This window comes from Oncorhynchus tshawytscha, linkage group LG16 (assembly GCF_018296145.1).
Source record: "Oncorhynchus tshawytscha isolate Ot180627B linkage group LG16, Otsh_v2.0, whole genome shotgun sequence".
NCBI classification, from domain to species: Eukaryota; Metazoa; Chordata; class Actinopteri; order Salmoniformes; family Salmonidae; genus Oncorhynchus; species Oncorhynchus tshawytscha.
The window spans coordinates 9,566,086-9,637,670 of NC_056444.1; the positions used below are offsets into that span (position 1 = coordinate 9,566,086).

At 42.2% G+C, this 71,585-nt stretch overlaps 2 protein-coding genes across 2 annotated transcripts in view; one reads left to right on the forward strand and one right to left on the reverse strand.

The window, feature by feature from the left end:
* The first annotated feature begins 8,990 nt into the window (after positions 1-8,990).
* LOC112215296 (microtubule-associated protein 4) lies at positions 8,991-31,411 on the forward strand. Its single transcript, XM_042298742.1, has 8 exons — positions 8,991-9,284; positions 14,509-14,742; positions 19,440-19,593; positions 19,927-19,989; positions 22,648-22,921; positions 24,527-24,589; positions 31,032-31,113; positions 31,384-31,411. The coding sequence occupies exons 1-7, from the start codon at positions 9,030-9,032 to the stop codon at positions 31,060-31,062; spliced, it is 1,074 nt and encodes a 357-aa protein (XP_042154676.1). The 5' UTR covers positions 8,991-9,029; the 3' UTR covers positions 31,063-31,113; positions 31,384-31,411.
* An 18,791-nt stretch (positions 31,412-50,202) lies between these two features.
* The window catches only part of LOC112215297 (myosin-7-like), a 25,496-nt gene continuing 4,113 nt past the window's right edge, over positions 50,203-71,585 (reverse strand). Inside the window, exons 8-40 of the mRNA XM_042298743.1 lie at positions 68,962-69,054; positions 68,510-68,573; positions 68,323-68,421; positions 67,792-67,895; positions 67,053-67,191; positions 66,834-66,952; positions 66,480-66,629; positions 66,218-66,388; positions 65,744-66,053; positions 65,573-65,646; positions 65,179-65,384; positions 64,956-65,079; positions 64,308-64,444; positions 63,963-64,218; positions 63,493-63,735; positions 63,234-63,410; positions 62,994-63,139; positions 62,827-62,917; positions 61,942-62,331; positions 61,710-61,836; positions 61,494-61,612; positions 61,212-61,408; positions 59,301-59,484; positions 58,772-58,937; positions 55,100-55,224; positions 54,704-55,012; positions 54,393-54,596; positions 53,995-54,291; positions 53,739-53,843; positions 53,545-53,640; positions 53,313-53,447; positions 51,224-51,272; positions 50,203-50,328 (exon numbers count right to left, since the gene is read on the reverse strand). Coding sequence (XP_042154677.1) covers positions 51,252-51,272; positions 53,313-53,447; positions 53,545-53,640; positions 53,739-53,843; positions 53,995-54,291; positions 54,393-54,596; positions 54,704-55,012; positions 55,100-55,224; positions 58,772-58,937; positions 59,301-59,484; positions 61,212-61,408; positions 61,494-61,612; positions 61,710-61,836; positions 61,942-62,331; positions 62,827-62,917; positions 62,994-63,139; positions 63,234-63,410; positions 63,493-63,735; positions 63,963-64,218; positions 64,308-64,444; positions 64,956-65,079; positions 65,179-65,384; positions 65,573-65,646; positions 65,744-66,053; positions 66,218-66,388; positions 66,480-66,629; positions 66,834-66,952; positions 67,053-67,191; positions 67,792-67,895; positions 68,323-68,421; positions 68,510-68,573; positions 68,962-69,054 — 5,178 coding nt within the window. The 3' untranslated portion in view covers positions 50,203-50,328; positions 51,224-51,251. The remainder of the gene's footprint in view (positions 50,329-51,223; positions 51,273-53,312; positions 53,448-53,544; positions 53,641-53,738; positions 53,844-53,994; positions 54,292-54,392; positions 54,597-54,703; positions 55,013-55,099; positions 55,225-58,771; positions 58,938-59,300; positions 59,485-61,211; positions 61,409-61,493; positions 61,613-61,709; positions 61,837-61,941; positions 62,332-62,826; positions 62,918-62,993; positions 63,140-63,233; positions 63,411-63,492; positions 63,736-63,962; positions 64,219-64,307; positions 64,445-64,955; positions 65,080-65,178; positions 65,385-65,572; positions 65,647-65,743; positions 66,054-66,217; positions 66,389-66,479; positions 66,630-66,833; positions 66,953-67,052; positions 67,192-67,791; positions 67,896-68,322; positions 68,422-68,509; positions 68,574-68,961; positions 69,055-71,585) is intronic.

A 71,585-nucleotide genomic window follows, 5' to 3' on the forward strand; every position in this document is an offset into this window, starting at 1 on the left:
ATCTGACTGGGTTAATAACTCCTCTATATCTGACTGGATTAATAACTCCTCTATATCTGACTGGGTTAATAACTCCTCTATATCTGACTGGGTTAATAACTCCTCTATATCTTACTGGGTGAATAAATCCTCTTGTCATTACACTATATCTGACTTCATTTAGAGTTAATATGTTCCCAGTGACTCAGAGCACTTGGACCAGGACTCAAGCACAGGGGCTCGGACTTCAGCCATATGGACTCGTGACTCGACTATTGATGACTCGGACTCGAGCACAGGGGACTTTTGACTCAAGGTTTCGTGACTTGACTACATCACTGGGCAGAACAGCCATCAGCTCCCATTCAAAGTTATTATTGTACTACTTCTGGACATCAGAGTGGTGTCTATGGAACGTTGATAACAAAGACTTTGTGCCTCTCGCTGTGTCTCTCTCTCTCTGTCTCTCTCTCTGTGTCTCTCCGTCTCGCTCTCTCTCTCTGTCTCCCTCGCTGTGTCTCTCTCTCTCTCTCTCTGTCTCTCTCGCTCTCTTGCTGTGTCTCTCTCTCTCTCTCTGTGTCTCTCTCTCTCTCTCTCTCTCTCTCTCTCTCTCTGTCTCTCCGTCTCGCTCTCTCTCTCTGTCTCCCTCTCGCTGTGTCTCTCTCTCTCTCTGTCTCTCTCGCTGTGTCTCTCTCTCTCTCTGTGTCTCTCCGTCTCACTCGTTCTCTCTCTAGACTACATTTTTTAAAGAGTGCCAAAATGAATACTGGTGTGTGCTTCACTGTGTCCCTATGTGTGCGCATGTCTATGTCTCTGAACGGTGTGGATGCTTATGCGTAAGAATCCTGTTGCCCAGGGGGACATAGAGCTGGAGAACCCTCCCGATCTCATCAGCACAGCTCAAATGGTTTTCCTCCCCGTGCTTGGTCATGCTTAAGTTGAGCCTGTCTATATTTATTTTATTTATTTATCTGTTATTTTACCAGGTAAGTTGACTGAGAACACGTTCTCATTTGCAGCAACAACCTGGGGAATAGTTACATGGGAGAGGAGGGGGATGAATGAGCCAATTGTAAACTGGGGATTATTAGGTGACCATGATGGTTTGATGGCCAGATTGGGAATTTAGCCAGGACACCAGGGTTAACACCCATACTCTTAAGATAAGTGCCATGGGATCTTTAATGACCTCAGAGAGTCAGGACACCCGTTTAACGTCCCATCCGAAAGACGGCACCCTACACAGGGCAGTGTCCCCAATCACTGCGCTGGGGCATTGGGATCTTTTTTAGACCAGAGGTAAGAGTGCCTCCTACTGGCCCTCCAACACCACTTCCAGCAGCATCTGGTTTCCCATCCAGGGACTGACCAGGACCAACCCTGCTTAGCTTCAGAAGCAAGCCAGGGTGGTATGCTGCTGGCATATATGGTCTATATGCTGTTACCAAGGCCACAGTGTACTACTATATGAGAGTGGCAGGTAGCCTAGTGGTTAGAGCGTTGGACTAGTAACTGAAAGGTTGCAAGATCGAATCCCTTTTTTAGCTCCACAGATAAATTATTAGACTGTATTAGTAATTTAAATACTTGGATGGCTCACAACTTCCTCCAGCTAAATCAAGACAAGTACTTATTGTTGGAGCCAAAGAACTAACAATTTTTCCTTTTCTACATGTTTTATTGGACCTTTATTTCACTAGGCTTGTAACTGTGAAGCGTGTTATGTTGCATTCATGCCTGAAATGTGCTCTATGAAGCTTGATTTGATCTGATGGAGGTCTGGAGACTTTAGGTTCATATGTTATCAACGCTTACAGTGCATTCGGAGAGTATTCAGACCCCTTCACTTTTTCCACAGTTACAACTTTATTATAAAATGTATTAAATTGTGTGTGTGTGTGTGCGTGCGCGCGCGTGTGCGTGTGTGTGTCAGAGAGATAAATAACTCCAATCCAGAGGGCAGAGGACCCAGTAAGTCAGTGTTCCCCAACTGGCGGCCCACTAGTTGTATTTGGACCTTGGGTGATTTTATTTGGCCCCCTAAGTTTTCTGAGCAAATTTCTTTTTTTTTTTATTGGACATAAAAATTTAAAAAAGTAAATACACCAGCCAATCAGCTCCACGTGATTTTAATCTTGGAAATGTGTTCCCAAAATATTCCCACGCCTAATAGAGAGATGTGCTCGTATAAAAATGGAAGTCAGTTTTGGAAGGATGATGTTTCAGTGAAACATTTTATCTGTTTGTTCGTTTGTTGCAGTCAATTTATTTTGTAATTATGTTCCCGGGCCCCTGACCGCTCCAGAAAAAAAATCTGAATTTAGTTGATGACGCCTGCAGTAAGCGTTGCCATGATGAATGTGGATCATCCTTGTGTGTGTATGTCTAGTGTCATGCCAGTATACAGTATTCAGTAGATGATGCCTAAGTCCTTCCAAAAGCTGACTGTCCAGCCTGACATCATATGGAATTACTTTTCATTAATTGCCTGGGTTTTTAATTTATTTCTGCCTTTTTGAAGTTGCCTTTGGCGAATATAAGCCTTTGTGGTGATCAGATCCACACTTGAGTCACACACCAAATGAGCAGCTTTTAGCATGAAGAAGAATGGCTCCTTTCTTTGACAGCTGAATGCAATGAAACTCCATGGCGTCCACTCTCACTAAATCACTCCAGACATTCTATGGATGGCCAGCAGCTTCCTTGATGTGTCGCTGAGGGGGATCATTCCTTTGGAAGGCGTTCCAGGTGAGCTGGAGGTGTAATGACTGTCTTTTAATGAGACTATGTTTGCCTTGAGGATTGATCTAGTCGAATCAAATCAAATCAAATTTATTTATATAGCCCTTCGTACATCAGCTGATATCTCAAAGTGCTGTACAGAAACCCAGCCTAAAACCCCAAACAGCAAGCAATGCAGGTGTAGAAGTCATCTGAGGAACCAGAAAGAAATAGCCAAGAAAGTAGTCAGGATATTCATTGGTAGTTTTGAGTGTCAGTGTTGTAGCAGGTAGTCAAGGATCCCAGTTTGGGTTTCCTCACAGTTAACGTTGACATTTTCTGGTGGCAAGTGGGGTTTCCTCATCTGATGCAATGATGGTACTTGAAGAATCCAATGGGCTCAACATCCACGTGAAGATGTTAGCATCTCTGTCATGTTTTTTTTATCACCTCATAAAAAAAATGCAAGGGTCAGAAAATGGATTCAATGCTGTTTAGCCACCTTAATAGGGCTTGAGGTGTGTCTAAGGGCTATTTGACCAATAAGGAGAGTGATGGAGTGCTGCATCAGATGACCTGGCTTCCACAATCACCCAACCTCAACCCAATTGAGATGGTTTGGGATGAGTTAGACCACAGAGTGAAAGAAAAGCAACCAACAAGTGCTCAGCATAGGTGGGAACTCCTTCAAGACTGTTGGAATAGCATTCCAGGTGAAGCTGGTTGAGAGAATGCCAAGAGTTTGCAAAGCTGTCATCAAGGCAAAGGGTGGCTACTTTGAAGAATATAAAATATATTTTGATTTGTTTAATTCTTTTTTGGGTTACTACATGATTCCATATGTGTTATTTCATAGTGTTGATGTCTCCACTATTATTCTACAATGTATAAAATAGTAAAAATATAGAACAATCCTTTTGACTGGAACTGTATATAATTGGCTTCACACGTGACCGTCACAATGTCATCACATCTCCAGATAATGACTTCCCTCACAATGATATCAGCCTCATAGACCCTAGGAGTGATGGATGATTCTAATCAGATGCTCTATTCATGATTTATTAATGTCCTTCTACTGAAGGGTTTCAAAATGGCTGCCTGTTTTACCTTTTTACCCTTGCTGTTCAGTGAATGGGGAGACTGAGACACAGAGCTGGCTGTCGAGGAGTGTGTTGGCTTCAGCGGATTTCTAGGTCCCAAAGTTCTCGTGGTATTCCACAGATCACCTCTGTTGGTATTCATCCATTACCTGGTGAATATGACATGAAAATGGAGCACAGTTGATGAGGTTGTTTAGAGAGGTGGGGGTGAAAGGAGCACATTGGATATCAAATATCTTCGCTAAGTAAGATATCAAGTTTATATGTGATTTATTCAGACATGTTCATTAAAGCTCATCGTTGTTTGTGCTGTGGACTATAGGGACGAAGCCTCAAGTCGTCCTGCCTTGTCTACTTCAATTCTCTTTGTCTTGTCGTGGGTGGCAGGTAGCCTAGCAGTGTGTTGGGCCAGTTATCGAAAGGTTGCAAGTTTGAATACCCAAGGTGAAAAAGATCTATCGATGTGCCACACTTCCAATCCACACATGTATGTATATAATACACACGGGTACATGTGTGAAGTAGGCCAAATTTAAGCACCCACCAAATTACTATATTGTGTAGTCTGACTGGATTTCGGTCTTAATGAATTATTCCACCTATTGGTTTCTCTGTTTTTCCTCTGTTCTCCTCTTCTGATGTTTGTGGAGCGCCATATATGGTCACGCAAGGCGTCTCCACTAGCAATAGGTTTTTCTGTTGACTCAACATGGGTCTCCTCCCCCTCTCTATCCCCCTGCTCCACGCCCCCCACTTCAGGCAGCCCGTTGCTCTCTAATTGCTCATTTGGGTGCTTCGACCAAAACAATTGGAGACGTATTACCAAAGGTAGGGGTTTCAGGTGTGCAGTAATTGAAGTAGGGTCAGGTGGTAAGTGGACCGTCCTGCCTCCTCTCACACAAATCAGTTGGGCTTTGCTCTGGCTGATTATACTGAGCCTTTTCAAAATGGCTCATTTCAGATCTCATAACAGTGTATGGAGCTGATAGACTTTTAAGCGAATGGGGGGGGATGTTATAGGATGGAAATATGACAGTCAACGATATCTCATCCATGGTATGTAGTGGATGAGCTGTTTTACTGGGTTGTAGCTGACACACTGCAAGGCTGAAATAGTATGGATTTCTGTATTACTCCACAAACCCCTGGAATCATATTGATTTAGTTGGTTATTTAGCCATGAAGATACGGGTCTATTTAAACATGACTGAGCTATTTGCTCTTTGCATTTTAGATTTCTTGGTGTATTGGTTCCATTAGGTCATTCTCCTGTCCAGCCTTGTCATCAGCCCTTTAGCTCTGTATCCTCAGGTCAGTATAGTAAACATGAGATGCACTAACACGTGGAAACGTTAGGGCCTGAGGCCACTAATTTCTCCTGTGGTGTGGAGCGGGTCAGTACCCCAGATGGCCTGCCCTGCAATGAGGGTGGGTGAGGAATGGGACCCGCTTCTGGAGAGGGGGGCGTTGCCAGTCAGGGGGATGGAAGGGGGCAGAGCTTCAGGGATATGTCCAAGAAAAAAGAGTGGTAAATGTGAGTTTGTGTGTTTCACATACTGCACATTGCTAGAACATTCTGTTGAGTTTGTTAGATTTGGGTTATGGTGATTGTGTGTCCTCTTGATGACCTATTCCAACCATATTCTACCCAAGGCTTAGTCGGGTCTTGTCCCTCCATTGAATGTGTCAAGGCTGCAGAGCTTGTTTCAGTTGATGTGACAATGCTAATTAGGCTTTCTCTGGGTGACTGTGCCGCCATATCTCAGTGTGTCCAGCCCTGGGTCTAATGCAGAAGGACAGACAGACTGGCCTGCCTGCCACACGCTCACGGCCATATTTTACTAGAAGACCATACTTAATTAGACAAGCCATATTTTACTAGAAGACCATACTTAATTAGACAAGCCATATTTTACTAGAAGACCATACTTAATTAGACAAGCCATATTTTACTAGAAGACCATACTTAATTAGACAAGCAGAGCATCATAAAACATTTGCAGTGACCAAAGGGTCTTTAAAAACCACTGCCACTTTTTCCCCTGTGAAGATAAAGATTTTGTTCTTTACTCAGAACACTTCAAGATACTGTATGGTTTTTAGAATGAAGGTGAAACTATGTACTGTACTAGTGCAATATATAGCCTAAATGAAATGGAAGTAGTTGTGTGTCTTCGTGTAGGCTGGTATATGTGTAACTGCGTAGGTTTGTGTTGGTGCATACATACATGTTTTAGGAACACAATAATTGTGTGTGAATTTTTCTGTCTGTCTGGGACGTCTGTCTCTCTGTCCATGACAATATTGAGAGATGGACCTTAAGAGATGGTCATGGTCATTTTGGTTGTGGATTTGCCTCAGCTCTGCTGATTGGTTTGATTGCCAGGGTCAAAGGCCATCTCTAAATCGAGCTGAGCCCACAGGATAATTCCAGTCCCCACATTTTAATTTAGCCTACTGTTGATTCATCTGATAGTTGCATTATTAAAGATTCACTTGTTCCAACTTCAGTAGAGTTTGTTTTTTGAAAGCCTTTGACCATGCCCTTTGGGACTATTTATCCTATTTATTTTATTTAACTAGGCAATAGGCAAGTCAGTTAAGAACAAATTGTTATTTATATTGACGGCCTACCAAAAGGAAAAAGGCCTCCTGCGGGGACGGGGGCCTGGGATTAAAAAATAAAAATATAGGACAAAACACACAATCACGACAGGAGAGACAACACAACACTACATAAAGAGAGACCTAAGACAACGACATAGCATGGCAGCAACACATGACAACACAGCATGGTAACAACACCACATGGTGGCAAAGTAACAGCACAAAGGCAAGAAGGTAGAGACAACAATACATCACGTGAAGCAGCCACAACTGTCAGTAAGAGTGTCCATGATTGAGTCCTGACTAAAGGATATTGTGTGTGTGTGTGTATTGTGGTTAATCACTTAAAATGTTTGTCATCCGGTTTGGTCATCTGCCCTGTTCTGTGGTGGTACTTGAGGTCAATCTTTGAGGTCAGCAAGGCATTTGATGATGACTTCTGTCGTGACGTGACTGTCATTAATGTGATGACTGCTATTTGTCGAATAATTACCTACTACTTTTAATTATCACTCGATTGAATTAATCATGTAACAATCAACTCATTAGGAATTTGGGGCACCACGGGAAAAGTTGTTTAACGAGTTACTGTCTCCCGGCTTAAACTCTAAAGATATACAGATCTCTTACATCAATAACAGTCAATGATTAATTATTACCTAATCAGTCTCATTCTGAACGTTGCGTAATTGTTGGATATCTGCACGAACCCTAACCTAAGTGGTGAATCAGCGATACACAAATTGGCTTAATTATTTCTTTACAAACTAACTAAATCATCACACAGAATATGTAAACACACAGCATAGGTTATTGATTACATACATAATACAATGAAAACAGGTCCCTAGTGGACTAACAAAAGCATGCCCGTTTGGTTACGCAATGGAAAGGGAGGGGTATGTAAGGAGAGGGAGAGACAAAGAGTCAACTTATCGTACATACATTTGGAAACTACGCTCACCATAACCAGAATACTTACACCCTAACAACCGCTCATTCGAATTAGAAATGCAATATATATTTACACATAGATGTCTTTCTCTGTCGTCTCTGTTGAAACTACTCTATGCGTCTATGGGAAGTGGTTCGATATAAGTCTCTGGTTGTCTACCAGAGGTCAAAATGTCCTTCTTAGTTGTAGCCTTCTTCTGTCTTGGGGTGTTCGTTATAAAAGCTATCTGTCAGCCATGTGCCGAGTTGATCTGGCACCTTTAATCCTCAGCAAGGAGAGAGAGTCATGACACTTCATTCACATGATCGGTATGGTTCTAAAATATGTTGTGTTTTCTCTCTCACACAGTAAAATCAAATAAGATGGACAAACCAGAGAAAGAGGAGAATATGGACAACTTCGAGAAGTTGGACCAATTTAAGATGCTCGATAAACTAGACAAAGTGGAGAAGAAGGATACGACTGCGAAGACTGAAGCATCAGTGAAGGTGGAGTACGCAGTCCCACTGGACAAAGAGGAGAAGATAGATCAAATGGACAAGGCAGAGAAAACAGAAAAGCTAGAGCCAACAGATAAGGCAGAAAACACAGATGAAGAAGAAAAATCAGAGAAGATGGATAAAATGGACAAGAAGACTGACAAGATAGAGAAGATGGATAAGGTGGAAACACCTGAGAAGACAGAACAGAAAGAACAGAGTATTGAAAAAGTGGAGAATACCCCAGAAAAACAGGAGACATCGGTGAAGTTGAACACATTTGACAAGATGGAAACACAGTCTGACAAGGAGAAGACAGCCCATGTTGGAAAGGTAACAGTAACAGCTGAGAAACAAACAGACAGAGCAGAGGAGCCCACAGACAAAGTGGAGGAGGAGAAGACAGAGAAAACAGACAAGGTGGGGGAGGAGGAGAAGAAGACAGAGAAAACAGACAAGGTGGAGGAAGAGAAGAAGACAGAGAAAACAGACAAGGTGGGGGAGGAGGAGAGGAAGACAGAGAAAATAGACAAGGTGGGGGAGGAGGAGAGGAAGACAGAGAAAACAGACAAGGTGGAGGAGGAGAAGAAGAAGAAGAAGACAGAGAAAACAGACAAGGTGGGGGAGGAGGAGAGGAAGACAGAGAAAACAGACAAGGTGGAGGAGGAGAAGAAGAAGAAGACAGAGAAAACAGACAAGGTGGAGGAGGAGAAGAAGAAGAAGACAGAGAAAACAGACAAGGTGGTGGAGGAGGAGGAGGAGAAGAAGACAGAGAAAACAGACAGGGTGGAGGAGGAGGAGAAGAAGAAAAAGACAGAGAAAACAGACAACGTGGAGGAGGAGGAGAAGAAGAAGACAGAGAAAACAGACAGGGTGGAGGAGGAGGAGAAGAAGAAAAAGACAGAGAAAACAGACAAGGTGGAGGAGGAGAAGAAGACAGAGAAAACAGACAAGGTGGAGGAGGAGGAGAAGAAGACAGAGAAAACAGACAGGGAGGAGGAGGAGAAGAAGACAGAGAAAACAGACAAGGTGTGGGAGGAGGAGAGGAAGACAGAGAAAACAGACAAGGTGGAGGAGGAGGAGAAGAAGACAGAGAAAACAGACAAGGTGGAGGAGGAGGAGAAGAATAAAAAGACAGAGAAAACAGACAAGGAGGAGGAGGAGAAGAAGACAGATAAAACAGACATGGAGGAGGAGGAGAAGAAGAAGACAGAGAAAACAGACAAGGTGGAGGAGGAGAAGAAGAAGAAGAAGACAGAGAAAAGAGACAAGGCGAAGGATGAGAAATCCGAGAAAAAAGAGCTTAAAAGTCCTGAGAGGAAAACGGACAAGATAGCAGAGACAGCTGATAAGGCCAAAAAAACTGCAAGTAAACCTTCAACCAATGGGAGCGGTGCTGCACCAAGCCGGGACCTGCCAAGTCCAGACAAGAAGACCAAGGTAGGCCAGAGTCAAGGTTTAAAGTGGAACATTATCAAATCTTACATCATTCTTGCTGCTAACGCTGCTGCTGCTGCTTCTTTATTTGTCCATACAGTAGTGGGATAAGACTAAAAGTAGTCCATGGTACTCACTTTCATTTAAGTCATATCAGTCAGAACATTGTTATCAGAGCAATAAAGAGATTTTGGTCCTTATTGTTTTAGTGCGGATTTGAACTCCATGTAACTTCTTCATTGAGTGTTTGTTTTTGTCAGGGCACACAGTTCCATTTGTTGGTATTCTGTTGATTATGGTTAGGGCTGCTTCTGCTGCTGTTATCCTGCTGCTGTTATCCTGCTGCTGTTATCCTGTTATCCTGCTGCTGTTAACCTGCTGCTGTTATCCTGTTATCCTGCTGCTGTTATCCTGTTATCCCGCTGCTGTTATCCTGCTGCTGTTATCCTGTTGCTGTTATCCTGCTGCTGTTATCCTGCTGCTGTTATCCTGTTGCTGTTAACCTGCTGCTGTTATCCTGCTGCTGTTATCCTGTTATCCTGCTGCTGTTATCCTGTTATCCTGCTGCTGGTATCTTGTTATCCTGCTGCTGTTATCCTGCTGCTGCTATCCTGTTTCTGTTATCCTGCTGCTGTTATCCTGTTTCTGTTATCCTGCTGCTGTTATCCTGTTGCTGTTATCCTGCTGCTGTTATCCTGCTGCTGTTATCCTGTTGCTGTTATCCTGTTGCTGTTATCCTGTTTCTGTTATCCTGCTGCTGTTAACCTGCTACTGTTAACCTGCTGCTGTTATCCTGTTGCTGTTATCCTGTTTCTGTTATCCTGCTGCTGTTATCCTGTTGCTGTTATCCTGCTGCTGTTATCCTGCTGCTGTTATCCTGTTGCTGTTATCCTGCTGCTGTTATCCTGTTGCTGTTATCCTGCTTCTGTTATCCTGCTGCTGTTAACCTGCTACTGTTAACCTGCTGCTGTTATCCTGTTGCTGTTATCCTGTTTCTGTTATCCTGCTGCTGTTAACCTACTACTGTTAACCTGCTGCTGTTATCCTGATTCTGTTATCCTGTTTCTGTTAACCTGTTGCTGTTATCCTGCTGCTGTTATCCTGTTGCTGTTATCCTTTTTCTGTTAACCTGTTGCTGTTATCCTCCTGCTGTTAACCTGTTGCTGTTATCCTGTTGCTGTTATCCTGCTACTGTTAACCTGCTGCTGTTATCCTGTTGCTGTTAACCTGCTGCTGTTATCCTGTTGCTGTTATCCTGTTTCTGTTATCCTGCTGCTGTTAACCTACTACTGTTAACCTGCTGCTGTTATCCTGTTTCTGGTATCCTGTTGCTGTTATCCTTCTACTGTTAACCTGCTGCTGTTATCCTTTTGCTGTTAACCTGTTGCTGTTATCCTGTTGCTGTTATCCTGCTACTGTTAACCTGCTGCTGTTATCCTGTTGCTGTTAACCTGCTGCTGTTATCCTGTTTCTGGTATCCTGCTGCTGTTATTATGCTACTGTTAACCTGCTGCTGTTATCCTGTTGCTGTTATCCTGTTTCTGTTATCCTGCTACTGTTAACCTGCTGCTGTTATCCTGTTGCTGTTATCCTGTTTCTGGTATCCTGCTGCTGTTATTATGCTACTGTTAACCTGCTGCTGTTATCCTGTTGCTGTTAATCTGTTTCTGTTATCCTGCTGCTGTTAACCTGCTGCTGGTATCCTGTTATCCTGTTTCTGTTATCCTGCTGCTGTTAACCTGCTGCTGGTATCCTGTTATCCTGTTTATGTTATCCTTTTTCTGTTATCCTGCTGCTGTTAACCTGCTGCTGGTATCCTGTTATCCTGTTTATGTTATCCTGCTGCTGTTATTATGCTACTGTTAACCTGCTACTGTTATCCTGCTGCTGTTATCCTGTTGCTGCTATCCTGCTGCTGTTATCCTGCTGCTGTTAACCTGCTGCTGGTATCCTGTTTCTTTTATCCTGTTTATGTTATCCTGCTGCTGTTATTATGCTACTGTTAACCTGCTACGGTTAACCTGCTACTGTTATCCTGCTGCTGTTATCCTGTTGCTGTTATCCTGTTTCTGTTATCCTGCTGCTGTTATCCTGTTGCTGTTATCCTGCTGCTGTTAACCTGCTACTGTTATCCTGTTGCTGTTAACCTGCTGCTGGTATCCTGTTATCCTGTTTATGTTATCCTGCTGCTGTTATTATGCTACTGTTAACCTGCTACTTTTATCCTGCTGCTGTTATCCGGTTTCTGTTATCCTGCTGCTGTTATCCTGTTTCTGTTATCCTGCTGCTGTTATCCTGCTGCTGTTATCCTGTTATCCTGTTTCTGTTATCCTGCTGCTGTTATCCTGTTGCTGTTATCCTGTTTCTGTTATCCTGCTGCTGTTAACCTGCTGCTGTTATCCTGTTGCTGTTATCCTGCTGCTGTTAACCTGCTGCTGTTATCCTGTTTCTGTTATCCTGTTGCTGTTATCCTGTTGCTGTTATCCTGTTGCTGTTAACCTGCTGCTGGTATCCTGTTATCCTGTTTATGTTATCCTGCTGCTGTTATTATGCTACTGTTAACCTGCTACTGTTATCCTGCTGCTGTTATCCTGTTTCTGTTATCCTGCTGCTGTTATCCTGTTTCTGTTATCCTGCTGCTGTTATCCTGCTGCTGTTATCCTGTTATCCTGTTTCTGTTATCCTGCTGCTGTTATCCTGTTGCTGTTATCCTGTTTCTGTTATCCTGCTGCTGTTATCCTGTTGCTGTTATCCTGTTGCTGTTATCATGCTGCTGTTATCCTGTTTCTGTTATCCTGCTGCTGTTATCCTGCTGCTGGTATCTTGTTATCCTGCTGCTGTTATCCTGCTGCTGTTATCCTGTTTCTGTTATCCTGCTGCTGTTATCCTGTTTCTGTTATCCTGCTGCTGTTATCCTGTTGCTGTTATCCTGCTGCTGTTATCCTGCTGCTGTTATCCTGTTGCTGTTATCCTGCTGCTGTTATCCTGTTGCTGTTATCCTGTTTCTGTTATCCTGCTGCTGTTAACCTGCTACTGTTAACCTGCTGCTGTTATCCTGTTGCTGTTATCCTGTTTCTGTTATCCTGCTGCTGTTAACCTACTACTGTTAACCTGCTGCTGTTATCCTGCTGCTGTTAACCTGCTACTGTTAACCTGCTGCTGTTATCCTGTTGCTGTTATCCTGTTTCTGTTATCCTGTTTCTGTTAACCTGTTGCTGTTATCCTCCTGCTGTTAACCTGTTGCTGTTATCCTGTTGCTGTTATCCTGCTACTGTTAACCTGCTGCTGTTATCCTGTTGCTGTTAACCTGCTGCTGTTATCCTGTTGCTGTTATCCTGTTTCTGTTATCCTGCTGCTGTTAACCTACTACTGTTAACCTGCTGCTGTTATCCTGTTTCTGGTATCCTGTTGCTGTTATCCTACTACTGTTAACCTGCTGCTGTTATCCTGTTGCTGTTAACCTGTTGCTGTTATCCTGTTGCTGTTATCCTGCTACTGTTAACCTGCTGCTGTTATCCTGTTGCTGTTAACCTGCTGCTGTTATCCTGTTTCTGGTATCCTGCTGCTGTTATTATGCTACTGTTAACCTGCTGCTGTTATCCTGTTGCTGTTATCCTGTTTCTGTTATCCTGCTACTGTTAACCTGCTGCTGTTATCCTGTTGCTGTTATCCTGTTTCTGGTATCCTGCTGCTGTTATTATGCTACTGTTAACCTGCTGCTGTTATCCTGTTGCTGTTATCCTGTTTCTGTTATCCTGCTGTTGTTAACCTGCTGCTGGTATCCTGTTATCCTGTTTCTGTTATCCTGCTGCTGTTAACCTGCTGCTGGTATCCTGTTATCCTGTTTATGTTATCCTTTTTCTGTTATCCTGCTGCTGTTAACCTGCTGCTGGTATCCTGTTATCCTGTTTATGTTATCCTGCTGCTGTTATTATGCTACTGTTAACCTGCTACTGTTATCCTGCTGCTGTTATCCTGTTGCTGCTATCCTGCTGCTGTTATCCTGCTGCTGTTAACCTGCTGCTGGTATCCTGTTTCTTTTATCCTGTTTATGTTATCCTGCTGCTGTTATTATGCTACTGTTAACCTGCTACGGTTAACCTGCTACTGTTATCCTGCTGCTGTTATCCTGTTGCTGTTATCCTGTTGCTGTTATCCTGTTTCTGTTATCCTGCTGCTGTTATCCTGCTGCTGTTATCCTGTTGCTGTTATCCTGCTGCTGTTATCCTGCTGCTGGTATCCTGTTATCCTGTTTATGTTATCCTGCTGCTGTTATTATGCTACTGTTAACCTGCTACTTTTATCCTGCTGCTGTTATCCGGTTTCTGTTATCCTGCTGCTGTTATCCTGTTTCTGTTATCCTGCTGCTGTTATCCTGCTGCTGTTATCCTGTTATCCTGTTTCTGTTATCCTGTTTCTGTTATCCTGTTGCTGTTATCCTGTTGCTGTTATCCTGCTACTGTTATCCTGCTGCTGTTATCCTGTTGCTGTTATCCTGCTGCTGTTAACCTGCTGCTGTTATCCTGTTTCTGTTATCCTGTTGCTGTTATCCTGTTGCTGTTATCCTGTTGCTGTTAACCTGCTGCTGGTATCCTGTTATCCTGTTTATGTTATCCTGCTGCTGTTATTATGCTACTGTTAACCTGCTACTGTTATCCTGCTGCTGTTATCCTGTTTCTGTTATCCTGCTGCCGTTATCCTGTTTCTGTTATCCTGCTGCTGTTATCCTGCTGCTGTTATCCTGTTATCCTGTTTCTGTTATCCTGCTGCTGTTATCCTGTTGCTGTTATCCTGTTTCTGTTATCCTGCTGCTGTTATCCTGTTTCTGTTATCCTGTTGCTGTTATCATGCTGCTGTTATCCTGTTTCTGTTATCCTGCTGCTGTTATCCTGCTGCTGTTATCCTGTTATCCTGTTTCTGTTATCCTGCTGCTGTTATCCCGTTGCTGTTATCCTGTTTCTGTTATCCTGTTTCTGTTATCCTGTTTCTGTTATCCTGTTGCTGTTATCCTGTTTCTGTTATCCTGCTGCTGTTATCCTGTTATCCTGCTGCTGTTATCCTGTTTCTGTTATCCTGCTGCTGTTATCCTGTTTCTGTTATCCTGCTGCTGTTATCCTGTTTCTGTTATCTTGCTGCTGTTATCATGTGTTTTTTGTTATTTTCTTTCTCGCTTTCTTTTGTTCTTTCTTTTGCTCTCCATTTGTCTGGTGTGCCGTCCATCGCGCAGCCTGTTGCTGGGGCAACCAAACCGAGCGCTGCTAAGCCGCGGCCGAGCTCGGCAGCATCCGTCAGTGCTGCCGCCCCCAAACGCCCCACCCATTCCTCCACCTCAGCCACACTCAGCAAAAAAACGCCCATGCCCAAGGCCCCCACCCCCACCACTGCCCACAAGCGACCCTTGTCCGCAGCCAACCTCTCCACATCTGCCTCCACCCCTGCGCCCCGTGAGGTCAAGTCTAAGGTGAGTGCCCCTGCCCTGCTTTAGGGACAGCCGCAGTCCCCTCCGCCTCAGATATCGGCACCTCCATACCTTACCACTGTGTGGTGTCGGTCTGTCTAGGCAAAACTACTACCTACTTCTACTCTCCTAGCCTGTCTTTCAATCTCCTTCTCATTATCTTGTTGATCAGAAGAATGGGCATGTTCAGTTCTGTTTAGCGGAAGTGTTAGCATAGTTAGCTCCTGTGTTAATTTTTACAGGAGTTGTAAATTAGACACTGACTTCTGTGGTGCTCAGAGTATAATCTGCCTGTAAGGTATCCACCTTTTTAAACTTGGCTCCCAGTAAGCCTCGTAGGCTCCCAGTAAGTCCCGAGTGCTGAGTGGCCGTACACAGGATTAGTCAGAGCAGGGTTCATAGAGGGGAGGGGGCCAGAGATGAGGGGTCAGAGGAGAGGCCACAAGGGCAGCCTGCATTCATCACTCCTTCCCTGGCATTTACTAGAGAGACCTAAGGACAACCATCAAGGACAACCATCAGTCGCTCAAGGCTTCCCTCACCACACCTAAGTCTCTCACCTTCAACAGTTAGTGTATCAGATATACACTACAATGTACATGATGTACAGCCACTTCTCTAAACTGCTGGTGTAACATATTTGCCTTTAACTACAGCACCAGTCAAAAGGTTGGACATACCTACTCATTCCAGGGTGTTTCTTTATTTTGACTATTTTCTACATTGTAGAATAAAAGTGAAGACATCAAAACGATGAAATAACACAATATGGAATCATGTAGTAACCAAAAAAGTGGTAAACAAATCAAAATATATTTTACATTCTTCAAAGTAGCCATCCTCTTGGCATTCTCTCATCCAGCTTCATGAGGTAGTCACCAGTAAAGCATTTCAGTTAACTTCTTGCGTCGAGCCATCCCGGATCCGGGATCGTGAATACAGCCTCAAGCTCATTACCATAACGCAACGTTAACTATTCATGAAAATCGCAAATGAAATGAAATTAATATGCTAGCTCTCAAGCTTAGCCTTTTGTTAACAACACTGTCATCTCAGATTTTCAAAATATGCTTCTCAACCATAGCAAAACAAGCATTTGTGTAACAGTATTGATAGCTAGCGTAGCATTTAGCATTAGCATCAGCAGGCAACATTTTCACAAAAAACAGAAAATCATTCAAATAAAATCATTTATCTTTGAAGAACTTCAGATGTTTTCAATGAGGAGACTCTCAGTTAGATAGCAAATGCTCAGTTTTTCCTGAAAGATTATTTGTTTAGGAGAAATCGCTCTGTTTGGTGCGTCACGTTTGGCTACCAAAAAAAAAAACGAAAAATCAGTCATCAAAACGCCAAACTTTTTTCCAAATTAACTCCATAATATCGACTGAAACATGGTAAACATTGTTTAGAATCAATCCTCAAGGTGTTTTTCACATATCTCTTCATGATATATCGTTCGTTGAAAGCCTCCTCTCTCCTCTCAATCACTGGATGACTGCATGCAGCTTGTAGATTACGCACCAATTTAGACAAAGGACACCGGGCGGACCCCTGGTAAATGTAGTCTCTTATGGCCAATCTTCCAATGATATGCCTACAAATACGTCACAATGCTGCAGACACCTTGGAGAAACGATAGAAAGGGCAGGCTCATTCCCGGCGCATTCACAGCCATATAAGGAGACAATGGAAAACAGAGCCTCAAAAATTCTGCCCATTTCCTGGTTGAAGTTTCATCTTGGTTTCGCCTGTAGCATGAGTTCTGTGGCACTCACAGATAATATCTTTGCAGTTTTGGAAACGTTAGAGTGTTTTCTTTCCAAAGCTGCCAATTATATGCATAGTCGAGCATCTTTTCGTGACAAAATATTGCGCTTAAAACGGGCGCGTTTTTTTATCCATAAATTAAAAGAGCGCCCCCTATATCCAAGAAGTTAACAGGTGTGTCTTGTTAAAAGTTAATTTGTGGAATTTATTTCCTTCTTAATGCATTTGAGCCAATCAGTTGTGTTGTGACAAGGTAGGGGTGGTATACAGAAGATAGCCCTATTTGGTAAAAGACCAAGTCCATATTATGTTAAGAACAGCTCAAATAAGAAAAGAGAAATGACAGTCCATCATTACTTTAAGATATGAAGGTCAGTCAATCTGGAAAATTTAAAGAACTTTGAAAGTTTCTTCAAGTGCAGTCACAAAAACCATCAAGCGCTATGATGAAACTGGCTCTCATGAGGACCGCAACAGGAAAGGAAGACCCAGAGTTACCTCTAATGCAGAGGATAAGTTCATTAGAATTACCAGCCTCAGAAATTGCAGCCCAAATAAATGCTTCACAGAGTTCAAGTAACAGACACATCTCAACATCAACTGTTCAGAGGAGACTGCGTGAATCAGGCCTTCATGGTCGAATTGCTGCAAAGAAACCACACCTAAAGGACACCAATAAGAAGAAGACTCACTTGCTTGGGCCAAGAAACACAAGCAATGGACATTAGATCAGTGGAAATCTGTCCTTTGGTCTGATGAGTCCAAATTTGAGATATTTGGTTCCAACCGCTGTGTCTTTGTGTGATGCAGAGTAGGTGAACGGATTATCTCCACATGTGTGGTTTCCACAATGAAGCATCGAGGAGGAGGTATGATGTGTGGGGGTGCTTTGCTGGTGACACTGTCAGTGATTTATTTAAACTTCAAAGCACACTTAAACAGCATGGCTACCACAGAATTCTGCAGAGTTACGCCATCCCATCTGGTTTGCGCTTAGTGGGACAATCATTTGTTTTTCAACACCTTCAGGCTGTGTAAGGGCTATTTGACCAAGTAGAAGAGTGATGGAGTGCTGCATCAGATGACATGGCCTCCACAATCACCAGACCTCAACCCAATTGATTGGTTTGGGATGAGTTGGACTGCAGAGTGAAGGAAAAACAGCATATGTGGGAACTCCTTCAAGACTGTTGGAATAGCATTCCAGGTGAAGCTGGTTGAGAGAATGCCAAGAGTGTGCAAAGCTGTCATCAAGGCAAAAGGGTGGCTACTTTGAAGAATCTAAAATATATTTTGATTTGTTTACCAAGTTTTTGGTTACTACATGATTCCATATTGTGTTATTTCATAGTTTTGATGTCTTCACTATTATTCTACAATGTAGAAAATAGTCAAAATGAAATAAAGACCCTTGAATGAGTAGGTGTGTCCAAACGTTTGACTGGTACTGTATGTATGACACTAATGTTTATTGTAATATGGTAATGACGTCTAAGGCAAAAGGTCCGGCAGCTCAAAGTATCGCAAGAGACAGAGGAATGAATGAGGAGGCTGTGGGGAAAACAAGGCCGGTTTCCATGTAAAGCCTCCCTCGGGCGGTGTGTCCACGCGTGGGGAAATCAGACAGGCATTGGCCTTCTTTTAATATCCCTGGTTCCCAGTGCAATCCTTACATCAGCGCCAAGGCAACACACATCCTATTGTGAAACCAGACACCTGCCAACACCTGCCTCTCCTGTGTATTGAGGATTCCGTCGCATGCCATTCGATTCCTCCCAGTTTCGATGCGACACATTCCAGATGCTTCCGTGACAAGATTGTCTGGAGAGGATAGGACATAAATAAGCACTTCTTTCCTGAAATCTTGATCGTATTAATCTGACCTGTGCTCTCTGAGGTGATAGATGGTGTAAAGCAGGGCCATCTGTTACCATAGACCGTATTCAGTAAAAGAAGTGTCCAATCTTCTCGACAGCAGGCCAGTGTGAGTCCAGGCTTTTGTTCCAGACAAGCCAAAGCACACCTGATTTAGTTTGACTCTTGATTAGTTGAATGAATCACGTGTGTTACTGCTTGGTTGGAGCGAAGGTCTGGACAAACACCAGCCCTCTATGGATGATAGCGCCCGCTACTGCTGTGTATGATGGCCCATAGTTGTAACTAAGCATGAACTAGGAGTTCCACACATGCTCCAGACAGTAAGTATCTGCCATTGTCCTCTAGTGGTGGCCTGTTTAACTAGGAATAGGGACATTATCACAACTTATTTGTCTGAAAAACATCCCAGGGGCATGAGGGGTGAGGCAATTTAACGTGCCCACTGTTGTGAAAATACCCCATAGAGCAGTGCATTATGAAAATGCTTCAAAAAACACCATGGGACCTGGCCCTTGTTCTGCTCTGCTCTGATTGCAGAGGACAGATGGCAATAAGAGTGATATCATGAATAATCCTACAAGGTGCAATTACATTATAAGGATTTTGTTGATATTTTTGTGGTACATCAAATAGTACATATTTATGGTAAGTGTTTTTTACGAATATGTCATTATCCAATGGTTTTTCTGAACGTAACATGATGCCACGAGGAGGTTCTTTCCCACAGCTGAAGTTTTTTAGAGTGCTACGTAATGCATTCAAACTTTTATTTGTATTGAATTCTAGTACTCCATTATTTGTGACTGAAGAGTGGAGCTCCTTCCTTCCTTCCTTCCTTCCTCCCTTCCTTCCTTCCTTCCTTCCTTCCTTCCTTCCTTCCTTCCTTCCTTCCTTCCTTCCCTTTCCTTCTTTCCTTCCTTCCTTCCTTCCTCCCTTCCTCCCTTCCTTCCTTCCTTCCTTCCTTCCTTCCTTCCTTCCCTTTCCTTCTTTCCTTTCTTTTTCCTTTCTTCCTTCCTTCCTCTCTGTTTACCACACACTCTCTCTCCCTCCAGACCACAGAGAGACGTCCTCTAGTACCAAAGGCGACCACCACCTCCACGGCTCCAAATGCTGCCCCCAAAAACGTCTCTGCTACCACGGCAACCAGTAAACCAGCCATGGCGCCCCGCACCGCCACAAGCACACCCGCAACCAGACGCCCCCTGGGTGAGTCTCTATACCACACACTTACACATCTTTGAACACGCATACAGTACACACCCGCGCACACCCACGCACACACACACACACATCCGTACACACCCGTGCACACCCACACACACACACACGCATACACACACCCGCGCGCACACACACACTGCCACCAATTATTTTGGTGACTCAAAGTGTCTGATGTCGAGCCAGCAGGGTACAAAACTGTTTCTGCATTCCACAACCTGACTTCACTGCTTTGCCAAACAATCTTTGGCAAGTTTGTTTGGAGGAACAGGAACAGGCTGAGCTCTGATCATGAACGATCTCTTCTGTTTTGCCTCTCAGCATCAAAGACTGACAGCAAGCCAGGAGAGGAAATCAAGCCCAGCACTCTGAAGTCAACAACAGGTACAGAAACACTCCTCTCTTCCACTCTCTCTCTCTCTCTCCTCCTTTTAAAGGCAGCACGAGGTCCCTCAGCCAGACAGTACTGTAACTCCAGCTGGGGGATTAGAGGCGGCTGTTGCACAGAGTGGGACAGAAATGAAGAGTGACACAGTGGTCACGCAGGAACACATAGATGACGCATGCAGGCCGTGACAAAGAGGTGGTGAAGTCTCAGAGAAAAAAAAGGAAAATGTATTTCTAAAAGCAGAAGAGAGTAAAACCTCGACACAGCACTCTAAGGATTACTTTCCCCTGCTGACACTACATCTCAACACTCTAGGGATTACTTTCCCCTGCTGACACTACATCTCAACACTCTAGGGATTACTTGGGATAGTGGGATAATACATGTAGCAGTTCATACTGGGGTTTACAGTGGTCCTGCCCGATTTATACTGGGGTTTACGGTGGTCCTGCCCGATTTATACTGGGGTTTACGGTGGTCCTGCCCGATTTATACTGGGGTTTACGGTGGTCCTGCCCGATTTATACTGGGGTTTACGGTGGTCCTGCCCGATTTATACTGGGGTTTACGGTGGTCCTGCCCGATTTATACTGGGGTTTACGGTGGTCCTGCCCGATTTATACTGGGGTTTACGGTGGTCCTGCCCGATTTATACTGGGGTTTACGGTGGTCCTGCCCGATTTATACTGGGGTTTACGGTGGTCCTGCCCGATTTATACTGGGGTTTACGGTGGTCCTGCTCGATTTATACTGGGGTTTACGGTGGTCCTGCTCGATTTATACTGGGGTTTAAGGTGGTCCTGCCTGATTTATACTGGGGTTTACGGTGGTCCTGCCCGATTTATACTGGGGTTTACGGTGGTCCTGCTCGATTTATACTTGGGTTTAAGGTGGTCCTGCCCGATTTATACTTGGGTTTAAGGTGGTCCTGCCAGATTTATACTGGGGTTTACGGTGGTCCTGCTCGATTTATACTTGGGTTTAAGGTGGTCCTGACAGATTTATACTGGGGTTTACGGTGGTCCTGCTCGATTTATACTGGGGTTTACAGTGGTCCTGCTCGATTTATACTTGGGTTTAAGGTGGTCCTGCCAGATTTATACTGGGGTTTACAGTGGTCCTGTCTGATTTATACTGGGGTTTATGGTGGTCCTTCCTGATTTATACTGGGGTTTACGGTGGTCCTGCTCGATTTATACTTGGGTTTAAGGTGGTCCTGCCAGATTTATACTGGGGTTTACAGTGGTCCTGTCTGATTTATACTGGGGTTTAAGGTGGTCCTGCCTGATTTATACTGGAGTTTATGGTGGTCCTGCCTGATTTATACTGGAGTTTATGGTGGTCCTTCCTGATTTATACTGGAGTTTATGGTGGTCCTGTCTGGTTTATACTGGAGTTTATGGTGGTCCTGTCTGATTTATACTGGAGTTTATGGTGGTCCTGCCAGATTTATACTGGAGTTTATGGTGGTCCTGCCAGATTTATACTGGAGTTTATGGTGCTCCTGTCTGGTTTATACTCTGAGCTGACCTACAGTGCCCTCTGTAATTATTGGGCTGACAGTGACACATGTTTTCTGGTTTTCAAATGATACAATGACTATGAGGTTAAAGTGCAGACGGTCAGCTTTCATTTGTATTTTCATCCATGTCAGGTGAGCCGTTTCGAAATTAAACATATTTTTTTGTACATTGTACACCCATTTTACGCGAAGAAGTTTTGGGTCAAATTCACTTATGTGTATTAAAGTAGTCAAAAGTTTAGTAATTGGTCCCATATTCCTAGCACGCAATGATTACATCAAGCTTGTGACTCTACAAATTTGTTGGATTCATTTGCAGTTTGTTTTTGGTTGTGTTTCAGATTATTTTTTGCCCCACAGAAATGAATGGTAAATAATGTATTGTGTCATTTTGCAGTCACTTTTATTGTAAATAAGAATATAATATGTTTCTAAACACATTAATGTGGATTCTACCATGATTTCAGATAGTCCTGGATGAATCGTGAATAATGATGAGTGAGAAAGTTACAGACGCACCAATATCATACCCCCCAGTAATGCTAACCTCCCCAGTTATTGTAATGGTGAGAGGTTAGCATGTCTTGGGGGTATGATATAAAATGCTAACCTCCTCAGTTATTGTAATGGCGAGAGGTTAGCATGTCTTGGGGGTATGATATTTGTGTGTCTGTAACTGTAAAAAGTGCTGAAGTACAGAGCCAAAACAACAAACGTGATGCTGTTCCAATAATTACGGAGGGCACCGTATATAATTTGTCTGTTTACTTTTTACAGCTTCATGACCTGTTTTATTACTGTCCTCCTCCTCCCTCCTCCTCTTCCTCCTCCTCTCCTCTCCCTGCTCCTCTTCCCCTTTCACCTTCTCTCCCTCCTCCTCTTCCCCCTCCTCTTCCTCCTCCTCTTCCTCCTCCTCTCCCTCCTCCTCTCCCTCCTCCTCTTCCTCCTCCTCTCCCTCCGCCTCTTCCTCCTCCGCCTCTTCCTCCTCGTCCTCTTCCTCCGCCGCCTCTTCCTCCTCCTCCTTTTCCTCCTCCTGCTCCTCCTCCTCTTCCTCCGCCTCTCCCTCCGCCTCATCCTCTCTCTCTCCCCCTCCTCCCTCCTCTTCCTCCTCCTCCTCTTCTTCATCCCCTAGCTGACTCCACCCGGCCCCGGATCAGCACCACCAATGCCACCCCCCGTGTCCGCCCCACCACCACCAAACCAGCCCCCGCCCCCTCCTCCACAGTACCAGAGAAGAAGCCCCCTGGGCCCCGTGTCCCCCGTCCCACCTCTAACACCACCTGGGGCAATGTCAGCGCCTCGGGGACCACCTCCCACCCAAGCACAGCTCCCGCACCTGACATCCGCAACGTGCGCTCCAAGATCGGCTCCACGGACAACATGAAGTACCAGCCCGGAGGGGGAAGGTAGGGAGTCGTGCATCAGTGATAGAGGGGGTGATGGGGGGGGGAATACCATGTTGATGAGCCAGGTTGGGTTTTATACATTTGGTATTCTGTTTCACAGATGGCCTTGCTTTACAGACACTGTTGTTCTAATATTCTGTAGGGTTCTCCATGTTGAGTCTCAGTGTTGACCATCTAATGGCTTTACCTCCTACAGCCAGGTTATGTTCAGTAGATGATGCCCCAGTTAACACGCTATTTTCCCATAGTACCCTGCTCCTAACGCCACGTCCCACATCAGAGCTTTCCCAGTTAACAACCACCTCCCGCTGGTTTCTTCTCCTAGCTAGTAACTGGTCCCACCTAGTAACTGGTCCAACCTAGTAACTGGTCCCATCTAGTAACTGGTCCCAGCTAGTAATTGGTCTCACCTAGTAACTGGTCTCACCTAGTAACTGGTCCCACCTAGTAACTGATCTCACCTAAAAACTGGTCCCAGCTAGTAACTGGTCCCATCTAGTAACTGGTCCCACCTAGTAACTGGTCCCACCTAGTAACTGATCTCACCTAAAAACTGGTCCCACCTAGTAACTGGTCCCAGCTAGTAACTGGTCCCATCTAGTAACTGGTCCCACCTAGTAACTGGTCCCACCTAGTAACTGGTCCCACCTAGTAACTGGTCCCATCTAGTAACTGGTCCCATCTAGTAACTGGTCCCATCTAGTAACTGGTCCCACCTAGTAACTGGTCCCACCTAGTAACTGGTCCCACCTAGTAACTGGTCCCACCTAGTAACTGGTCCCACCTAGTAACTGATCTCACCTAAAAACTGGTCCCACCTAGTAACTGGTCCCACCTAGTAACTGGTCCCACCTAGTAACTTGTCCCATCTAGTAACTGGTCCCACCTAGTAACTGGTCCCACCTAGTAACTGGTCCCACCTAGTAACTGGTCCCATCTAGTAACTGGTCCCATCTAGTAACTGGTCCCATCTAGTAACTGGTCCCACCTAGTAACTGGTCCCACCTAGTAACTGATCCCACCTAGTAACTGGTCCCACCTAGTAACTGATCTCACCTATAAACTGGTCCCACCTAGTAACTGGTCCCAGCTAGTAACTGGTCCAAACTTGTCTTCTATTTTAATTCAAAATGTTTCCCAGTTAACCTCAGTTAACTCTGTGACTTCCGCCATAAATCTCCATTTGATTCCATTGACCATCTTGCATCCATCCTGACATCTCACCCCATTCTCTGAATCTAACCTCTGTACAACTTCACCTCTCACTTTCTTTTTCCTGTCTGTCCCCTTATACTACACCTTTCACTTCTACTGTCAAGTGTCAACATGATGGAGTGACCAAGTCCAATGTTGAACTAACCAATAACCAACGTTGATAGAAATATGGTTCCACATGTTGAGCAATGGACCCCGAACTGCATGTGCCCAGTAACACAGGCATGCACGTTCTCTGAAATAAACATAGCCCTGCTGTTTTGGATACATCCTCAAATTAGAGGAGGTAGTCCTGCAGCCCCCTCTCCTCCCTCCCTCCCTTCCTCTCTCCACCCCTCCGTTGGTTTTCCTGTGTGTAGTATTGACCCAAGGTGGGCCTTGTCTCCCCAGGTCTCTGGCAGGAGCGACGCCCTGGGCCAAGGCTCCTCCTCCAAAGAGACCAGACAGGCCAAAGTGAGTTCACCCCCATCTCTCACCCCCATCTCTCTTAACCTCTGTTTATGACTCTCTATTTACTACTCTCTGTTTACTACTCTGTCTCTTACTCTCTATTTACTACTCTCTGTTTACTACTCTCTCTCTTACTATCTATTTACTACTCTCTGTGTACTACTCTCTCTCTTACTTTCTATTTACTACTCTGTTTACTACGCCTCTCTGTTTACTACGACTCTCTGTTTGCTACGACTCTCTGTTTACTACGACTCACTGTTTACGACTACTCTCTGTTTACTACGACTCACTGTTTACGACTACTCTCTGTTTACTACGACTCACTGTTTACGACTACTCTCTGTTTACTATGACTCACTGTTTACGACTACTCTCTGTTTACTACGACTCACTGTTTACGACTACTCTCTATTTACTACGACTCACTGTTTACGACTACTCTCTATTTACTACGACTCACTGTTTACGACTACTCTCTATTTACTACGACTCACTGTTTACGACTACTCTCTGTTTACTACGACTCACTGTTTACGACTACTCTCTGTTTACTACGACTCACTGTTTACGACTACTCTCTGTTTACTACGACTCACTGTTTACGACTACTCTCTGTTAACTACGACTCACTGTTTACGACTACTCTCTATTTACTACGACTCACTGTTTACGACTACTCTCTGTTTACTACGACTCACTGTTTACGACTACTCTCTGTTAACTACGACTCACTGTTTACGACTACTCTCTGTTTACTACGACTCACTGTTTACGACTACTCTCTGTTTACTACGACTCACTGTTTACGACTACTCTCTGTTAACTACGACTCACTGTTTACGACTACTCTCTGTTTACTACGACTCACTGTTTACGACTACTCTCTGTTTACTATGACTCACTGTTTACGACTACTCTCTGTTTACTACGACTCACTGTTTACGACTACTCTCTATTTACTACGACTCACTGTTTACGACTACTCTCTATTTACTACGACTCTCTGTTAACTACGACTCTCTGTTAACTACGACTCTCTGTTTACGACTCTGTTTACTACTCTCTGTTTAATATTCTCTCTCTTACTCACTGTTTACTACTCTCTGTTTACTACTCTCTGTTTACTACTCTGTTTACTACTCTGTTTACTACTCTCTGTCTTACTCTCTGTTTACTACCCTCTATTTACTACTCTCTGTTTATGACTCTCTGTTTACGACTCTCTGTTTACTACTCTCTCTCTTACTCTCTGTTTACTACTCTCTGTTTAATATTCTCTCTCTTACTCTCTGTTTACTATCCTCTCTCTCTTACTCTCTGTTTACTATCCTCTGTTACTACTCTCTGTTTACGACTCTCTGTTTACTACTCTCTGTTTACTACTCTCTGTTTACTCCTCTCTGTTTACTACCCTCTGTTTACTACTCTCTGTTTACTACCCTCTGTTTACTACCCTCTGTTTACTACCCTCTGTTTACTACCCTCTGTTTACTACTCTCTGTTTACTACCCTCTGTTTAATATTCTCTCTCTTACTCTCTCTTTACTACTCTCTGTTTACTACTCTCTGTTTACTCCTCTCTGTTTACTACCCTCTGTTTAATATTCTCTCTCTTACTCTCTCTTTACTACCCTCTCTTTACTACCCTCTGTTTACTACTCTCTGTTTACTACTCTTTCTCTTACTCTCTGTTTACTACTCTGTTTACTACTCTCTGTTTACTACTCTGTGTTTACTACTCTGTTTACTACTCTCTCTTACCCTCTGTTTACTACCCTCTGTTTACTACTCTCTCTCTTACCCTCTGTTTACTACCCTCTGTTTACTACTATCTGTTTACTACCCTCTGTTTACTACTCTCTGTTTACCACCCTCTGTTTACTACTCTCTGTTTACTACTCTCTCTCTCTTACCCTCTGTTTACTACCCTCTGTTTACTACCCTCTGTTTACTACTCTCTGTTTACTACTCTCTCTCTCTTATCCTCTGTTTACTCCTCTCTGTTTACTACTCTCTCTCTTACCTTCTGTTTACTACCCTCTGTTTACTACCCTCTGTTTACTACCCTCTGTTTACTACTCTCTGTTTACTACCCTCTGTTTACTACTCTCTCTCTTTATTTGTCTCTATCCTCTTGTCATTGTCTTCCAAAGTGTCTCTTCATATCTCCTCCATTCTTCCCCAAACTGTTTATATCTCCTCCATTCTTCCCCAAGCTGTTTATATCTCCTCCATTCTTCCCCAAACTGTTTATATCTCCTCCATTCTTCCCCAAACTGTTTATATCTCCTCCATTCTTCCCCAAGCTGTTTATATCTCCTCCATTCTTCCCCAAACTGTTTATATCTCCTCCATTCTTCCCCAAACTGTTCATATCTCTTATATCTCCTCCATTCTTCCCCAAACTGTTTATATCTCTTATATCTCCTCCATTCTTCCCCAAACTGTTTATATCTCCTCCATTCTTCCCCAAACTGTTTATATCTCCTCCATTCTTCCCCAAACTGTTCATATCTCCGCCTTCTGTTTGTTCATGAAAACATTGCGGTTTTACAGTTTTTTTTGTGCCACATTTCATTCTTCACACACGTAAACACATGCACTCACTCATCCTCTGATTGTCCCTCATTCACTGCATGGACTGACGGACTGCTGTCTAAAAGTAGATGAACAAGTGACTGACCGACCGACTGACACTGTTCCTGACTTTTCCATTGTGAGAATGAAGCCTGAAAAGAGAGTCATGATTCACTGGTGTGACCTCACAGTGGACTGTACACCAGTGTGTTTACAGTCAGACAGCTCTCATCTCTCTGGAGTTTATCATCAATGTGAGATTTCGTGGCAGCGGACCACAGAAGAGAAACAAGCATTTAAAATACAACCGTTCTGATTCATGTTGTATTTCAGGTTTCACCTCAAAAACACAGTGATTATTGAGATATGGAAGAATGGTAAATGGGAAACCGGATCGGATGGCGTACTCCTCACAGGACCTCATACAGTAACACAAGGCTCAAACCAGAGCCAGAGAGACGGGAGTCCATATTGACAATGTTGCTTGACAGCAGTACAAATATATACAGTATATCCTGACTGATGGGGCGGCAGGGTAGCCTAGTGGTTAGAGCGTTGGACTAGTAACCAGAAGGTTGCAAAGTTCAAATCCCCGAGCTGACAAGGTACAAATCTGTCGTTCTGCCCCTGAACAGGCAGTTAACCCACTGTTCCTAGGCCGTCATTGAAAATAAGAATTTGTTCTTAACTGACTTGCCTAGTTAAATAAAGTTAAATGCCCTGAGCCAGAGTCATTGCTGAGGGCTGTTCTCAGTCATTATGTGTCTCTGAGTTCTGCTCAGTCACACTCTACTAAATCTCTAGAATGATACCCACCAGTCTCCTATGGCTGTCAAGGATGTGAGCTTAAACCTCCTACTGCTTAGTGTGTGTTTTTGTTTAACTACCTTTGTTACGGACCAGAATTCCTCACTAGAATAGTAAAACAAGAAACATTTGGACAAGTGGGGACATTTTTCCGGTCCCCACGAGGCAAAAAGAAAAGCTATTTTAGGCTTAGGCTTACAATTAAGGTTTGGGTTATAATTAAGGTTCGGGTTAGATTTAGGGTTACGGGTTAGGGAAAATAGGATTTTGGATGGGAATCAATTATTTGGTTACAAGGATAGCTGTGTGTGTGTGTGTGTGTGTGTGTGTGTGTGTGTGTGTGTGTGTGTGTGTGTGTGTGTGTGTGTGTGTGTGTGTGTGTGTGTGTGTGTGTGTGTGTGTGTGTGTGTGTGTGTGTTTCCTTTATTTAACTGTCAGCACAAGGGTGGTTGCAGTGATTTCTAACAAAAATGTCTAGTGAACAGTATGACGTTTTGTCACGTTCCTGTCTAAATCCAAGTAGTGGGTTTGTGGGTTCGTAGCACTAATTTCATATTGTCACACTGTGATTATCGGTCTATGTGCTAACAAGTACGAATGTCTCAAAATGTCTCAATATCATCAGAGTGACTATTAAACTAACAGTGACTTACGTCATCCACTTAAGACCATTAAAAGGGCATATCAAATCAAATGAAATTGTATTTGTCACATACGCCGAATACAACAGGTGTAGACAAGCATTTCGCTACACCCGCAATAACATCTGCCAATCACGTGTATGTGAACAATACAATATGACTTGATCTTACCGTGAAACGCATACGCATAAGTCCTTAACCAACAATGCAGTGCATAGAAATATACATAGCAATATGCATAGAAATATACATAGCAATATGCATAGAAATATACATAGAAATATACATAGAAATATACATAGAAATATACATAGAAATATACATAGCAATATGCATAGAAATATACATAGAAATATACATAGAAATATACATAGAAATATACATAGAAATATACATAGAAATATACATAGCAATATACATAGAAATATACATACCAATATACATAGCAATATGCATAGAAATATACATAGAAATATACATAGAAATATACATAGAAATATACATAGAAATATACATACCAATATACATACCAATATACATACCAATATACATAGCAATATACATAGCAATATGCATAGAAATATACATAGAAATATACATAGCAATATACATAGAAATATACATACCAATATACATACCAATATACATACCAATATACATACCAATATGCATACCAATATACATAGCAATATACATACCAATATACATACCAATATGCATACCAATATACATACCAATATACATAGCAATATACATACCAATATACATAACAATATGCATAGCAATATAAATAGCAATATACATAGCAATATACATAGCAATATACATAGCAATATACATAGCAATATCACCACAGTTCTTGTAATTAGCACTCGTAACAACACAAGTATATTAGCAACAACATACAATACACAACAGGAGGAAGCATCACTATCATAATACAATCCCATTTAAAGAGGGGCCTGTTTCAATACGGTAGCAATTGAGCGTCCTCAAAGGGCAGGTGTGGATGTGGGACCCGCATGTGTGACTTAATACACCTCTCTGTCTGTGGCCTCTCGATGTTTCTGCACACTTCTCATCCTTCCTCGTCACAGCACTATCCCGACCTTCCCTCTAACCCCCCACGGTGATCCTACTCTTCCTTTCTGCCTGCTATGCTGTGTTTGTAGGTTCAGATAGTCTCCAAAAAGCTGGACTTCAGCCACGTCACCTCACGCTTGGGTTCCAAGGACAATATCAAGCATGTTCCTGGTGGAGGGAAGGTTAGTACCGGATTGCAGCTTAGCTTCAATGGCCCCCAACCCCATACGACCGACCGCACGTCATGACCAATAAATACCACGGAGAGTTTTATTTATTAGTCTACTGAAGCCTCTGCTGGAACAGGTTTGAGACAGGCTGAACTAGACTGATACAAAAAAGAATAACTCCCGCCCGTTTATTATAGACTTTTCGATTGGAGACCTTTTTCAAGAACCTGACTCAAATGATCTGAGTCACTGTCCTGCAAATGACAATTATTTTCAGGATTCTGTTCCAGTCTAGGAAATGCTACAGTGCTGCCCCCTTTTGGCACTGGCACGTCATTGCCTGAACGTAATTATATATTTATTTTTTAAATTAAATTTATATATATATATTTTGGTGGCCCCAATTTTCAATCTTTTCTCATCGCTGCAACTCCCCAACGGGCTCGGGAGAGGCGAAGGTGGGGTCATGCTTCCTCCAAAACATGACCCGCCTAACCACGCCCCTTAACATCCGCCAGCTCAACCTAGAAGCCAGCCGCACCAATGTGTCGGAGGAAACACCGTGACCCTCCCCTAACCCGAACAACGCTGGGCCAATTGTGCTCCGTCCTACGGGACTCCCGGCCTCGGCCGGGTTGTGGCGCAGCCCCGGAATGAACCCGGGTCTGTAGTAACGCCTTAGACTGCTGGTCTAAGCGAGAGGCCCAGAGACACGTCACTCAATCACAGTTTTTTTTTCCTGTTGTTTTTGGACCTTGGCGACAAGAGGCTGTTGTGTGATATATTTTCTCAGCCAGCATGGTAGCTCTAGATAACCCTCCTCCGTAGTGCCTGCTACTGCCCTTGGCTTAGACTTCCCCTGTCTCTGTCTCTCTAACTCACTCAACACCAAACACCACCCTTCCCTGTCTGACCTCTGACCTGCACAGACACTCAACTCTGATTGGCTCTCCATGCATACTTCCTCCTTTGATTGGTTGTGCTCTTATTGCTACTGTTTGCGCTGGACACATTGGTAGGAGGGGCAGTACAGAACAGATGGCAAATGATAAAGGTAAATAGATTCAACTGCACGGCGAAGAAGATGGCTGCCATGGCTCTTTGACTGATTTTCATGAAGGACCTCTTCGGTGTGTGTAACTGGGTCTGTTGTACGGTTTGCAGGTTCAGATACTCAACAAAAAGGTGGACTTAAGCAAAGTGACATCAAAGTGTGGCTCCAAGGCCAACATCAAACACAAGCCTGGTAAGGTTTTCTTGGATAGACCTGTTGAGTTGTCATCCTGTATGTACACAGTGATTCATGTATCTCTATGGGTTTGATTGACCACAGCACCTTACTGTCATTATATTCTCAACTCTATACAAGTATTGATAGATGAAATCCAAAAGTAATCAAGGAACATTCAAACATGACTACCAAAGATGATTATAAAGATTAAACAAAACCATAAAATCCATAATCACCAACTGATATATTCCTCAGACCTATACAGTGACTGTGTGTGTCCTGCAGGGGGCGGCGATGTGAAGATCGAGTCCCAGAAAGTGAACTTCAAGGATAAGGCTAAGTCCAAAGTGGGTTCAATGGACAACCTGTGTCACGGGCCCGGTGGTGGCAACATCGAGGTGAGGTCACCAGACAGAGGAACCTCATACTGAGTAACTTTGTACTCCTACTTACATACACATTACAGTTTAGTCTGCTGCATGTCAGATGTTCAGCCTAGTTTAGTCTCGTATGTCTGATATGTTCAGCCTGGTTTAGTCTCGTATGTCTGATATGTTCAGCCTGGTTTAGTCTCATAGGTTTATTGCATGTCAGATGTTCAGCCTGGTTTAGTCTCGTACGTCTGATATGTTCAGTCTGGTTTAGTCTCGTAGGTTTACTGCATGTCAGATGTTCAGCCTGTATCAAATGGCATAGTCGAGATAACAACTTGGAAATGTGATCAACACAATGATAGCATTCTGAAAAACATTTAAGGGAAGATAGCCAAGATAGTACTTACCGTACCTGGGCCATTGGCTATCTGGCCCTGTTTACTGATCGATAATCAAGTCACGTTATTACACTGTGGACAATATCGGCTGTGGAATGTGTCGCTCCCCACTATTTTGCTTGTGTGTGTGTGTGTGTGTGTGTGTGTGTGTGTGTGTGTGTGTGTGTGTGTGTGTGTGTGTGTGTGTGTGTGTGTGTGTGTGTGTGTGTGTGTGTGTGTGATAGAGAGGGACAGAGAGACAAAGAGAGAGAGACAGAAAGAGAGAGAGAAACAGAGAGAGAGATAAAGTGAGAGAGACAGAGAGAGAGAGAGATACAGTGAGAGAGAGAGAGAGAGACAGAGGGAGAGAGAGAGATAAAGTGAGAGAGACAGAGAGAGAGAGACAGAGGGAGAGAGAGAGATAAAGTGAGAGAGACAGAGAGAGACAGAGAGAGACAGAGAGAGAGACATTGCTTTGGCAATGTTAACACATGTTTCCCATGCCAATAAAGCCCCTTGAATTGAATTGAATTGAATTGAATTGGGAGAGAGAGAAATAAAAATAAGCAATGGGGGGGAAAGCATTGTGTTTAGTTTCTCTGTACTCTTTCCTCACTGTGTTCATAACAACACTTGAAGACGCTGGGAGGTGTTTTACTAATGACTGTTGACAGCATGGCTCTCTCTTCATGTGGCACCTCAAGAATCTGCCTCCCTCCTCCCCCGTTTCTCCTCCTTGGAGATGTGGGAAGACTGGACCTTCAGGCATAGCAGTTCTAGTCTGAGCAACAGAGAAAGACTGGGTGATGGAAGGAGGGAGTTGGGGTGGAGGAGAGAGAGAAGAGGAGGGGAATGTGCACCCTTATAGTGGGGAGATGAGGGGGAATGAGGGTCAGACACAGACTGATTCCCCCATAAGAGGACATGTGTGAGGGGAGTGAGGATGACCAAGAGGAGAGGCTGGTAATACAGGAAGGAACTACTATGGCTCATCTCCTAGGGACCCTCCATCTTTTTTTACAACCATCTAGGTGGGTAGGGGATGTCTGTGCATCAGCCAGTCCTATCTAGTGTGATGTCACCTGTCCCCTCAGCCTATCACAGTCCATAATATCAGTCACATGACCACCATCTCAATGGCTGCACCATTCATCTCCTCTGGCACTGGGAATGAACTTGATCTTTCTACAATGCATAGAGAGTACATAGTTAATCATAAACACACACGACGAGACATGTTTTCAGTTGGTCCTCCATCACATTCTTTAGGATTTCATCTCATCAATACTTGTATACAGTTGAGAATATAATGACAGTAAGGTGCTATAGGTCTGTTTGAGAGATGTTGTAGTATGCCTACACATACCTATCATCTTACACAACACTTGACCAGTCCATGTTTACATCATAGTTGTTCTGGTACTCTCTGTGGTTTCGGCTGGAACATTTCCTTTGAATGAAAATGGTCCAAAAAAAAACAAGGGTTTAATGGGTTTGAAATATATTGAAATACAAAACACATTTACCAAACGATCTAAATTCCCCTGGATTTTGTCATTGATCTCTTCCATTGTAGTCTTTTTGTGAAATAGAGACACATGATTTATGGACCCTGACATTACCGTACTCCTAAACCCCAGTCTAAAGATTCCGATTATTATTATTCCGATTGTTAAATATAGCTGAAGGTTATATTCCTCATCTAACATTTTTGATTTAATATAAGCTCTTTATTTTCCACTTGATTTGATACCGTTAAACCACTCACCCTGGTACTGCAATAGCTTTAATGAGTTTCTTACCATTTGAAGACAACATCAGCGCCTGTTTTCTTTGAGTACTCTTTTTGTTATTGTCCCACTTGTCCTACTGTATACACACTGAAACCCCTGTTCCATTGCCCCAACTGACACCCGGCCACTGTGTTTGTTTCTAGGCTGAGGGGGCCCAGGAGATAGCAGAGGGGAATGAGGTTCCCCCCAGTGATACCCCAGTTCCAGCCACGGTGCCAGGACAGGCAAGCAGCCCCTCCCGGGAGAATGGGGTAAAGGAGGATGCCCCCTGCCAGGGCCTCCATGACTCCCAGGGCCTGGACTCAAGCATCCCTGAGACAAGTAAGTAGAGAGGGGATGTCTGGTCTGGAGAGGGGCCTTTTGACGTTGGGATACAAAGTCCCTGACCTCCACATTACCTTTGACTTCTTATTCTACAGGCTTCTAATTCTTCTTTGTGTTATCCCTCTACCCTCTTCATCTCAACATCTCCTGTCCCACACTCCTCTCTCCTTCTCTCCTCTCTCACCTTCTCTCCTCTCTCTCTTCTCTCTCTCCTTCTCTCCTCTCTCTTCTCTCCTCTCTCTTCTCTCCTCTCTCTTCTCTCTCTCCTTCTCTCCTCTCTTCTCCTCTCCTCTCCTCTCTCCTTCTCTCCTCTCTCTCTTCTCTCTCTCCTTTCTCACTTTCTCCCCTCTCTCTCCTTCTCTCTCCTCTCTCTCCTTCTCTCCTCTCTTCTACTCCTCTCTATCCTTCTCTCCCCTTCTCTCCTCCCTCTCCTCTCCTCCCTCTCTTCTCTTCTTCTCTCCTCTCTCCTTCTCTCCTCTCTTCTTCTCTCCTCTCTCCTTCTCTCCTCTCTTCTTCTCCTCTCTATCCTTCTCTCCTCTCCATTTCCCTCCTTCTCTCCTCTCTCCTTCTCTCAACTTCTCTCCTCTTTCCTTTTCTTCCTGCTACAGATTGAGTCTTTCAAGCTCAGCTTCTGCTAGAACGCCTGCTCTCGCACGGATCACGGCGCCGACATCATAACCTGGCCAGCCCCAGACAACAGCCCCTCACACCTGCAACCCAGTGTCTCTCTCAATGACTTCCTGGCCTCTGCCGGCTACCCCCAGCCCCCTCCCTCTTCCCCCCGCCAGGGCATGGGGCAACGGCACACTAGCAGGACTCGGATCATGACCTTCAACCCCACACCCCAGTTCCAAACACCTCACCTTTCCTATGATCTAATTCATGTATCATGTTATTATGCCTACCCTGCGCTACCTACCTACCGCTGTCCTGTTCCCATTGGCTGAGCTGACATTGTACATACAGTAGACCAAGCTTCAGGCAGGGTGGGATATCAATGGGAGGGTAACGGAGGCTTGCCATGTTCTCTCTGATTTGTCTGGTTGTGCTAATCTTGTATTAATGTGCTCGGAGGACTTTCCTAGGATCATGGTTTTCCGTTGGTCCCTCTGATCAGGTGATGGGAGGGGCGATGGGCTGTGTTGTATATGAACCTTTTCCTTCCTGGCTTTCTGACAACAGCGCTCATTTTAGATCATGTTTCCTGGTCTCTACAAGAGCAGAACATGGCAGTCACAGTAGCAGACGCCAGTCATGTCCAGTATTACAGTACGTACTAGTGCCGTTTTAGTGAGAGCGTAATCTACCAGGCAACAGCGGCCTTGAACAAACCTGTTTGCTTCGTACAGACACCCCCATAGACACTACCCAATGGGAAACCCTCCTAGACTCACCTGTGGGTTACGTACGGAGAGTAATATGTGTGTAGCACCCATGTAGGGCTGCCGTGTGTTCCCAATAACCATTGATTATTCACTCAGTATTCACTAACCATCGACTCACTCACTGGTTCACCTCCCTCCTCTCTTCACTGTCCATCATCAGAGCATTTGAAACTAGTAGACTGTTTGAACAGTAGGCTATTTAACTCTCTTTAATCTATGTGTTTGTGATGGTGTGTTTGAGTGAATTCTGCTGTAACAATGAGCTGTGGTGTTCTGTTCCGTTTACTCTTTCTCTCTCTCTCTCTCTCTCTCTCTATCTCTCTCTCTCTCGCTCTGTCTCTATCTCTCTCTATCTCTCTCTCTCTCGCTCTGTCTCTATCTCTCTCTCTCTCGCTCTGTCTCTATCTCTCTCTCTCTGTCTCTCTCTCTCTCTCTCTCTCTCTCTCTCTATCTCTCTCTCTATCTCTCTCTCTCTCTCTCTCTCTCTCTCTGTCTCTCTCTCTCTCTGTCTCTCTCTCTCTCTGTCTCTATCTCTCTCTCTCTATCTCTCTCTGTCTCTGTCTCTATCTCTCTCTCTCTCTGTCTCTATCTCTCTCTATCTCTCTCTCTCTCTCTCGACTTTGGTTTATTTTCCTCATCTGTTTTGGTAGAAGGTTTTTCTCATCGTTTCCTTCTTTATTAGTTTTTCTTTCTCGTACAAGCAATACGCTGGATGGTCTATTTACCGTTAGGACTCAGAGAGCTTCTTGAATACACACAAACATTGTTTTTTTTCTTTTTCTTGAAACAAAGGCACACAGTCATGAAGACGCAACTCTGTTTAGGGCTTTGAGACCGAGGAAGCAGGTTGGGAATGTGAGGAGGGAGATAAAGACGGATAAGAACAGAGAGACAACGAACAACGAGGCGTAGTGAAAAGACGTGTCCACTTCAGTGTGTTAAAACAACAATGTGATGGCAGTGGAACATTCGATGTTCAAAACAGTTTGCGTATATAATATGTACAAACTGTTCTGAACGTTGAATGTTCCACTGTCAGAATAGTAGTCTGGGAAAGTTGAAGAAAGTAGAGTTTGGAAGCTTTTATTTTGAATACAGTACAAGGGACTTGTGTGAAGATTAGTTATTTGAAGGGAAGGGTCTTGGAAACTGTGTGTCTTGTACGTGCCTCCTGTCCTGTTTACCTGAAACTGGGATGGAACTCGGGCTGGAAGCTCAAGCTGATGGGCCCTTGTCCCTGGAGAGTAACAGACCCGTCAAGCCGCCTGGTGGCTCTGCAGTCTGATTAGGATTGACAATAATTCTATTTTGTAACTAATCCTTGTTGTTGTTCCATTTCAGCTCTTTTCTGAGGGTTCTGGTCTGATGTTTTTTGACAGTTATAAGTGGACTAGCGGAAGGACTTCTTTTGTCAGGCTATTGGCAGTGGAACATTCGATGTGGCTTATTGTACATGTAGTAATGTATCCAACGATTGCCTCCAATTGCTTTATTTTAGTGCATGGCCAGGTAATATCATGCCCAGAGCAGAAAGCCTATGTGCATTAAGACTTGCAGTGTTGTGGTTCAGTATATTTGTCCTTGGGGGGCAAATCATAGTCAGTGGTTTATCTTTCCTTATTATTGCGTTCTTTGCTTTAGACAGTGGGCAGGAAGAGAGTCAGAGGCTGTCATTTTGCCTGAATATTATATTGCAGTTTGGTATATAAATCAGCAATACGTTCATCGGGTTTATTTGTGTTGTACTCAAAATGAGGACTGTACATCAAGTAATGTTTTTGAGTAATGATCTGTTTTTCCCCCCCCACGCCCCGCTAATTCAAGTCAAAATGTAGACCTCCTAAAAGTAGCACCTACACTCCAAAATGTGCAAGAATAATACAACTGACATTTTTAATATCCTCTTAAATCAGAGGTATGGAAACTATTAAAAGCACCTTAAAGGCTTGAATATATCAAAGAGGGTTCACCGTGATGGAAATGTGTATTTGATTGAAGCTATCCTTGGATATGTCTGCAATGCATAAGGGCCACTTAACAAAGTTAAGGAGCTTAGCACACTCCTGTACAGCATAGAACTGTGTTTCATCTTGATGGCCTCCCATTTTGCTCCTAGGACCACCATGAAATATTGTTTGAGGGTAACAATCTTTTGAGATGTGTGGAATAATCCCCAGAGCCAAATGTTTTAAGAAAATAGATTTTATTGTTATCAACAATATTTTATTTTAAAATTATTTTGATTTGTAGATATTGATATTTGAGAGGTTTGTCGTGCATCAGAGGAGCGCCTGCTGAGGTGGATCGTAGTATGGCCTTTGGTGCCACGTTCCTCTTCTGATGAGGACATGTCCTCCTTGTGCCTGTCCATAACCACTTTCACTATCACTTTCACCCCTGGTCTTCATGTTCTCTTTGAGATCTCACGTTTTTTTTTTTTTTTTTTTTTTAAATATAGATTTTGACTGTTTATACACTATTTCGCCACAGCAACAACAACAATATGAAAACAACAATTGTGTGTGTGTGTGTGTGTGGGGGGTAATAAGGATGTTAAGTATAGCTTTTATGTTCATCTACCTTTAACAGATTTAATGGTAATGAGTAATATTAATTATTATTATTATTGAGCAAGTCTACCTTTTTTCCAAGAAAAGGGCTGCTAAAGTGAAAGAATGTTCTGGAGATTTAGTGTACTAAAGAAACAACATTTTTTTCTATGTGTATTTATCTTGTGTATTTATCTTGTGTTCCCATTGGTGTGTGGTTGTGTCAGTGGGGGAGTGTTAGGGGAGTGTTAGGGGGAGTGTTAGGGGAGTGTTAGGGGGAGTGTTAGAGGGAGTGTTAGGGGAGTGCTAGGGGAGTGTTAGGGGAGTGTTAGAGGGAGTGTTAGGGGAGTGTTAGAGGGAGTGTTAGAGGGAGTGTTAGGGGAGTGTTAGAGGGAGTGTTAGAGGGAGTGTTAGAGGGAGTGTTAGAGGGAGTGTTAGAGGGAGTGTTAGAGGGAGTGTTAGAGGGAGTGTTAGAGGGAGTGTTAGAGGGAGTGTTAGAGGGAGTGTTAGGGGAGTGTTAGAGGGAGTGTTAGAGGGAGTGTTAGAGGGAGTGTTAGAGGGAGTGTTAGGGGGAGTGTTAGGGGAGTGTTAGAGGGAGTGTTAGAGGGAGTGTTAGGGGAGTGTTAGGGGGAGTGTTAGGGGAGTGTTAGAGGGAGTGTTAGGGGAGTGTTAGGGGAGTGTTAGAGGGAGTGTTAGGGGAGTGTTAGAGGGAGTGTTAGAGGGAGTGTTAGGGGGAGTGTTAGAGGGAGTGTTAGGGGGAGTGTTAGGGGGAGTGTTAGGGGGAGTGTTAGAGGGAGTGTTAGGGGGAGTGTTAGAGGGAGTGTTAGGGGAGTGTTAGGGGGAGTGTTAGAGGGAGTGTTAGGGGAGTGTTAGGGGGAGTGTTAGAGGGAGTGTTAGGGGGAGTGTTAGAGGGAGTGTTAGGGGAGTGTTAGGGGAGTGTTAGGGGAGTGTTAGAGGGAGTGTTAGGGGAGTGTTAGAGGGAGTGTTAGGGGGAGTGTTAGGGGGAGTGTTAGAGGGCTTATGGAAGGCATAGTAGGGTCTTGTCCAGTTTGTGCATTGCTGTCTATTGAACAGCCTTTCTTTCACAAATTGTAAGAGTTTTGTTAACTTTCACATAACCTTTGTCCATCCCCACAACCCCAGTCTTAAGAAATTTAAATACTGTTATTTACAGGAAGGTCTTTTTAGATGTGATTTTCACATTGTAGGATACAGTGGACGACCTCGCGTTGATTTGAAAACAAGATACATGTAACATGAAAGGGATTGAAACTAATATGTATGAATTGCACTGTATAACATACAAAATGCGTGGAAGAGGGATTAGAAATCAGAGTTTGTATCGGGTCATTTAGTAACATAGTTCTGCCCTGGAGTATCATGGAAAGCTCCACGTCCTAACACACCTTTGTGTAAGACTAACAGCAGCTGTCAGGTTTGGCTTGTGTTATACTTAGAGTTCTCCAGTGATGCAACAATGAGCTCCATAGATCTGCTTCTAGCTGTTAGCACACACAAAGTGTACTGATAGAAAACACCTACTCAAGAGCAGAAACAATTGGGATGTGTTAGGATGACTTATGTCAATTTATTTTATTTTGATTTTTGTTTTTTCATTCATTTAGAATTTATTTTTTGGGTTTTGAAAGAAGTGTTTCTTGTGGTTAATTGTTCATTAGTGATGTGATGATTAAAAATGTAATAAAATACAAATGTTTAAGATATTGTGCTTGCCTTTTGATGAATTACGTAATCCTCTCTGCCACAGATGAGCCATACGTACAGGATGTAGATTTACATTGCAAATAGAAAGCAGGAAACATTTTGACACATTCCCTTTGGAGAATTACTTAGTGAGGCATGATAACATTGTTGATTATGACTGCAATTGATTAGTGAAGAGTAGCGAAATGGTATTGTAGAAGTGAGTCCTATCTGTCGGAAGACAATCTCACATTAACTATTTGGGGGCTTGGTGCTGAGGAGTATTTTCCATGTTAATACAGGAGTAATAAAGGCCTAGTTCACAAATCACTATTACTTTTTTTTTTTTATCAGGGTGCTGTGCCCTCAGCACCGCAACTTCCCGCGGCTATGCATAAGAGGAATCAATTCAAGTCACATAGTGACAGTGAACTGTAGATTTAAACAAGCTACACACATTTCATCACTTCCTGGTCCACTTCCTGGTCCACTTCCTGATATTTACTGACCCTGGCTATGACCCCACTCTCTGAGGGTCTCAGGGTGAGATGGGATATGCAATAAAATACATTTCCAATTCAAATGTGTATAATACACACTTGTACAAGTGTGAAATAGGACAAATATTTTCACCCACCAAAATTATTATTAGGTCAAATAGTTTGTTCAGAAGTCAAAGCATTGTCCATTCAGGGTGGACATGGGGAAATCAGCTTATTTAAAAAGAAATTGGACAGGCATTTTATAATCCCCATTGAGTGTATGCTAGTGCAGGACAGAAATATTTGGAGTTGACTGGAGCTGATCAATCTTATTTTTGTGTGTCCGCAAAGAAACATTATTGGCTTTGGGGGAAAACTGTTGGCCTATAATCGTCCAATTAATCTTAGCTATAGTCTCATATAGCCTACTCTTGTATGAGACAATAAATGATTCATTCACTCCTCCACCGAGCAACCTGTATGGCAACGAGGATGATGGGACTTGGCCGACAACGACAACGACGAGACAGCCTATAGGGAGGAAGTCAGAGACCTGGCCGGGTGGTGCCAGAATAACAACCTATCCCTATCCCATGTTACAACAGTGGTAGGCCTGATCACAGACAACGACGAGACAGCCTATAGGGAGGAAGTCAGAGACCTGGCCGGGTGGTGCCAGAATAACAACCTATCCCTATCCCATGTTACAACAGTGGTAGGCCTGATCACAGACAACGACGAGACAGCCTATAGGGAGGAAGTCAGAGACCTGGCCGGGTGGTGCCAGAATAACAACCTATCCCTATCCCATGTTACAACAGTGGTAGGCCTGATCACCGACAACGACGAGACAGCCTATAGGGAGGAAGTCAGAGACCTGGCCGGGTGGTGCCAGAATAACAACCTATCCCTATCCCATGTTACAACAGTGGTAGGCCTGATCACCCACAAAGACGAGACAGCCTATAGGGAGGAAGTCAGAGACCTGGCCGGGTGGTGCCAGAATAACAACCTATCCCTATCCCATGTTACAACAGTGGTAGGCCTGATCACAGACAACGACGAGACAGCCTATAGGGAGGAAGTCAGAGACCTGGCCGGGTGGTGCCAGAATAACAACCTATCCCTATCCCATGTTACAACAGTGGTAGGCCTGATCACAGACAACGACGAGACAGCCTATAGGGAGGAAGTCAGAGACCTGGCCGGGTGGTGCCAGAATAACAACCTATCCCTATCCCATGTTACAACAGTGGTAGGCCTGATCACCGACAACGACGAGACAGCCTATAGGGAGGAAGTCAGAGACCTGGCCGGGTGGTGCCAGAATAACAACCTATCCCTATCCCATGTTACAACAGTGGTAGGCCTGATCACCGACAACGACGAGACAGCCTATAGGGAGGAAGTCAGAGACCTGGCCGGGTGGTGCCAGAATAACAACCTATCCCTATCCCATGTTACAACAGTGGTAGGCCTGATCACCGACAACGACGAGACAGCCTATAGGGAGGAAGTCAGAGACCTGGCCGGGTGGTGCCAGAATAACAACCTATCCCTATCCCATGTTACAACAGTGGTAGGCCTGATCACAGACAACGACGAGACAGCCTATAGGGAGGAAGTCAGAGACCTGGCCGGGTGGTGCCAGAATAACAACCTATCCCTAAACGTAACCAAGACTAAGGAGATTATTGTGGACTACAGGAAAAGGAGGGCCGAGCACCTACCTATTGTTCACCTAGTACCTTTTTTTGCGCTATTGGTTAGAACCTGTAAGTAAGCATTTCACTGTAAGGTCTACACCTGTTATATTCAGCGCACATGACAAATACACTTTGATTTGATTTTTAGTATCTTCCAGGAATAATTCATCATAACCAGTAGTATCTACCTTTGATAATGAATCATAACCACTATTATCTACCAGGTAGCCTAGTGTGTAGGGCGTTGGACTAGTAACCGAAAGGTTGCAATATCAAACCCCCGAGCTGTCAAGGTAAAAATCTGTCCTTCTGCCCCTGAACAAGGCCATTAACCCACTGTTCCTAGGCCGTAATTGAAAATAAGAATTTGTTCTCAACTGATTTGATCTCCATGCAGCACCGCGCATCTTCGGAAAAGCAGCCCTCAGAAGATGCCCTTCTGGAGGCATGCAGCCATATAGAGTCTTTATACCCTAATGTAAGGCCTATTTGCTGACTAGTCAAATAAACTGCAGGGAATGCATGACGCGTGCAACTCGTCATTCCAACATATTTGAACATTTAATTCATCATTCATTCAGTTCAGTCAGTCAGTTTGTCATCCATTCAGTCATTTGTCTGAGTTGCAATAGGAACTAAATAAAATACAATAGATCAGTCTTATCTATTTGTTTATTTAAATCCATGTGTGTATTCAAAATTATCTAAACTCTCCAAAGTTCTTTAGCCTATCACTTGAATAATTCTGTGTTTAACTTAGGCCTATCCAAATTTTTAACAATAGGCCTTCAACTTGTAGGCATTGCAATTTAGACCATCATGTTGGGGACTGGTGTCTTGAGGAATAATTTCAAATTAAATGTAATTGTGTTTTATAACTGTTTTTATTATAGGGCTCCCCTTAAAAAGAGACCCTAGCTCACAGTCCTCTAAATATCTTCTCTAAATAAATGTTAAACAAAATAGTTGTATTTGTATTTATTATGGATCCCCATTAGCTGCTGAAAAGGCAGCTTCTGTCCCCTCTGTCCCCTCTGTTCCCTAAGGTGTTTATCTCATTTTACTGATGGCATCGGTTTCTTCATGTGGAATAGAGTTCCATGTAGTCATGGCTCTATATAGTACTGTGTGCCTCCCATAGTCTGTTCTGGACTTGTCATCTGCAATTATCCTCAGTAATTTGCCATCCAGATTGTCAGACCCCGGTGGCTTGTCATTGTTGATAGACAACAATTAAATTATGCAATTATATGGCCATTAAATAACACACAACAGCATGGCATTTGTAGATGGCGGAATAGGCCTAGCCTAAATCATATTTACTTTCTATTTTGCAGCTCAGGTGGCTATTCTAGACAAGGCTCTTCTGTGTCTTTATCATTCTCACACAAGTCATTTGCTGAAGCCCAAGCCTATACTAAGCCATCTACTGGTGTAACATTCTAAAATAAGCTCTAGACTTTTATTTTGGAAATTAAACCAGAAGCTGCATAAATGACTCTAATATCTGGGCTAGAGTTGCTTGATTGACTTGCTAACTCCAACTAGCTACATTTGGTTCATGTCCACTGCAGACACCACATTACCTACATTACCTATAAAAGTTTGTAGGTATAGAAAATATCTATAGCCGAGTAAAGGGTAAAGTAAGAAAAAAAAAAATCTCTCTCTCTCTCTATATATATATATATATACCCCCACAATATAAATGACAAAAAATGGTACTTGTAAATGTTAATTCGTAGTCGTAATATAGTACATTTACAGATCTAATTTACATTTCACATGGCTTCTCTTATGATCCTAACAATTTACATATGGATTTTATTACAATCCTAACGATAAGTACATTCAACCTTTTGGCAGCTATCTCCCTCCATAGAGGATCCCCATTAACTGACAGAGCGACCGTTACAATTTAAAAAAATAACTACATCTGACGAAGGAGAAGACCAGTCATTACCAAAAGCTTTCTCATGGAAAATTGCATTTTATTTAATTACATATGTATAACATTGATTTAAAATATATTTCCACCTGGGTTGACAGAGGAAGAAAATAAATTAATTCGGAACTTTTTCATCGAGCTGGTAACGTTAATGTTAGTTAAAACAGCTAACGTTAGCTTTAGCTTGCCAGTTGCCACCAACTGCCACTTACTGACCAAGGTAAGAATAATTGTTCTGGAAATGTATGTGTTTAGTTAATATGATATAGGTAATAAATACAATTTAATTGTCAAAGCTAGCTAGTTCATGTTAAATGTTCTTGGTTAGCTAGTTAGTTAAGGTTACATAACATACTGGCACGACTATAGTGCCCAGGTGGATAGGAGCGTTGGGCCAGTAACGTTAACCGAAAGACTGCTAAATCAAATCCACGAGTTGACAAGGTAAACATCTGTCTTTCTGCCTCTCTGATTCAGAGGGGTTGGGTTAAATGCGGAAGACACATTTAAAAACATGTTTTCGCTTTTGTCATTATGGGGTATTGTGTGTAGATTGATGAGGATTATTTGTTTAAAAAAAATCAATTTTAGAATGAGGCTGTAAGGTAACAAACTGTGGAAATAGTCAAGGGGACTGAGTACTTTCAGAAAGCACTGTATACGTTAATGAAGCAATTGTACAATCATACAATCAATTTGACTTTATTTATTTTTTACCAATCTAACGCCATAGCAACATAATGGTAATCAATTATTTGAATGGTATATCTCTATTGATAAACTGGGTAAATCAAGATGTAGCCTAGGCCTATTATTAACAGTACAGGTGAATGCATATGTGACCAGATGCCTCCATTCGGTTTTATGTAGCAAAATTTGAAATAGTGTTTTTTACATTCGATAAAAGTAGAGACCCAGAACTAGAAAATGGTATATCATACACTGCAGTTGAGGAACAATGGGAAAGTAATTATGCTTTAAAAGTTTATTAACTTGTAACCCCACAGAAGAGCTACTGGAGAGCATTTGTGTGTCTACACCCATTCAGAATCAAAAACAGAAAGTGTCCAGATAAAAATATTTTATTATTATTAGGTGATTCTTACCCAGACACACTTGTATGGGTAAATGTATGGGTCATGTGAAGGAAATGGTCACTTTTGTCTAGACATGTACACATGATCATGAAAAAAAATAGATAGCCTTAATCACTCTCAGACACAGCAGGCTAACTTGATGGGTCATGTAATCATCAGGGATGGAAACTAGTCACCTTTCAGCGAAATTCACCGTTTTGATTCCAAAATAGGTGACCTACGTGATTCGTGTAGCTCCGATGAGAAAAGTTTAGGCGGGGGGGGGATCTTCGGATCGTATGCGAACAAGACAGCATCAGCGCGTGTTGAAAGGGCGGAGAGTGGAATGGCATGGCAGTTGACCACCTACAGCAGCGCGTCCTCTGAACAATAACGAAGAGGTAGGTGAGAAGCCTGACCACGGAGACAGGAGTGAGGAAGCGTACTTCATGAGCTGTAACCGAAAAACAACTGGCATTTGGAAAGTTTGAGGTGAGGGAGAAAGTGTGGTGGAACAAGTATTGTTAGCATTGTTAAGGATCTTGCTACAGTAGCTGGGTCGAATTATCTGTTAGCTAGCCAGAGAAATGTTGAGCAACATTAGCCAATTTAACTGATCGAATAATTGAGTTTATGGTGTGAAAATGAGCAAACAGCTAACGTTACAACAGATGAGCTAACGTTAGTAACCTAACCATTCTCTATAGTATTAACTGGTATACGACTCCTTGCCGTTCCTCAAGTTATGACGCGTTAGTTGCTTACTTGATCTGTGTGAAATGTTAACAAGTTAACAAACTAACTAGAGTACTATCGGTGAACTAATGTTTTCCCTCTACAGTATGTGGTTAATTTTCAGAATGAGAGAATTACGTGAAAATGAGGCGTTGCTTGTTAAACAAGTGGATTCAAGGATGAAGTGTAGCTGGAGCTGGGCCTGGCTTAAGCTGGATGCCACCATAGAGTTGAAAGGAACACCACACACTTTCCTTCCTTCTCACTTTTTCAATACAGTGGATAAAAAGGGGTATGCCAGGTGTACTCTCAGCCTGAAAGAGATCAATTATGCAAACAAAGGGTATCATGCCCTGCTGGCACATTGTAGAACAAGATGTCCACAGACAGAACGTGAACGATGTAATAATGTGCAGAGTAGCCCAAGTATATTGTTTTTGTTAGGTTGAACTAGACAGTAACACGTGAGTGAGAGGGGATTATTTAATTTTTTACTCAGTGAATGTTATTTTTGCACACGTGTAGCATTGTGCACTTGATCTACATCTACTATAGTGGCCACTATAATAGAGCAAAATAGAATGCCTGTTTGTTTCATTCTATTTCTACTTTAAGATGTTTATTTCACAAGTGCAATATTTAGATGTGTGTGGTCACAAGCGTTCTATTATACAGGCTGTCATGGCTAACTGCAATATTAGTGTATTGTTTTTTTCTCAAGACTTGAGTGTCATTTGCAGGAAAGTCTAGGCAACAATTGGATTGCTTTCTTTACATTTTTTTTAGCTGTGAGTTAGGTTCACATTAACCACTTGTTATTTTACACATAGAGACGGATCATGTAGATCATATTCTTTGTTGTTTAATTAGTTAAAACCTGCATTACCCACTAGTGGGTTTTTTCTTGCAAGTTTCAGTGCAAAAAAGTACATCCCTGTATCATCTGGCGAAGTGGAGTCTTTTGTTTAGCCTTGTACCTATCCAGCAAAACAATGAACTGGCATAATCCCAACTCATACTACTACCAGTACAAACATTGTCATAGCTGTAATATGAATCTGCAGGTAGCTAAAGCTAACAACTAAGTCCAGTGTTAGCTAGCTAACATTAGGCTATAACTAGCAATGCAAATGGACTTCTGATTCATACACGTAAAAGTTAGCTAGCGAGCCAGCAAGCTAACGTTCGCTAGCTAGTGCACAGTATGCCAATAGAATACACAGTGTCCATGGAGTCAAGTTGCACTTCCTACGGCTTCCACTAGATGTCAACCGTCTTTAGAAACTGGTTTGAGGATTCTACTATAAAGGAGGGGCTCATGAGACCTGTTTGAGTCAGTGGTCTGGCAGAGTGTCTCAGGCTCGTGACGCGCGCCCCCGACAGAGTTAGCTCTTGTTCCAGTGCTTTTCTTCAGACATAGGAATTGTCCGATTGGAAGCTTATTGATGTTTTATGTTAAAAACATCCTAAATATTGATTCCATACATCGTTTGACTTGTTTCTACGACTTGTAACGGAACTTTTCAAGTTTTTGTCTGGACGAAGTGCCCGCTCCTCATGAAGATGGATTACTGGGCTGAACACGCTAACAACAAGTGGCTATTTGGACATAAATGATGGACTTTATGGAACAAATCAGTCATTTATTGTCGAACTGGGATTCCTGGGAGTGCCTTCTGATGAAGATCATCAAAGGTAAAGTGAATATTTATTGTGTTATTTCTAACTTCTGTTGACTCCAAAATGACGGATATTTCTCTGGCTGGATTGGGCTCTGAGCGCCGTTCTCAGATTATGCTTTTTCCGTAAAGTTTTTTTGAAATCTGACACAGCGGTTGCATTAAGGAGAAGTCTATCTTTAATTCTGTGAATAACAGTTGTATCTTTTATCAATGTTTATTATGAGTATTTCTGCAAAATCACCGGATGTTTTGGAATCAAAACATTACTGCACGTAACGCGCCAATGGAAACTGAGATTTTTGGCTATAAATATGCACATTATCGAACAAAACATACATGTATTGTGTAACATGATGTCTATATATTTATATATATATCTATATATATATTTCTGCTTTTTGTGACTCCTATCTTTGGCTGGAAAAATGTCTGTGTTTTTTTGACTTGGCTATGACCTAATATGTTGTGCTTTCGCTGTAAAGCATTTTAGAAATCGGACACGATGGGTAGATTAACAAGAAGTTTATCTTTCATTTGCTGTATTGGACTTGTTAATGTGTTACATATTTATATTTTATAAAAAATATTTTTTAATTTCGCGCACTGCCTTTTCAGCGGAATGTTGTTGAGGGGTTCCGCTAGAGGAACGCCTGCACTAGAAAGGTTCATTACTAATGCAGTCATTCACGAGGCAAGAGGGGGACTGCCTAGAGTCAGTTCGCTGAGGCAATAGATCATCTTTGGGAGAGGTGAGAGAGAGACCGAGTAAGTGAAGGAATAAAGTTTTGGTGGCAATAAGCTTTGAAATATAGCATAATTTGCATGTTATCATAAACAAAGTACCAGGGTAGTGAATTGATGATAGCTTCAGCTGTAAGCTAGCAAGACAAGTTAGCCTACAAAGCTGGAAGTTATCGGCATCTTCTTGCATTGTGAAGTGTTCTAGCCTGTATGGACATTGTTTTGTGAATAGTAATGAACAGTTTCAACATTCCTACATGTTGTGTCGCATTATTCAAATGTGGTACGGCGATTTTGCACTATAAGGGGGACATTGGCTGCGCTGATAGACAGAGTGGAATTTTATTTTACCCCTTTTTCTCCCCAATTTCGTAGTATCTAATTGATAGTTACAGTCTTGTCTCATCACTGCAACTCTCATATGGACTCAGGAGCTTACAAGCATACAAGTATCTAAGTATCTGACTGAGCGGTGGTAGGCAGAAGCAGGCGCGTATACATTCATTCAAACAGCACTTTCATGCGTTTTGCCAGCAGCTCTTCGTGTGCGTCAAGCATTGCGCTGTTTATGACTTCAAGCCTATCTGGTGTAAGGCTGGTGTAACCGAAGTGAAATGGCTAGCTAGTTAGCGCATGCTAATAGTGTTTCAAACGTCACTCGCTCTGAGCCTTCTAGTAGTTGTTCCCCATGCTCTGCATGGGTAACGCTGCTTCGAGGGTGGCTGTTGTCGTTGTGTTGCTGGTTCAAGCCCAGGGAGAAGAGGGACGGAAGCTATACTGTTACACCGGCAATACTAAAGTGCCTATAAGAACATCTAATAGTCAAAGGAATATGAAATAAAAATGGTATAGAGGGAAATAGTCCTATAATTCCTATAATAACTACAACCTAAAACTTCTTACCTGGGAATATTGAAGACTCATGTTAAAAGGAACCACCAGCTTTCATATGTTCTCATGTTCTGAGCAAGGAACTGAAACGTTAGCTTTCTTACATAGCACATATTGCACTTTTACTTTCTTCTCCAACACTTTGTTTTTGCATTATTTAAACCAAATTGAACATGTTTCATTATTTACTTGAGGCTAAATGGATTTTTATTGATGTATTATATTAAGTTAAAATAAGTGTTCATTCAGTATTGTTGTAATTGTCAATATTACAAATAAATAAAGAAAAATCGGCCGATTAATCGGTATCGGCTTCGTCGGGCCTCCAATAATCGGTATCGGCGCTGAAAAATCATAATCGGTCGACCTCTAATGTGTAGTAGGAAACACTGTACACCAGGTGACCGTGTCAGTGTGCATGCGTCCGGCCCGCCACACGAGTCACTAGAACACGATGGGACAAGAACATCCCTGCCTGGCCAAACAAAAAGTGTGGTTGAGAGAATGCCATGAGTGTGCAAAGCTGGCATCAAGGCAAATGGTGGCTACTTTGAAGAATCTCAAATATAATACATTTGGATTTGTTTACACTTTTTTGGTTACTTCATGATTACATATGTGTTATTTCATAGTTTTGATGTCTTCACTATTATTCTACAATGTAAAAAAAATAGTAAAAAATAAAGAAAAACCCTGGAATTAGTAGGTGTGTCCAAACTTTTGTTTGGTACTGTATGTCAATAGATAGATAAACCATTTTTATATAATGCGAGTGCTAGTGGGAAAGTCACTTTCTGTCCAGCATGTCACTGGGCCATGTGATTAGAAGTCAATTTGAATTAAATAACCAAATTAGATTATAGAACATACCAGAAATATTGAAATGGAATCAACACCAACCCTGATAGATGTCTATACCAGTGTCACGACTTCCACCGAAGTCGGCTCCTCTCCTTGTTTGGGCGGCGTTCGGCTAACGCTGTCACTCTCCGCTCCATTTCTCATATTCCATTGGTTTTTGTCTTGTTCCATTACACACCTGTTTTTCATTCTATAATTACTGCATGTATTTATCCTCTGTTTTCCCTCCATGTCTTTGTGTGTATTGTTTGTTTGTGATGTGGATTATTGTCGGGCGCTTTACTTTTGCCATGTTCCGTGTTTTTGGCACGTTATTGTTTTTATGTGCTGTATTTTGTGGAATGGAATTAAAGTGCACATGTTCACTACACTCTGCTCTCCTGCACCTGACTTCGCCTCCGTACACACCATCGACAAACAGATATGAAAAACCGTTGTCATACAGGTAACATGTTACAAGGAATACACAGAGGGGCTATTTTAAATTTAGTTTATTCTTTATTCTGCTCATGTTGCATGGAGAATATAGAAAACTAAAGCAGTACAGTCAGGACATTTTCAGAAAGGTCCATCTGAGAGCTTCACTCTTCATCATGTTCTTTCTGTGACAAAGAAGATAGATAAAGGTTGAGAAAATGTGCTTCTGAAAACGTTATTATTAAATACTGTTCTTCATTTATGTTTAAATCTTACAATCAAATCTTATAATAAATAATTTACAAAAACAGTTTTGCTTGCCATTGCACAGAAAGTGACCACTGAAACCATTATGCTTTAGAAATAATGTTTAAAAAATAATTAAAAGTAAACAATAATCCAATTCATATTTGATTCTGTTTTATAATGAGTGTACATAACATTAGGAATACTTCATAATATTTAGTTGCAACCCCTTTTGCCCTCAGAACAGCCTCAATTAATCTCATTCCACAGGGATGCTGGACCATGTTGACTCCAGTGCTTCCCACAGTTGTGACAAGTTGGCTCGATGTCCTTTGGGTGGTGGACAATTCTCAATACACACAGGAAACTGTTGAGCGTGAAAAACCCCAGCGTCATTGCAGTTCTTGACAAACTCAAACTGGTGCGCCTGGCACCTACTACCATACCCCGTTCAAAGGTACTTAAATCTTTTGTCTTGCCCATTCACCCAATGAACGGCACACATACACAATCCATGTCTCAACTGTCAACTGGCTTTAAAATTCTTCTTTAACTGGGCTCCTCCCCTTCCTCTACACTGATTGAAGTAGATTTAACAAGTGACATGAATAAGGGATCATAGCTTTCACCTGGATTCACCTGCTTAGTCTATGTCATGGAAAGTGCTGGTGTTCCTAATGTTTTGTACACTCAGTGAGTATAAAAATATGTCATGTGAATGATAGTATAGCTGTTTGACATCAAATACTTACAAAGCTATTGAGGTAGAAGCTGTTGACATGAGGGAATTTGAAAATTATAATCAATATAATTATTTTGATGGAAAGAACTGACCTGAGAGCTGGCATCACAACTCTTGGCCTCACTCTTCATCCTTTCCTTTCTGTGACAGAGAAGATGGATTGTTCATGAGCATTTTTTTAATATTACTGTGTGAAGGAAAACATTTGATATACTGTGTGCTTAAAATGATATGGTTGGAAACTTCAACAGGTATGTACAGTATGTATATTATGGAAAATGGTTTGTGTTAGTTTTTAGAAATCTGTATTTTCAAAACCATCAGACCATCAAAAAATGTTTTAAACCATTTAGTTTTGCATTTATATTGAAAGTCCACAGGTTTCTTTTGCTTCAATAGAGTGATCAGAGGCATGCAACTATAGTTTTCCTTTCCTGCACATTCAGCAGAAAAAAGCTTCATTTTTAAGCTCCCGGGTGGCACAGGGGTCTAAGGCTCTGCATCAGTGCTAGAGTTGTCACTACATACACTGGTTCGATTCCAGGCTGTATCACAACCGGCCGTGTTTGGGAGTCCCATAGGGTGGCGCACAATTGGCCCAGTGTTGTTAGGGTTTGGCTTGTGTAGGCTGTCATTGTAAATAAGAATTTGTTAACTGATTTGCCTAGCTAAATAAAGGTTAAAAAAAATGATGACAACAGAAGTGCAATGCTATTTTGGGTAGCAGCTAAACAAGTAAATTAGGATTTTTTTTGCAAAAATGAATGGTCAACATATTTCTCATGTTTATCATAGAAAGAATGTAGCCAACTGTTTCCTAATGTTTTGTTCATCTTGTGTTTTACCAGAGTAAAGTACACAGAGAATTGGAGAAAAGTAGCTACACATCAGTCAGAGTGCAATCTGCTGATAGAATGCCTGTTAGTGAATGCAGGAATTTGATTGGTCTAACCACATGAGTAAGGATTTCTTATCTGAGTGGGGAAGTGCAACTGAAGCACAACATTAGTCAGAAGCCGAGCAGAAATGACAATAAGAAACATTTTAGATCTACAGTACATTTACAAAAGTGTTTTATACTTTTTTTTCTGCGTGAAAACGCAGAATTCTGCATTAACGCAACCCCTCCTGGTATGGAATACACTATGAACTTCATGCTGTCCCTATACAGATACTAAACAAGTACCTGATTCACCTTACTGTGTAATACACTCAAGAGTTTACACAACATTTATTATAGAGCCATTATGTGCCATTAAAGACTTCAATGGCCACAAAAAAAATAACTTAGGGCCCTATGAAATCTGTTAAATTTTTTGCAATAATTCATTTTTTTTCCAAATGCATTTTTTTCTGTTTTGTCAATCCAGGTTTCTGTTTTTTTGCCCAGTTTTTTTCTGTTTTTTGCTCTCAAAATTGCACATTTTTAATAGAAAAACAACTAAATTGGATGTTCTAAGTCTATATCAGGAGACCACTATATCAGGAGACCACTTTTGAGGTCTGGGAAAAATCTAATACATTTTCATTTTTGGGTGTAGATACCATTTAATTCAACTGGGCACCAGCAAGAGACTTGTTTGGTTAGTGGTGTTTCTGTACCACACATGTAATTATGGAGTTTGCAAAAAAAAAGATCGCACTGGATAGATGCAAATTATCATGATACCAGGTAGGTTTACTTTGTAGTTAACATTTAATTGAGAATGCTTTTGGGAAACCCTTTCCATCTACCAGATGACGGTTATCATTATTAGCATCATCACTAACAGCTACACAAAGTGGTAGACAAACACGCACACAAAGAAAGGGGCATTCCTGCATTGCCTCTTCAGAAAGTTTAAGGAAAATACAAATCCCTGATGGACTTTGTTAATGTATTATGATAATCTTGGGCAATACATTGATTTCCTACTAAGTTCAATAGATTGCTGCTCTTCAACTACAGGATGTACCGCAGAAAATTGTTAAACCTGTTTGTGGCACAAATTCAAGGAGTAATCTAAAACAATTTTAGGATGAGACACAATTAAATTAAAGGGGAAACAGGAATATAAATAACGATAATGCGAATAGCTATTTGATGAAATATGCCTTAAAGTTTCGTTTTTTTGCCATCTACAGTACATGGGATGTTTGCAAATGATCCTTTCGGACTCTTGAAAAAATAACTTTACTGACCTTGGAGCCGGAATCACGACTCTTGGCTCTCATCTTGTTAACCTGAGACTCAGCAATATCAGCCCTCTCCTCTGCCTCATCCAGTTCATGCTGAATCTTGCGGAACTTGCCCAAATTAGAATTGGCTTGTTCCTCCTGTGAAATGTTTTAAGCATGATTTAAGTTTTTAGAAAACACAACAATTTGAGAATTACAGATGTATTAGTTGGATGATGGAACATGTTCTACTTACAGCCTCCTCTGAAGTTCTCTTGTAGGATTTGACCTTCAGCTGCAGTTTGTCCACCAGGTCTTGAAGACGGGACAAATTCTTACGGTCTTCCTCAGTCTGTCCCCAAAAAGAAAGGAAATAATTGTCATTGGTGTGTCTTACATTTGATTCTTAGCGTGTTAATAATGCAAATCAAATTAAAATATATGATGTACCTGGTAGGTGAGCTCCTTGATGCGTCTCTCATATTTACGGACACCTTTCACAGAATCACTGCTCCTCCTTTGCTCCATTTCCACTTCACTCTCTAGCTCCCTCACCTTGAAAGAAATGATGAATGTTAACACATTAATTCCATTTACGTTGTTAGTTACCACTGCTTTTAATATTAAAGCTAGAAATATGACTATAAATATGAAAAAATGATTTAGAATTAATAGAAGATTATGTAGCTGGGCCTCAGACACTTACTCTGGACTCCAGCTTCTGGATCTGCTTCTTGCCACCTTTCATGGCAATTTGTTCAGCTTCATCCAGGCGGTGCTGCAGGTCCTTGATGGTCTGCTCCATGTTCTTTTTCATACGCTCCAGATGAGAACTGGTGTCCTGCTCCTTCTTCAGCTCCTCTGCCATCATGGCAGCATCAGTAATGGCCTTTTTGGCCTTTTCCTCAGCATTTCTACACTCCTGCACGGCCTCCTCCACTTCATTCTGAAGCTGGGATGTGTCGCCCTCTAGCTTCTTCTTCTGGCTCAACAGGCTGGTGTTCTACACATATATATGACAAATTCATTTTAATATAACCTCAGCGAATCTCAAATCGCAGACATTTTAAGGAGAACACGAATTGTTATCTATTACCGTCTTACCTGTGAGTGCAGCAGCTGAACTCTCTCACTAACATCCAGCAGTTCCTGCTCAGCCAGTTTGCGGCCTCTCTCAGTCTGCTCCACTATGGCTCTCAGCTCATCTAGTTCAGCCTGCATCAGATTGTTGCGTCTCTCTACAATAGCAATGTTCTCCTTCAGATCATCATTGCCACGAAGAGCATCATCCAGCTGCATTTGAGAATCCTGTAGAGAGAATGTATGATTTTACTATATTTTGTTTCACAGTGTGGTTTGGCTTTTTGTGAAGGCACAAGCAATGTTATTAATTCACAATGGTGTGGAGGTGTTACCTTCAGATGGGAATGAAGACCCTTAAGTTGCTTCTGGGCCTCTGCTGCCTGCCTGTTGGCCTGGCTGAGCTGGATCTCCATCTCATTGAGATCTCCCTCCATCTTCTTCTTCAGCCTGAGAGCTTCATTCCTGCTGCGAGTCTCTGACTCCAGGGAGCTTTGCAGGGTATCCACCACTCTCTGCTGGTTCCTCTTATTCATCTCCATCTCCTCATCCTTCTCCACTAGCTTCCGTTCAATGTCAGCTTTGACCTGATTGAACTCCAGCTGTGCTCTCAGGATCTTGCCCTCCTCATGCTCTAGGGAGCCCTATGAGACCACAGCCACCCATAGTTTAGAAGATTTTACATTTAAATTCTGGTACTTTCACTATCAGTAAATGTTTTCTATTCTTACCTCAGCTTCCTCTAGAGCAGACTGTATCTCAGCCTTCTCCTGCTCCAGCTGTTTACGGATTTTCTCCAGCTCATGGATGCTCTTTCCTCCCTCACCAAGTTGCTCAGTCAGGTCAGAAATTTCCTCTGTGGAAAAATGTAATTGTTCATCAGAATATTTGTTATCTCTGATGTTGTTGTATTTTCCATCTTTAATTGTCTAGGTTATGCTATTTAGTGATAAGAAGAAGGAGAAGAAGACGAAGGATAATAATAATAAGAAGGATAATAAATTTACCCAATTTCCCCAAGTGTTATTCCGCTACCAAATATGTTTTATTATGATAATTTATATAAACTCAATTGAATTATACATATTCTCTTTTACAGAAAGTGAATAGATTTGATAGTGACAGAGTCACACATTGTATAAGATACAGGGATGCAAACTAGTCACCTTTAGGCAAAATTAGTTTTGAATCCAAAATAGGTAACATACTTGATTCGTATAGATCCGATGATCATTTTTTATAAATGTTTTTGTCTAATATGGACGTTTTGATCACTACTGACTAGAGCTCGACCGATTATGATTTTTCAACGCTTTTTTGGAGGACCAAAAAAGGCCGATACCGATTAATTGACCAATTTTTATTTGTTTATTTATTTGTAGTAATGACAATTACAAGAATACTGAATGAACACTTTTATTTTAACTTAATATAATATATCAATAAAATCTATTTAGCCTCAAATAAATAATGATACATGTTCAATTTGGTTTAAATAATGCAAAATCAAAGTGTTGGAGAAGAAAGTAAAAGTGCAATATGTGCCATGTAAAACCATTTGTATTTCATATACCTTTGACTTTTGGATGTTCTTAGAGGCACTTTAGTATTGCCAGTGTAACAGTATAGCTTCCGTCCCTCTCCTCGCCCCTACCTGGGCTCGAACCAGGAACACATCGAAAACAGCAACCCTCGAAGCATTATTATCCATTGCTCCACAAATGCCGCGGCCCTTGCAGAGCAAGGGGAACAACTACTTCAAGGTCTCAGAGCGAGTGCCGTCACCGATTGAAACGTTATTAGCATGCACCCTCTAACTAGCTAGCCATTTCACATCGGTTACACCAGCCTAATCTCGGGAGTTGATAGGCTTGAAGTCATAAACAGCTAAATGCTTGAAGCACAGCGAAGAGCTGCTGGCAAATGCACGAAAGTGCTGTTTGAATGAACGCTTACGAGCCTGCTGCTGCCTACCACCGCTCAGTCAGACTGCTCTATCAAATATCAAATCATAGACTTAACTATAACATAATAACACACAGCAATACAAGCCTTAGGTCATTAATATGGTCAAATCCGGAAACTATCATTTCGAAAACAAAATGTTTATTCTTTTAGTGAAATACGGAACCGTTCTGTATTTTATTCTAACGGGTGGCATCCCCAAGTCTAAATATTGCTTTTACATTGTACAACCTTCAATGTTATGTCATAATTATGTACAATTCTGGCAAATTAATTACGGTCTTTGTTAGGAATAAATGGTTTTCACACACTTCGCAACGAGCCAGGTGGCCCAAACTGCTGCATATACCCTGACTGCTTGCACGGAACACAATTTGACACAATTTCCCTAGTTAAAAGAAAGTCATGTTAGCAGGCAATATTAACTAAATATGCAGGTTTAAAAACATATACTTGTGTATTGATTTTAAAGAAAGGCATTGATGTTTATGGTTAGCTACACATTGGTGCAACGACAGAGCTTTTTTCACGAATGCGCTTGTTAAATCATCACCCATTTGGAGAAGTAGGCTGTCAATCGATGAGAAATGAACAGGCACCGCATCTATTATATGCTACTCAGGACACGCTAGATAAACTAGTAATACCATCAACCATGTGTAGTTAACTAGTGATTATGTTAAGGTTGATTGTTTTTTATAAGATAAGTTTAATGCTAGCTAGCAACTTTCCTTGGCTTCTTGCTGCACTCGTGTAACAGGTAGTCAGCCTGCCACGCAGGCTCCTCATGGAGTGCAATGTAAGGCAGGTGGTTAGAGCATTGGACTAGTAACCGGAAGGTTGCAATATCGAATCTCTGAGCTGACAAGGTAAAAATCTGCCGTTCTGCCCCTAAACAAGCAGTTAACCCACAGTTCCTAGGCCGTCATTGAAAATAAGAATGTGTTCTTTAACTGACTTGCCTAGTTAAATATAGGTTTAAAAAATTAATACATTTGGCCACAATCGGTGTCCAAAAATAAATATAGATATAAACTAATGTTTTCCCTCTTATGTGGTTAATTTTCAGAATGAGAGAATTTGGTGAAAATGAGGCGTTGCTTGTTAAACAAGTGGTTTCAGGAATCAAGTGTAGCTGGAGCTTGGCCTGGCTTAAGTTGGATGCCACTATAGTGGTGAAAGGAACACCATACATTTTCCCTTTTTCTCACATTTTGTTGTGTTGAACTTCGCATACTGTAACATTTTGTGAGTATTTTACTTTTTACTCAGTGAATGTTATATATTTCTTTTGTTTGGACTTTTTACCCCTTTTTCGTGATATCCAATTGGTAGTTAGAGTACTGTCCCAACGCTGCAACTCCCATACGGACTCAGGAGAGGCGAAGGTCGAGAGCCATGCGAAACAGCACTGCTTCTTGACACACTGCTCGCTTAACCCGGAAGCTAGCCGCTCCAATGTGTCAGAGGAAACACCATACAACTGGCGACCAAAGTCAGCATGCATGTACCCAGCCCACAACAAGGAGTCGCTAGAGCGCGATGGGACAAGGACATCCCGGCTAGCCAAACCCTTCCATAAACCCAGACGACGCAGGGCCAATTGTGCACCACATCATGGGTCTCCCTGTCGCGGCTGGCTACGACACAGCCTGGGATCAAACCAGGGTCTGTAGTGACACCTCTAGCACTGCGATGCAATATCTTAGACCGCTGCGACTATAATCGTAGTCACTGTAATAGAGCAGAAATAGAATGGATGTTTGTTTGTACTTTACAATGTTTTTTTCCCCAAGTGCAATATTTAGTGTGTGTTTGTGGTCACATGCGTTCTATTATAAAGGCTGTCATGGCTAACTGCAGTATCAGTTGTTTATTCTGTGGACTTGAGTGTCATTTGCAGTAAAGCCTAGGCAACAAATAACATTTGATAGCTTTCCTTAACATTTTTATCTATGAGTTAGGTTCACATTAACCACTTTTTAGTTTACACAGAGACTGATCATGTCGATAATAATCTTTGTGGTTTAATTAGTACACAGTTTAAACCTGCATTTCAAGAAGGGATCAAGCCTGAAAGTCACTAGACATGTTCACTTTAAAGCAGCAAGTTTCTGTGCAAAAAAAAACGTGTCACCTTTTTGGGCCCTCACTGAAGATGACTTCCCAAACAAAGTACAATTTTTTAAAACTCCTCGACTTTAGAAGGTCATGGCTCAGCTTCTGAATGTCATAGAGACAACCAAATACATTCCCATGTGCCTTTCTCTGGCAGTTTGCTGCTTGTTTTCTATCCTAAAGCATCGCGGATGTATGCATTGTTTTAGATCAGTGTAACAATTGTGAATTGTGCCCTTCAAATCAAGGAAGGTCCCGTGTCCCCCCATGAAATGTGGGCTCCCCCTATGCCGTGCATCTAATAATGCATATCCTCTGACCTTGAAGGTTCTTGTTCTCCCTTTTCATGGACTCCAGATGATCCAGAGATTCCTCATAAGAGTTCTTGAGTTTGAAGAGTTCAGTGCTGAGAGATCTGGCCTCTTTCTGGGAGCTCTCCAGCTCAGTCTGAGCCTCTTCAAACTTCTGCTTCCACTCAGCCAGGACCTGGAAAGATAAGTGGTTTCAGTACAGTATATGATTAGGATAAGATGTACTTTATTGTCCATTAACTTACAGAGGAAAGACGGTCACAACCCAAGCCCCGAGACACACAGTTGCAGGAAGCAATGGGTCAGCTGCAGTTCTGTGCCCCTGAAGCAATTATAGGGGGTTAAGTGCCTTGCTCAAGGGCACAACTGCAGGCGATGGTAGGATGATGTCAGAAAACCTCCGGTTACCGGCTCACTCCGCACCAGGTTTTCCAGTCTGAAGTTGCTGGCCTACTTCTCTAACCACTAGGCTACCTGCTGCCCCTATCATGTACTATAATGAAGGCTAATTGGACTTGTCTACAATTAATTTTCTTACCTTGTCGAAGTTCCTTTGCTTTTTGTCCAGAGCGGCAGCAGCTGCATTGGATCTCTCCACATCCACCATGAGATCTTCAATCTCATTCTGGAGTCTGTGTTTAGTCTTCTCCAGGGAGGAGCATTTAGCATTAACAGCTTCCACAGCCTCCTCTGCATCCTGCAGACGCTGAGCCAGCTTCTTCCTGGATTAACATAGATGAGAAATATTTAAGACATCTGCCTTTTTTGTACGGTGCATTCGGAAAGTATTCAGACCACTTGACTTTTTCTACATTTTGTTACGTTAGACTTATTCAAAAATGTATTCAATTATATATTTTTCTCATCAATCTACACAATACACAATAATCAATCCACACAATAACCCATAACGACAAAACAAAAACAGGTTTTTAGCAAATTTCTTTTAAAAAATAAAAATAATACCTTATTTACATAAGTATTCAGACCCTTTGCTATGAGACTCGAAATTGAGCTCAGGTGCATCCTGTTTCCATTGATCATCCTTGAGATGTTTCTACAACTTGACTGGAGTCCACTTGTGGTAAATTCAATTGTTTGGATGTAATTTGGAAAGACACACACCTGTCTATATAAGGTCCAACAGTTGACAGTGCATGTCAGAGCTGAAACCAAGCCATGAGGTCGAAGGAATTGTTTGTAGAGCCCTGAGAGAGGATTGTGTTGAGGGACAGATCTGGGGAAGGGTACCAAAAAATATCTGCAGCATTGAAGGATGCCAAGAACACTGTAGCCTCCATCGTTCTTAAATTAAAGATGTTTGGAACCACCAAGACTCTTCCTAGAGCTGGCCGCCCGGCTAAACTGAGCAATCGGGGGAGAAGGGCCTTTTGTAGGGAGGTAACCAATAACCCTTTGGTCACTCTGACAGAGCTCCAGAGTTCCTCTGTGGAGATGGGAGAACCTTCCAGAAGAACAACAATCTCTGCAGCACTCCACCAACCAGGCCTTTATGGTAGAATTTTCAGACGGATGCCACTCCTCAGTAAAAGGCACATGACAGCCTGCTTGGAGTTTGCCAAGAGGAACCTAAAGGACTCTCAGACCATGAGTATAAGATCCTCTGGTCTGATGAAACCAAGATTGAACTCTTTGGCCTGAATGCCAAGCGTCATGTCTGGAGAAAACCTGGCACCATCCCTACGGTGAAGCATCGTGGTGGGATGTTTTTCAGCAGCAGGGACTGGGAGACTAGTCAGGATTGAGGGATAGATGAACGGAGCAAAGTACAGAGAGATCCTTGATGAAAACCTGCTCAAGAGCGCTCTGACCTAAAACTGGTGCAAAGGTTCACCTTCCAACAGGACAATGACCCTAAGCACACAGCCTAGACAACACAGGAGATGCTTCGGGACAAGTCTCTGAATGTCCTTGATTTGCCCAGCCAGAGCCCGGACTTGAACCTGATCAAACATTTCTGGAGAGACCTGAATATAACTGTGCAGCGACGCTCCCCACCCAAGCTTGAGAGGATCTATAGAGAAGAATGGGAGACACTTCCCAAATGCAGGTGTATCAAGCTTGTAGCGTCATACCGAAGAATACTCAAGGCTGTAATCGCTGCCAAAGGTGTTTCAACGAAGTACTGAGTAAAGGGTCTGAATATTAATGTAAATCGGATGTTTCAGTAATTTTTTTGCTATTAATTTCTAAAAACCTGTTTTTGCATGGTCGTTATGGGGTATTGTGTGTAAATTGATTAGGGAAAAATACAATTAATCCATCTTAGAATAAGGCTGTAACGTAACAAAATGTGGAAAAAGTCAAGGGATCTGAATAATTTCTGAATGCGCTCTATGTCAGGTAATACAAGTATCATTCATGTACTTTTGTGTGTCACTAATTCAGCCAAGGTTGAATAGCCTTAAAAGTAAGAAAACGTCCTTACTTTGCATCTTCAAGCTCCTCGGTCTTCTGGATGGCATCAGTTTCATACTTGGTTCTCCACTGAGCCACTTCAGCATTAGCCTTGGACATGCCACGCTGCAGCTCAGACTTGGCCTCCTGCTCCTCCTCATACTGCTCCCTCAGCAGATCTGAGTCATGGCGAGCAGACTGCACTGCATGGGCAAGTGCGTTCTTTGCCTGGTAAGGACATTTTGTAAAGAATCAAATTATGCCGGAGGTTAAATGAAGTTGATTATTGACACTGCATTTTTAGTATAAATACCTTGACTTCCTCCTCCAGTTGTCTCTTGAGGTCTTCAATCTGTTGAACGTTGGACTGCTTACCTCTGGTCAGTTGGGAGACCAGAGAGTCCTTCTCCTCCAGCTGTCTGGCAAGTTCACCTGTTTTAATGCAATTCTAATTATTTCAAATTATATTACTTATTTGGTTATTTGTTGTTGCTGTTCATGTGAATGTCCATATTTTTTGTTAATATACCATTCTCAGTTTGAAGCTTTGCTTTCTGCATGGTGAAATCATTGATGGATCGCTGTCCTTCCTCAGATTTCGTCCTGTATTCACTCATCTGGTCCTCGAGTGTGCGGCACATTTTCTCCAAGTTTGTCTAAAAACAGATTTGTTTTTTGAATGACAGAACACCGTCACTAGATTCCATCATTAAAAAGCATGTGCAGATAACACGTTTTGATTGCTTAGTGATACCACATACTTTAGACTTGACAATCTGCTCCATGTTGGAGGCCACATCATCCAGCTCCAGCCTGAGCTCACTCTTCTCCTTCTCCAGCTTCTGCTTCACTCTCTGAAGGTTGTCAATCTGCTCTCCCAGGTCAGCCACACTGTCAGCATTTTTCTTCCTCAGAGTGGCAGCTGTAGCCTCATGCTGCAGAGTAGCCTCTTCAAGGTCTCTGCGCACCTTCTGAAACTCAGCCTCCCTCTTCTTGTTCATCTCAATCTGGGCAGCAGTGGCTCCACCTGCTTCCTCCAGCCTCTCACTGATCTCTTCCAGCTCTCTGGCCAAGTCTGCCCTCTGTTTCTCCACCTTGGCACGGGCAGCTCTCTCAGCCTCAAGCTCTTCCTCCAACTCCTCAATGCGGGCCTGCAATAGAGGGAATTACGATTTACAGAACAAGTGTCAAGTGTACAATGTTGGAAAGAGTACTGAAATACCCTTCTCAAGTAAACGTAAACGGTAGATAATTTAAAAAGTACTCTGGGTACTTCATTAAGCTTGATAACCTTAGCAAAATGAGCTAATTATCTGAATGTTGTTACACATATTTTCCATGCATTAAATTGAAAAAGTACAGTAGGATCTAAGTTAGTTTATTTTATGAATTTCAACAAGGCAATATTTTAAAATAAATTAAACATTCAAAGCAATTAAAATCAGGGGTGCAAGGATTACTGAAATATTTTCCTTAAGTAGAATACTGTTACAAAACATTTTCCTCAACTAGAATAAAATGACTGACTTTGAAAAATACTCGGAAAAGCTACTAAATTACATTAACGAGAGTAGTTGTAATTCGTTACTTTACAACTCTGCAAGTGTAACAGAAAGAGTCCCTTTTCAATAATGCTATTGAAATACCTGCAGCTCCTTCAGTTTTTTCTGGAGTTGGGCACCCATGGCCTGCTCATCCTCAATCTTGCTGTTGAGTTGGCTCATCTCAAAGTCCTTCCTGATAAGTAAAGCACACATTTTAGAGCTTTCTGTAAAGGAATTAATTAATTCGATTTTGTGGGTTGTGATCTTACTTCTTCATTCTCTCCTCCAGTTGCTGCTTGTCGTTCTCCAGGTCCATTAGGCTCTCCTGGGTCAACTTCAAGTCTCCTTCTAGCTTTCTTTTGGCTCTCTCAAGGTCCATCCTGACCTTCTTTTCTTGCTCCAGAGACCCTTCAAGCTGATAAAGGATATATTAAACATTATTGTGCTGTAGGCTATTTTAGGATATTACTTAATTTGTTGTAATTTTTTATTTCCTATTTGGTACTCACATCATCAACTTGCTGTTCCAGTTTGGCTTTGGCCTTGGTCAGCGTGTTGACCTTGTCCTCCTCACTCTGCAGGTCATCCAACGTTTGCTGATGAGCCTCCTGCAGAGCCTTCTTCTCCTTGGTCAGCTTGGCAATGATTTCATCCAGAGCTGCCATCTCTTCAGTCAGGTTTTTAACCTAAGGAAACAATGTCATTACGTTTTCATCCAAAACAATAAATTGGAGTTTTAACAATACAATAATGAAGAACAACTTTTACCTTGTTCTCTGTGGCATGCTTTTCCTTCTCCACTTTAGCCAGAGTGAGCTCCAGATCATCAATGTCCTTCTTGAGTTCTGAGCACTCATCTTCCAGCTTCCTCTTCTTAGCAGTCAGCTCTGAATTCATCTCCTCCTCATCCTCCAGTCTTTCTGTCAGCTCTTTGGCTTTGGCCTCAAGCTGGATTTTGCTCTTGATCAGACCCTCGCATCTCTCTTCAGCATCACCAATAGTGTCTTCTGACTGTCAATGTGTCAATATATTGTAAGTATATCAAATTCTCCAAAGCTCAGAAGATTGTTTGGTGGCAAAATATTTGGAGACTACAAATGCTCCGCTGATTGTACATACCTATTTAGCAAATCATGTCTCCTCTTTCTCTGTTTTTACATTTCTCTAGTTAGCTAAGGCAATTTTGACAAAGGATTTGAGTGCAGCAATGTAACGGTAGTTCAGTTAAAGTTACTCACAGTTTGGACAGCGATCTGCAGGTCATTCTTCTCTTGGATAAGGGAGACCATCTTCTCTTCCAGCTCCTTTCTACGGGCTTCACTTTTAGCATAAGCCTCTTTAAGCTTCAGGAATTCTTCCTTCATGTTCGCCATCTCCTTCTCAGTCTCTGCTGACTTCAGCAGAGGTTTAATCTTGAAGTACATCTTCATCCAGGGCCAATTCTTGACACCCATGAAGGCACGAATGTTCCATTGGATCACAAGCAAGGCGTCCCTGTGAAATGGAACAGAAGTAGCTTTTTATACACCCTTTTCCACCTCCACCATATTGTCTGCAGAAGTTTTATCTACTCTTATTCCAACCTGCGTTCAACAATTTTCTGGAACTCAATTCTGGCAAGTAGACCACGTGATCGGGCTTGCATTCCAGTGATGATAAGAGCGAGACGGTCATCTCTCATCTCCTCAAGGGTACCCAGGAGACCAGCCTTGAAGAACACCTAATGAGACACAAAGGCCATAATGTGGTGGTTGGATCATCTTGTATTCGGTAGGATTGTATTTTTCTGCCAGTTGACCACAAATAACTTGAATGTGTTATCCCCCATGTTTATAGTCATGTTTAGATTGTTGATGTCTTGCCTCTGTGCGAAAAAGGCACAAATTGACCACAAGGTGGCCTTAGAATGAGAAATTGATTTTACAACTAGCATGTTGACCAAGATTTAAAACATTTGGCACGGACTATCTCAAACAGTATGTGCACAATGCTTTTAATATCTTATATGTAGCCAGATCTGGATTTACTACATGGTGGCGCTACACCAAGTATATATTTGTATCTCTTGACTTGATCCATTTGGCCTAGAGACAGATGATATGTAGTAAGCATGATCAGTGGTATATCAGCAAGTGGCATTGCGCCGGTCGACCTGATGGTGTTGTATTCTTAATGTCATGCTTGGACCCCATAATTGCTGCTGTTGTTTTTCATCTATTTAGAGAACGTACCTTCGTGTGTCCTAATCTGTACTGGGTGTGGTCAATGTCCAGAGAGCCCAGCAGTTTTTCTGCTGCCTTTATGTTGTCCATGAACTGACCCTCAGGGATAGCATTTGGATTCAGGATGCGGTATCTGAATTTAAATCAGAAAGCAATTATCTTCAAAAATGGAACACTTGAATAGGTATACAGTGGAATTTATTTTGGACAGGAAATGCATAATGGTTTGTACCTTTGTTTGAAGTCAGCATACAGGATCCTGTTGGGGAAGCCCTTTCTGCAGATCCTGATGCCTTCCAGCACACCGTTACAGCGCAGCTGGTGCATGACCAGAGGATTCTCCATGGCCCCAGGAGTCTTGGTCTCGTTGGGGATGAGGCAACGCACAAAGTGGGGGTGAGTAGACCTCAAGTTGGTCATGAGTTTACCCAAGTTCTCCTGTAAGTATGACAAATGTAGAATTTTCCATAAATGACTCCCAGTACCTCACGAGTCACAACGGCATTTAATGCTGACATGCCAATCCACAACAAACTGATATGTCAAATTTAGCACAAATATAATACATGTGTTATTTTCTGCCATTTGAAAACATCAGAAGTATATTGATTTAAAGTCAGATCTACCCTGTGCAATGCAGACACAGTCTGGAAGGAAGAGCCTTTCTTCTTCTTTCCTCCAGCTGCTTTTTCTTCAGGTGCTGTATGATAATGACATCAATTCAATATATTATTGTCATGTACATTTGTATTTATTTCTATGGTTTGTAGTCTTTGCCGATTAAAAACACATAGTACCTCCTTCTGCACCAGCATAGCCCACAAAGAGGTTGGCCAGGAACTTAAGACTTGACTTCTGGAACAGTCCGACCACAGTCTCATTCAGCGGGTCCTTGTTCTTCACCAGCCAGTTACCAATGTTGTAATCAACAGTGCCAGCATAGTGAACCAGGGAGAAATGTGCCTCTGGTCTACCCTTAATAATCCTAGGCTTCTGGAAGCATGCATTTTTCCCCAGATGGGTGTCATACAGCTTAGCTTTGAATGTAGAATCACTGGCCTTGGGGAACATGCACTCCTCTTCAAGGATGGACATGATACCCATGGGCTGAAAGGGGAAAATGAATGAAAATAAATGAATACTAAGGCAAAAGCATAAATATGAGAATAATTTGTTGTTGAAGCACATTTATGAAGATTGCCCTTGTAATGTTTGAAATCCTAAAGATTCAATCATATAAATTAAACTACTGCGAAACTGAAGACACCAACCCTTTCAATGAGGTCAATGCAGGCAGCCAAGTCCATGCCGAAGTCAATGAACTCCCAGACGATGCCCTCTTTCTTATATTCTTCCTGCTCCAGCACAAACATGTGGTGGTTGAAAAACTGCTGCAGCTTCTCATTAGTGAAGTTGATGCACAGCTGCTCAAAGGTGTTGAACTGAAATAGAAGTTTACAGTTACTTTATTTTGTCAGCTGTAATGTTTTAGATGAATCGTTTCGTGACGTGGCCTTTTATCAAATCACTCACATCAAAGATCTCAAAGCCGGCAATGTCCAGCACACCAATGAAGTGCTGGCGAGCGTTCTTCGTGTCCAGTGAAAGGTTGATTCTTATCACCATCCAGAGGAACATGTTCTCGTAAATTTTCTTTGCCAGTGCACCAATGGAGTAGTTAACCTACAAAATATTGAGAAAATAATTTACCAAAACATAGACTCCACATAAACGCCTAGGGACAGTTTCCCAGACACAGATCAGGCCTTGGACTAAAAGGCATCGTCAATGAGGAATCACAGGCATGAACATTTTAGCAACTCTAGACAGAAGTTTTATGCTCAAAATTATTAGCTCCTGGAAATGTACAACTTTTTTGAGACTCACCTGGTCGACACTCTGACCTTTGGTGACCCACTCATTTCCTACTTTGACCCTTGGGTGACACAGCCCCTTGACCAGGTCAGCAGAGTTTAGGCCCATCAGATATGCAGCTTTGTCAATATCTGAAAAGGCAATGTTTTATGGTTGGAGGAGGCACTCTGAGCGTCATATTTTTCAGATATTACTTTATGTTAAAGTGAGAGGTTTTTAATCAGTGCTCACCCTCAGTGCCATCTGCCTCTGCTTGCTCCTCCCGCTGCTTATTCTTGAACTTCAGATTGCCGTAGTGCATGATGGCCCCAGTCAGCTTATAAATGCCATTAATCTCTTCTTGGGAGAATCCAAGCACATTAAAGGCATCCTAGTTTCGAAATAAAAGCCATTGTTTTGTATTGGAGAGAGAGTTGGATACAACTGGATTATTACCAAAACATTAGGAGCACCTGCTCTTTCCATGAAATAGACTGACCAGGTGAGTTCAGTGAAAGATTTCATCCCTTATTAATGTCACCTTCAATCGGTCTAGATGAAGGGGAGGGGATATGTTAAAGAAGGATTTTTAAGCCTTGAAACAATTGAGGCATGGATTGTGTATGTGTGCCATTCAGAGGTTGAATGGGCAATACAAAAGATTGAAGTGCGTTTAGAACGGGGTATGGTAGTAGGTGCCAGGCGCACTGGTTTGAGTGTCAAGAACTTCAATTGCTGCTGGGTTTTTCACGCTCAGCAGTCTTCCGTGTTTGTCAAGAATACCCAAAGGACATCCAGCCAATTTGACACAATTTTCAGAAGCATTGGATTCAACATGGGCCAGCATCCCTGTGGAACGCTTTTGACACCTTGTTGAGTCCATCCTCCATTGAATTGTAGGCTGTTCTGAAGGCAAAAGGGGATGCAACTCAATATTTGGAAGGTGTTCCTAAGGGTTTGACGCTCAGTGTATACAGTATGTTTTACTCACATCAGTAGCCATTAGCTCATCTGCATCATTAATGGAAGTTACAGCAATCTCTCCTTGGGAGATGAAGGCGTAGTCATAGGGATTGCTGGTGATGAGTAGCATCTCTGAAAATATTTGAACAGCACAGTTTAATTGTGTTTAGGCTGTTGAATAGACCATAACATACTATTAGGAAAATTGGCATTGTATAAAAATAACAAGACAACAGTAATATTAGAAATAGACAGGATGGCAAATTAGTCTTAATCAAGTTTAGAAAAACCTGGAGATTGTTTTTCGTGCATCAAAATGTCAATGTTGTGTGCTTAAATGGCATTTAAATAATTGCAACTTTCTCATGGACAAAGGAAATATTAAGGCATAAATCACAATACATTATGTTGTGAGTTTTACGGTTGGGAATGGGGGGTAGCACACTGCATGCGCTGGCCGCACCATAAGAATTGAATTGGAATTCATCAGAAATGTTCAGTTTAATTCAGAATGGACCTCAAGCCTGCTCAGTACACGGTTTGATGATTTAATACTCACCCAGCAGTTCTGGTTTCTTTTGGGACAGGATCTGGTAGAAGATGTGATAATCTCTCTCAGCCTTGAGCTGGAAAGTTACACGTGACTTCTCCAGTAGATCTGATCAGTATGGAAAAGTGCTTTTGGTATTAATGTGTTTCCTGTCAAAGAGACCTTCAATTCTGAGCAAATATACTATTGTACTCACAAGTCTCAATGTCAGCAGACGAAAGCTTCCCACTGACTCCAAAATGAATTCGGATGAATTTACCCTGTAAGTTATTGTCAAAAGCAGAAATGAATGAGCACACCAGATCTGGGTTCAAGTAGTAGTAGTTGTTTTCTTTTTGAATACCTTCGGTGTGCTTGATTGAGCTTGAATGGGTTTAAATCCCACCTATCTGGTAGGCTCAATTAAACACTGAAAGTATTTGAAATAAAACAAATAGTATTTAAACCCAGGTCTGTTGCACACAGTCCCAAAAGGGAAGATTAGCTGATGGACCCGAGGAAGATTAGCTGACGTCATGACATCAACTAATGGGGGATCCTAATAAAATTCTTATCCTTGTAAAATTCAAATCGAGAAGATAACAGATAAGATTAAAATATAGGACAAGATTTGAATGGTCTTTGACTGCAAACAAAGAACAAACTTACGAATCGAGAGGAGTTGTCATTCCTGATGGTCTTGGCATTACCAAAAGCCTCCAGGGCAGGATTGGCCTGGATGATTTGATCCTCCAGTGTCCCCTAGAAACCAACATCCATACAATGTGAAAATGCTGCAATGAACACCAGTACTACATTAATAAAATGAGATCTAATCAAATGGCTTTTTTTGCATTGCCCCTTTTACAACCCTGCTACTACCTGTTGTTATCATCTATGTATAGTCACTAATAACTACCTACATGTACATATTACCACAACTAACCGGTGCCCCCGCTAATTGACTCGGTACCGGTAACCACTGTATATAGTATCGCTATTGTTATTTTACAGCTGCTCTTTAATTACTTGTTACTTTTATTTCTTATTTTTATCTCTATTTTTTTTTAACTGCATTGTTTGTTATGGGGCTCGTAAGTAAGCATTTCACTGTAAAGTGTTGGATTCTGCGCATGTGACTAATAAAATTTGATTTGATTTGATATGCTCAACCAGCCATTAACTTTTTTTACTTTAGGATAGATATTGATGATCACAGGGCTCGACATTAACGCTTGGACAAGAAGAATATAGATTTAAGTTGTCCGACTGGACAAGTAAAAAGAATCACAGAATAACCACAATGTGTGTCATCAGTGGATCAGTGTCCTCTGGATGCAATGTGTTGCACACTGTTCTCCCAATCTCTGCAGAACAAATCAGAGTATAATTATTGTAGGCCTTCATTGACAGGCATGAGTTGTCTTTCATTCATGCAGTCGCAAGAAAGCCACATTGCTAGTTAGTGAGTTATTTCCGCAATTATACCAACATTTTGATCATTAATGAAAATCCTGGAAAGGTCATGTTGTTTGCATCACCTACATGTGCCAGTGGGCCTTTGCCAGAGGAGAGAGAGACAACAACAGACAGTGGCAACCCATCATTCTGCCTGTTTTAGCTAATGCATGTTTAGCTAATGTATTTATTTGCTCATTTTGAATGTCATTTTGGAATTAATTCACGTTACATATCAGTTTGCAAACAATGTTAAAAATAAAATTAATAATTTAGTTAATAAAGCCGGATACAAACATGTTCTCTTGAGTAAGACAGGTCCAAATTGTTTCAACCTAGCTCAGTGCTTCCTGTGGTGGAGGGGCAGCCAGCGAAAGCACAGAGCGTAGCCAGCGAAAGCACAGAGCGTAGCACAGAGCAGCCAGCGAAAGCACAGAGCGTAGACGTTGGTCATTTTCTCTAGTTGCGCTGTGATTGGGAGAGCTAGATAGTTCAAGCCCCTAGGTTTCTGCCATAGATTTACATTAGATGTGCCTGTCCAAGAAGGCTCAAGGTCAAGATAAAATGATGTCAAATCACGTTATATCTACAGTAGCTTTGATTGGACTGTTGTCAACATCATACTTTCAAAATCTTAGCTAGCTAGCTAGGCAAGCAGTCATCATCATGAATCACGTCGACAATCTTTTCAATCTCTGTCATATGAAGATAAATTATACACAAAACGTATTGGTGCTCATCGGTCATTGGACATAAACATTACACAAAAGTCATACATCGCAAATTCAACAATGGAAGGAATGAGTGGCTAATTGCGATGCAAAACAATCACTATTTTGCTTCCCCTGCCTGCAATTCGGTGGAGAGGGTGTGGTCCAAGTCTGGGTTTAAGGGTTGAAAACATCTGTCTGAAATGGTCTCTTTTCCAAGCTTAAAAGGATAAACATTCACAAGCAACACCATGGGCCAGAAAAGGTTGAATACATTGGCCAATCTGTCAATCCATCATGGATTCTGCCTGGTTCAAAACAACTCGGAACTCAGAACTGGGAAATCTCCGACTTCAGTGTGTTCAAGACAACTGGGAACTATGGGGGGGGGAAATGAATTCTGACTGGGAAATTGTGTTTTGAACGGACGTCAAACTCGGAATTCCAGTCAGGAACTTGGATCTCTTTCTAGAGCTCTGACTTCCAGACCTAAAGATCCCTGATATCATGATTCAACCCTGTTTTTTTCAGAGTTCCCAGTTGTCTTGAAAGCACTATAAATCTAGAGAATGACAGTCTTTGATGACAATCTACAGAACTAAAATGTAATAATGTTCAATAATGGCTAAAAAGTCAAAACGGCATTTGTCATTATTGAAGAAGAATGCTTTTTATCGAGTTACACAAATCCACAAGGAGTCAGTAGAAACCACATTTATTTAAGCAAGTCAGCCATATCAGCTATGTTTTTTTTTAATGAGGCTAAATGTAAGAAACCTCCGCTCTCGGGACAGCTTTATGTAGGCCCTAACAGTTTGTGGGCACTGTTTGTCACCGTTTTAGTGCAATTAATGTATTGTGTTGTGTAGTGGCTTTGCTGGCATATATCCCAAAACATGTTATAGAGTTTGCCCACCAAGATTTACATGCTAACTAGATAACAAGCCAAACTACACAATATGTTTTGAATTGGCTATCTCGCTAGTTAACTATTTAGCAGGTATTAATGACATTGTCATGTCCGATGTCCTAAAATAACTTTCCACCGTCACTCCTGTGTCACCGCAACTGGCTCGGCAGGTCATAACCTGTACCCACGCACATTGACTCGGTACTGGTACACCC

Bases quoted from the DNA above. Each gene is read 5' to 3' on its own strand.
- LOC112215296 (XM_042298742.1), top strand. From the start codon at position 9,030: ATGGAGGAGGAGGAGAAGAAGAAGACAGAGAAAACAGACAAGGTGGAG. The intron at 9,285-14,508 runs GTAGGCCAGAGT...TCCATCGCGCAG, and splicing joins GTCCAGACAAGAAGACCAAG to CCTGTTGCTGGGGCAACCAA. The intron at 22,922-24,526 runs GTAGGGAGTCGT...TTGTCTCCCCAG, and splicing joins TACCAGCCCGGAGGGGGAAG to GTCTCTGGCAGGAGCGACGC.